Source organism: Danio rerio, chromosome 20 (assembly GCF_052040795.2).
Source record: "Danio rerio strain M-AB ecotype USA chromosome 20, GRCz13ab, whole genome shotgun sequence".
NCBI classification, from domain to species: domain Eukaryota; kingdom Metazoa; phylum Chordata; class Actinopteri; order Cypriniformes; family Danionidae; genus Danio; species Danio rerio.
In genome coordinates this window covers 16,346,455-16,418,543 of record NC_141040.1, presented here as the reverse complement: position 1 = coordinate 16,418,543, position 72,089 = coordinate 16,346,455, and the positions used below count along the sequence as shown (strand labels likewise).

The 72,089-nt window shown below is 35.0% G+C and overlaps 3 protein-coding genes across 16 annotated transcripts in view; 2 read left to right on the top strand and 1 right to left on the bottom strand.

Moving 5' to 3' along the window:
• Positions 1-13,427: 13,427 nt before the first annotated feature.
• prdx6 (peroxiredoxin 6) lies at positions 13,428-32,998 on the bottom strand. Its single transcript, NM_200805.1, has 5 exons — positions 32,876-32,998; positions 25,145-25,301; positions 21,945-22,091; positions 14,052-14,198; positions 13,428-13,784 (listed from the first exon to the last, which is right to left on the bottom strand). The coding sequence occupies exons 1-5, from the start codon at positions 32,965-32,967 to the stop codon at positions 13,659-13,661; spliced, it is 669 nt and encodes a 222-aa protein (NP_957099.1). The 5' UTR covers positions 32,968-32,998; the 3' UTR covers positions 13,428-13,658.
• Positions 32,999-36,798: 3,800 nt separating this feature from the next.
• Positions 36,799-48,970, top strand: plpp6 (phospholipid phosphatase 6). Of its 12 annotated transcripts, none has more exons than XR_015517641.1 (5): positions 36,803-37,465; positions 38,726-38,793; positions 45,675-46,759; positions 46,895-47,522; positions 47,788-48,970. XR_015517641.1 is itself a non-coding variant. In NM_001328339.2 (3 exons), the coding sequence occupies exons 1-3, from the start codon at positions 37,308-37,310 to the stop codon at positions 46,040-46,042; spliced, it is 594 nt and encodes a 197-aa protein (NP_001315268.2). In that variant the 5' UTR covers positions 36,799-37,307; the 3' UTR covers positions 46,043-46,644. The 12 variants fall into 12 exon arrangements, 2 of the variants coding, with proteins under 2 accessions (NP_001315268.2, NP_001315267.2); XR_015517640.1 differs by having other exon boundaries at positions 46,895-47,657; XR_015517636.1 differs by lacking the exon at positions 38,726-38,793.
• Positions 48,971-64,770: 15,800 nt separating this feature from the next.
• The window catches only part of si:dkey-239i20.4, a 21,996-nt gene continuing 14,677 nt past the window's right edge, over positions 64,771-72,089 (top strand). For 2 of the 3 annotated variants that reach the window (XM_087297140.1, XM_087297139.1), the window contains exons 1-5: positions 64,771-64,819; positions 66,898-67,081; positions 67,319-67,476; positions 70,119-70,307; positions 70,400-70,565. In XM_087297140.1, the coding sequence (XP_087153266.1) occupies positions 67,345-67,476; positions 70,119-70,307; positions 70,400-70,565 (487 nt within the window). In that variant the 5' untranslated portion in view covers positions 64,771-64,819; positions 66,898-67,081; positions 67,319-67,344. 3 annotated transcript variants of the gene reach the window in all.

Genomic DNA, 72,089 nt, shown 5'->3' with positions numbered 1-72,089 from the left:
GTGGTTAACTGTGTTGACGAAATGCACAGTCTGAGGCCCTTTGCCTGTGACTTTCTCCAGCTTAGTTATTACTTTTCCAAAATAAATCAGCCACCCATTGCATATAACCTGAGTAATGAAAGTAGTCATGACAAATTAAAAAATCTTTCTGACCCAGACCGCACACACACACACATACAAGGACGTCACACACCACCACAAGCTATTTCTCAGGCTGAGCGCAAATGGCACACATCTATAATCATGACAAAGAGAGGCCTGCCATTAAAACTAGACTTCAAACGGGAACATTAGCGCACAGAGAGAGAGAGAGAGAGAGAGACCAGAGGGCCTGGAAAGGATCTTCATTATGCGTATTTCATTATATATCGAGGCTAGATTTTTCTGAACAAAGAGAACCATGCTGATGTTTAATGAAAAAACGCTGCTGGTTCTGTGCAGAGTGATTGGAGGCACTTTAGGGCTGATTCAGTACAATAAGTTAAATGAATTAATAAAACGGCAAGTGCTGCGGTTTATAGTTTGATCTAAAAAGGCAAATATATCAATCAAAACCAAACTTAAAATATTACCATACCATGTGAAAAGTATTAAATTAAATCCACGCAGCTGCATAAATACAGCTATTCTTTTCAGTTTTTTGAAGGAAATTGTAATATGATAGTTACTAAATGTTTCTAAACATAACTTTGTTTAGTATTGGCAGAAAAACTTTTTCATAAAAAGATCTTTTTAAAAATATTTCATTGGTATGGAAATGGAGGTGTGCCCCCGAACCCAACTCCTTAACCTGTTTGAGATACTAATGGTCCAATCCAATTTAATAATTTTTGCTCAGCTAAGCTAAGCTAAGCTAAGCTAAGGACAGTCTGAGACTTTTGGACTGTTTGAACTACTGGATGGACCAGCAAAATACCAAACTTAATGAGACACAATATGCATAAAATAAAAATAATTATCCTTAATAACTTATTTATCTTTAACAAGAACATAAAAATAAACTTAATACAATAAACTTAAGATTATCTAATCGACTTGAAGGCAACCTATTTGCACAATTCAGTTAAGTAATCCTAGCAAATTACTTTTTATAGTGTAGATAGCTTGCCTGATTAAATACATCATTTTATTTAGCTTCAGTTTCCTGTTCTTAGCTGACAGAAGTGGCACCCGGTTTGATCTTCTGCTGCTGTAGCCCATCTGCCTAAAGGCTGGAGGTGTTGTGTGCTCAGAGATGCCAGTCAGGCCATTCACCGCTGGCCTCATCAACAAGGCATTGCACTCACAGAACTGCCACTCGCTGAATATTTTCTCTTTTCCAGACCATTCTCTGTAAACCCTAAAGATGGTTGTGCGTGAAAATCCCAGTAGATCAGCAATTTCAGAAATACTCAGACCAGCCCGTCTGGCACTAACAATCATGCCACGTTCAAAGTCACTTAAATCACCTTCCTTCCCTGATGCTCGGGTTAAACTGCAGCAGATCGTCTTCACCATGTCTACATGCCTAAATACCTAGTTGCGGCCATGTGATTGGCTGATTAGAAATTTGCCTTAACAAGCAGATGTGGACAGTTGTACCTAATAAAGTGGCCATTGAGTATATATATTTATATAAGTATGTTGGTATCTAACTGTATATTTAATCGAATAGTGCCTCATTTGCATATTTAAACGTAATGTTTTAGAAAAACTGTAATATATAAAAATGTTTGCAATTCTTAAAGTAATCAGTTAACTTGATAATTATTGATAATGATCAGTTAACCCTTTTCATCTTCATTGTGTTCCCCTAATGAGACAGTTGATCGAAAAATTTACTTTACTAAAACAATATTGATATATTGAAGAATACTGGGGGAAAACAGCCATTAAACCCATAGTAGAAAAACAAATATTAGAAGTCAACTGTTACAGGTTTCCAACATTCTTCAAAACATCTTCTTTTGTGTTCAACAGAAGACAAGAAGCTCAAAAGTGACGGAATAAATGCTGACAGAATTTTTAGTTTAAGGTACAAAGTTTTGAATTAGAAAATTGTTCTGAATGTGCATCAATGATAAGCACAACAATCTATTGTTAATTATCAATATGGTTATAAATGTAGTTATGGATAATATCTCACTCTACCCTTCTGGCCTCGCATTAACATTGACGTTGCAATAATAGCGTTCAGAGTTTTTATTCTGTCGATGCGTGCAATAATCAACAATCACCTTTTCGAGTGCTTGATATATCATTTCCTAAAACCATTGTGATTACTGGTTAAAAGCACCATTCGCTGTATAAATGACTGGCCATTTGGCTGGTAATGTTATTAGGAAGTGCAGCGTAATGCATGGTTTATATTGCAGGAGCGATATCTGACCCTCGCTGTTTTTACATGAGTGACGTGAGCCAATCAAATCAAAGATGATCTGCTGAGGAGTAATAATGATGTGAGCACTCACGTTCCTCGGATTTTCATCTGATACTTTTGGATTTGAAGATGTTGTCCTCTCTTAAGGTATTTTTAGAAGACATTCTTATTGAGAAACTGTTATTTTAATAGTGTTTATCATCTAAAAGTATGTGTATATATATATATATATATATATATATATATATATATATATATATATATATATATATATATATAGTTCGCATATATATATATATATATATATATATATATATATATATATATATATATATATATATATATATATATATATATATATATACAGTTGAAGTCAGAATTATTAGCCCCCTTCAAATTTAATTTTTTTTTTTATATTTTCCAAATTATGTGTAACAGAGCAAGGAAATTTTCACTGTGTGTCTGATAATATTTTTTCTTCTGGAAAAAGTCTTTGTTTTATTTTGGCTAGAATAAAAGCCGCTATTAATTTTTTAAACACCATTTTAGGGACAAAATTATTAGCTCCTTTAAGCTATATTTTTTCTCGATAATCTACAGAACAAACCATCGTTATACAATAACTTGCCTAATTACCCTAACCTGACTAGTTAAACTAATTAACCTAGTTAAGCCTTTAAATGTCACTTTAAGATGTATAGAAGTGTCTTGAAAAATATCTAGTCAAATATTATTTACTGTCATTATGGCAAAGTTAAAATAAATCAGTTATTAGAAATGAGTTATTAAAATCATTATGTTTAGAAATGTGTTGAAAGAATCTTCCCTCCGTTAAACAGAAATTGGGGAAAAAATAAACAAGGGGGGGCTAATAATTCTGACTTCAACTGTATATAATTTCAAACTATTGACTAAAACGTCAATAGAAGTCACTATGTTAAACTGTAAAGTTAAATTTTCAACGTTAGAAGTCGACAGAGCAGAGATCAAGGTCCCAAAATGCAATTCACAATCGTAAATAAATGCAAATCACTTGTCACAAAATACAAAAACTGTTAATTAACAGATCATTTTTACAGTGTGCATTTAAGAAAACCCTGACATGAAATGCTAAAGTTCTAAGGATATTCCTTGTTGGAAACTGATGCTGTCATTAGCCCCTTTCACACAATGATACCAGTAAATATGCGGAAAATTTCCAGAAAGAATTTACTGGTAAATTCAAAAGAGCGCTGTTCACATAGGCAAGGATGTTATGGAATTCTGTGGATGGATCAGTCTTGTGAATGACTTCGATGCAAAGATATAAAGAAACACTTTAGATCGAGATGTACATAATATGTGTGTGTGCTGGCTCTCACCGGCTCCTTTACGTGCAAGTGCGGCGCACCATGCAACTGAAGGAAGCAGAGCTTGAAGGTAAACAAACAATGACTTATAAGCATCTTATCGAAAATTATTAACACAGTTTGCATTAAGAAGGAACATAAAAACGTTATCTGACTAACATCTAGCAGCTAAATGTGTCTGTAAAATATTTCAAAGGCTTTTATTATAAACAGCACAAATGTTAATGTGTCTAAACGTTCAGATTGGCTAAAGTAGATGTTTCACGTCAGCGCAATCGAGATGTGAACACGCTCTTTCCGGCAATCTTCCTTCTGCGTTCACACAGCGCAGCATTTCGGCAAATTACCGGTACTGTTACTGGTACTACTCTTTCTGGTAAAATTCCGGAACGAATTTACTGGTATTTTCATAAAGGGCCTGTTCACACATACTGACCTTTCTGGATGTATGTGTGAGAGGGGCTTTTGTGTACATTAAATATTTTAAGAGACACGTTGACCTTATTGCACACCCTTAAAACTTGATAGCGGTTCTTTCTATCATGCCATGCAAAATTAAGTTTGCCTCTTTTTTTTCTACAGTAGATTCACATTATAAGCACAAAAAGTCTGAATATTGTACTAAGGTGTTTTAGCTGATAGAAAAATCCAACCCTCCTTTCCGTGCCCTTTGTCTGTCAGATAAACAGTAGGTGAAAGCGTGAGAGGGTCCTCAGGGAGCGGGCTCTCTCCTGCTGACTGATATGCGATACCGCCTGACATCTGGCACCCTGTCAGATTGGCGTCCCCACGTACACACTTAAAAAGCGTTACTACTCGCACTTCACCACTAGATCCTTTCTCTTAAGTATAGCTCCCAATAGACTTGATTCAACGACCTGCTGGCACCAACAAACACAAACACACACAATCAGACATAGTAAAGCTATATTTATAAAGACTTTCCACAGATGTAATGATTTTATACTGTATTATCTGGATTCTGTCCCCCTACCCCTTAACCAAACCCTGATAGAACAATCTGAATGTTAACACTTTCAAAAAAGTTCATTCTTTTTGATTTTTAAAAGAAAACACATGGGGACCAAAAACAAAATGTCCTCATAATTTCAAAAGTTTATGGGATCCTTGTAAAGACATTTAAACGTCAGGAATACAAGGTACACACAAACTTTTATTTTACTTCATAGTGAGAAGTCTTTAAACTAGTAATGATGAATAAAATGTCATAATGTCTTTATTGTCAAGATATTTTACTATATAAGTGAGGATGTTAGCCTTCACAAGTCTAGTTAACAAGTACAAAGAGCACACACATGCACACGCAGACCAACAAAGAGAGAGAGAGAGCGCTCGTCCCTCATACAGCACTGGCTAGACAGTAGTTATTCTGGGACAGTGGAGCATGTAGTGCCCCCTTAGGAGTCACACTATGGAGACCGTCGGACTGACTCTCTTTTCAGTGTGTGTGTGTGTGTGTGTGTGTGTGTGTGTGTGTGTGTGTGTGTGTGTGTGTGTGTGTGTGTAAAACGTCTGTCATTCGCAATATTCTGACACTTGCCATTGTGGTCTGGTATGTGAGAAACTGGTTTGATCCGTAGAAGTCACTCCTCAACTCTTCTTTATCTGTAATATGCACAAATAAAGCATGTGACCATGTGACTGTGAGAAACGCAGATTTTACCCCTCCAGAGGGCAAGCAGAACTATTTTGGTGTTGACAAAGAACCTTTCAGAGAACTGTTTTTAACAGAATTACCTTTTTAAATTGGATTTTATTGATAAAATGATGATGATAATAATGAATAAAAATGTTCAAAAACAATGTTAAAAGCACAATGTTTTTTTCATTAAAATATCCAAAAAAAAAAAACAACATAACAGTGTGTAAATTTTGTATGTACATACATTTGTTTGGAAGAGTGATCATAACCAGACAATTAAGCAAATTTAACCTTTTCACGTGTATAATCACACCAGTGTGATCAGCCTTGGCCAGTCCCTGAAGCGGAGCCTAGCAGCCTAGCCTGATCACAATGGTGTGATTGTACGCTTCAGAGACAAGCCAAGGCTGATCACACCGATGTGATCGTACGCTTCAGTGACCAGCCTAGGCTGATCACACTGGTGTGATCAGACACCTCAGAAACAAGGCAAGGCTGATCACACCAGTGTGATTGTGTCGTGATTGTAGGCTTTAATTCCCAGTGTGATCAGGCTAGACTGGTCCCTGAAGTGTACGATCACGACACAATCACAGCTGTGATTGTATGCTTCAGTGACAAGACAAGGCTAATCACACCAATGTGATTAGGCTAGACTGATCCCTGAAGTGTACGATCACGGCACAATCACACCGGTGTGATCAACCTAGGCTGGTCCCTGAAGCATATAATTATGACACGATCACACTGGTGTAATCAGCCTTGGCTTGTCGCTAAAGCAAACAATCACACCGGTGTAAACAGCCTTGGCTTGACCCTGAAGTACATGATCACACCGTTGTGATCAGCCTTGGCTTGTCCCTAAACTGTACGGTGTGATTTGACATTCAGAACACACATCATCAACTGTAATATTCAAATCTGATGGAACGCACTGAAGCAAAGAAAGAGTGCAGCACTTGTTAACAATCACAATTTATCTATGCTTTTAAACAAATAACATTTATTTTAGGTTTCAGACATTCAAATACACATAACTATAGGCAAAACATCCCATTTAAGGTTTGTAAAACACCATGCTGCAGTAGAGGGTTAAGTTTAAATTGGATACAGCTGAGGATGTCAACTCATGTCAATATAGCATCATTTTTGTCACATTCATTCATTCGTTCATTTCCTTTTCGGCTTAGTCCCTTTATTATTCAGGGGTTGCCACAGAGGAATGAACCACTAACTTATCCAGCATATGTTTTATGCAATGGATGCACTTCCAGCAGCAACCCATCACTGGAAAACACCCATACCATACACACTCATTCACACACATACTCTACGGACAATTTTTAGCTTACTTAATTCACCTGTACCACATGTATTTGGACTTTTGGGGGAAACCGGAGCACCTGGAGGAAACCCATATGAACACAGGTATAACTCCACACAGAAATGCCAACTGACCCAGCCGAGGCTTAAACCAGCGATCTTCTTGATGTGAGGCGAACGCACTACCCGTGGTGCCACCACGCCGCCCCAATTTTAGTGACAGTGTGCAACAAATAATATTTTACATTACCATGAGTTGGATTTAGATTGAGGTAGGGGTAAAAAAAAAATTACGTTCTGCCTCATAATGACATTAATACGTTTTTGATCATGAATTATAAAAGTTGCTTGGCTCATGCTTGGTAACTTGTATTGCACCTTGCCACATTGACAGATATTTTCAAAATGAACAATATAATTAGCAAAGCTTATATTTTCCTAACACACGCTCTAATGAACCACACCATTCATGTTGTGTGTATGGATATATAATCTTCAACATTATTACTTACACAAGACTTCTTCAAGCATTCAATATTACTTGCAAATCACATTTTTTTAAATGGGTGAACTGATTCAGCCTAAAGGTCAGTCTGTAACCTTTAAATGCCTGATTGGTCAAATGTCTATATCTTATGCAAATTCGCAGGTCAGAGTTTAACGGTCATGAACAGAAAACTTCTTCGCATGAGTGTTTCTGGTCTCCCATGTTTACCTGCGTATGAATGGAAGTAAATGAAGCGTAATGACTAGTGCAACCACGGCTTAATTACTCGACTAAAACTTGCATAAAACATTTTCCTGGCTTATTATCCATAAAGATCAACTAGTTAAATGAAGCATGGTAATGATTGAGTGAGGTTTTAATCAAGTTCTTTTAAAATTGTAATTCAGGAGTGTTTATTTATGCTTAATTTAAGTTTTATTGACATTTTTAAAAGTTTTAAACTGGATATTGTCTGGTTGGTCGATGTTGTGGTAAAAAAAAATTAAAGTAGCTGGCAGTACTTTTTTCTGTAATTTACAGGTCTAATTCTATATATACAAGTAATTTTGGTTAACTACAGGCTAATATTTGGTTAATTTCATCTTTAATGTGATAGCCAAGTGCTTGAGTGTGACTATAGACTTATGAGACTTTTTCCAAATGTATACACTGTATCCATTTTTAAAATGTTTGTGCTTACAGGTGTCCTAAACACCATTGTTGTATAAAGAAAGGTTTTATATATGGTCATATGGTTATGGTATTATTGTGTTTGAATAAATTGTATCTGTCAATCATTAACCAGACTATCTATCTATCTATCTATCTATCTATCTATCTATCTATCTATCTATCTATCTATCTATCTATCTATATATATATCTATCTATCTATCTATCTATCTATCTATCTATCTATCTATCTATCTATCTATCTGTCTGTCTGTCTGTCTGTCTGTCTATCAGTCACCTACAGTATCTTTTGTCTCCTGAGAATCTGTCAGTTGAGGGTCCCTAATATTGTACATTTTCACCAGTGATCTGCTACTGCCATCTAGTGGTACTTGTCCTCTGCAAAACGTAAAGTTTCACACATGTAAATATATATTTTCTAAATATATACACTTTTTTAAAAGTCTCTTCTTTGATTATCAGGACAGTTGATGCAGATGTAAGTAATGCCATCGGCTCGTCCGCTCCCCCATCCCTTCAAACACACGCCGTCTGCGTTTACCGGGCAGTGAGGGGAATCCCTGTCTGTTTACGGGATTCTTCTGGAGGGAGGGAGAGAGCCAGAGGAAATCTGTCCTCTTCTGTGACGCACAAGAGCATCTGGTGCTCTCCGTCGAACCGCATAACTTTTCCCTGACCTTCACCCTGTTATTCGAGCTGCTGCAGTATCGCGGCTGAATAGTTGTGGAAACCCAAAGCCCGCGCGCTCCACCTGCTCCAGAGCCGAGGAACAGTGCACTCATGCCGGACACCCGGGAGTCAGGCCTCTGCTCTGGGTCAATCATTTACTCCCATAAGTGCCCGTGTGGGAACATTTTTTAGTTTTTAATGGACAAATGGAATGCTTGTGATAACAAGGCTTCCTTTCATGCCTCATTGACACCTGGCGCTGCTGTGTTTGGAGTCACAGTTTCTAAATTCCATCACATTTTTGTAGGTCGATCAACAAGGTTGGAAGTCCAACAACACATCAGAGAAGCTCTTAAAGGAATAGCTCCTTCTGTTTATTTTATAATAACACAATAACAATCATCTTTGTTATCTTGAGGCAGCCACAAAACCCGAGGAAAGCATTTTCATGGTGAGTAAAATAAAATTGAATTAAATAAAATAATAAATAAGTGAAAAATTAAATAAAGTACTTTATGAATAATAAGATAAAATAATCATCTAATGTTTAAGAAAATAAATATTAAATCTAAAGTTTAAAAAACGGAAAATAATCATCTAATTTAAAATATAAAACAAGTAGTATATAAACCTAAACAAAATAAGTAAATATAAAACATAATATAATTATGGTTATTAAAATAAAAAGGTAAAGTTGAAATTATCATCTAACTTAGATAAAATAAATGTTAAATAATTATAAATAATAAAATAAACAATAGACCTTTTTTGACACAAAAGAAGATATTTTGAAGAAGGTTGGACCATTAACATCATCCACATTAAGGAATCCACATCCCATCATCCACATTAAGGAAATCAAAGCCTATCAATGAGATCTCAATTGTTAACGGGTTTCTCCTTGGTTTAGTAAACCTGTAAAATAAGATATTTGAGATACAATCTGAGGTCTTATACCACCATCTATTGGCTATTAGGTGTGGTGCAGGGAATTGTCCGAGTACTTTTAACAATAGGCAACTATTTTCGGGGTCATTTCAGGATACTACAACCGCTAATTTTAAATAATATTAAATTACCCAATCTAAAAATATAGATTATTCAGACATGGTAGAGAACATAATAAATGTTTACTTTTTTACTTAAACACTAAAGCCTGCACATGATTCTAAAAATAGGTTAAATTTATTAGCTTTTAGAGATTCCACATTAACCAAATATCAACATCTAATTATTACAGCTTGACATTATGTGGATGTTACCACTATGACGTCTATCAAACATTGAATTTTGGTTGCCATACTTGACAAATAAATAGGTGCGTTCGACATGAAGCTCAGCTGCAGCCGGTGATCAACGAGATTAGCCGAGCGCAGGCGGGGCGGAGTTGAAAACGGAGCCGTCAAGACGGACAGCTGGACACTTCGGGACTCAAAGTTGCTGCAGTCATGATGACCGATCACATGGCGTCATCATATTTTTTTTGTTATTTTTATTTATAACAACAAAACATTTACAAATAAAACAGAATACAGGCTCTTCAAACTGTAGTTCCTTTTTAAACAATAAGAGAGAATTATGAATAAAATATATAACAAATGCATGAGAGAAATAAGAGGAAATGAGAGGTTAATATAAACATAAAAACGAACAAGTCTATTAAATACAAAGCAATAAGCATAAATTCTAGGAGTTAAACATCAATCTTTAGGCTAATACTTCTTGTTTGAATCTGCTAAAAAAGGGTTAACATATATGTACATTTATAGATATAAAAATTTCCCATGTAAAAAGCAAAACAAGGTGTTTTGGTTAGGTCTTAATAAATGACATTATTTTGGATGATGAATGAATTTTCAAAAAAGCATTTTAATCCAAAAAGATTGTGTTGAAAAGAACAAAAGGTAAAATAAGTGAGCTATGTAGAAGTTTCCCAGAAAGAGCAGGTAGCCTTTAAACTGCTAGACAGAAAATAAAATATATATTTATATTATAATAATAAAGCCATTTTATAATTATTTAATAAAATAGTTCTTTACTTTAATTTGTTAAGAGAGCTTTAGGGGGGCAGGATCAATGATGATGATTTTCTTATTTCAAGTCTGTAAGACTTATTTGAGTTCATATTTAGGTTATTCACTAAAATATACACTAAAATATATCATTTAAATCGTTCATGGAGATGAATGCAGTAAATAGTCTGTATAAAAAAGTTAAAAAATAAACCTGTGCAAACAAGCTAACCTTTATAACCAGATTATTTAACAAAAGATGATACTGCAGTAAAATATTTGTAGTCTTTTAATAAGCAAGATGTGTACAGGATAGAGAGGGTGTGAAAAGTGAATTGTTTGTTTTGAAACTTTTGAATCGGAATTTGTCCAATTATAAACCCGAAATACACGTGTTTGTTGTCATGTGGTAAACTCGGCCAATCGTGTAATATCGGTGTCATCATCAAAGCTCCTGCAGTCGCTCATCAGAAGCTGCATGGTCTGAGTTTGCCGTCTGATCTCGGAGCGCTGTCGCGGTACTTTGATGCCACATGTGACAGTCACGTGGCGTCGGCGCAGCATCAATCCGGACAAGATTTCTAACCAGAATGCACCGCTTTAAGACAGATTTCGATCGATCTGCGCAGCGCTGCATAAAGTCGAACGCACCTAATGTCAGTATTTGACGTCAATATGACGTCAGTTAAATTTGTTGGCTCAACGTTGGATTTTAGTCACTTTCTAGCACAACCTAAAATCGACCAAAATCAACTTCATTAGATGTTGTTATTGAACATCATGATCAAAATAAGGTGACGCTGGTTAGACACTGAACTTTGGTCACCTGACCTCACAAACCCTAATCTAACCTAATATTAGCGTCTTATGATGTCGTGTGCCTGCTGGTGCTGGCCAATAAATCAATACACTACAGAATACGTTTACACACAATCGCAAATTAGATGTAAACGCATCAGCTTTTTAGTGTAATACTTTTAAAAGGTCTACTTTTTACTTATACTTACAACAGATACTGTAACTCTACTTGCACTACATTTTTAGGCAAGTAATTGTACTTTTACTTAAGTATGATTTTTAGGGATCTTCCCACCACTGTGTAGCATACATTAGTAAAGAATTGTAAATTCAGTAACACTTTACAATAACAGTAACATAAATAATGATGAGTTAAGGTATCCACTAATCATGAATTAACTTTAACAACAAAATGATTCACATGAGTTCATGTGTAAATAAGCACTACCTTAATTATTTGTTAGTACATGTTGTTAATGTATTAATTAACATTTAAGTTTAAGCTAAATGGGCAGTGAACTCATGAGTTGACAATTTATAGTTATGTCATGACTTTACTTGGAGGGGTACATCACTATTAACTCATCCTTAACTACTCATAAACTCCTGTTCATGTTGATGTTGACAGAACACTTTTCTATTGTTATTCAGTGTAAACTCGCTAGTTGGACATGCACAAGGAGTTCATGAGTAGTTAAGAATGGGTTAATGATGATGTGCCCCTCCAAGTAAAGTTACAACATAATTATACAGTAACATGTCATGAGTTCATCATGGTTGAATTAAGCATAAACTAATGTGGTAATTATTACATAAATTAACAAACAATCATGTACTAACAAGTAATAAAGCTAGCCGTCATTCACACATGAACTCATGTTGTAGTTAAAGTTAGTTCATGATTAGTGCATACCTTAACTCATTAATTCATAATAAACTTATGTTTAGTTTACTTATTAATACATCAGTATTCATGTTGTTACTGTAAAGTGTTATCGTAAATTCTATGTACAGTGGCATATATGAGTACACCCCTCACAAATCTATCTTTTAAATTCATATTTTTATTAGGAAGTTGACGCGATGGCGCAGTAGGTAGTTGCCTCACATCAAGAAGGTGGCTGGTTTGAGCTTCGGGTGGGTCAGTTGGCGTTTCTGTGTGAGGTTTGCATGTTCTCCCCACATTTTCTTGAGTTTCCTCTGGGGGCATGCAATACAGGTGAATTGGGTTTGCTAAAATTGACCATAGTATATGAGTGTGTATGGATGTTTCCCAGAGATGGGTTGCAGCTGGAAGGGCATCCGCTGTGTAAAACATATGCTGGATAAATTGTGGGTATGGCTTACTCGAAGGAATACCTCCAAAAGAATTACATAAGCAATGGTACAGGTTTTCAGATGTGGTACTTAATTAATAGAACAAACAAGTTAAAAGTGAATAGGTTCAGTTTTTTTTTAAGACAATACGCTGGAGCAGAACATTTCTGCATGACAAAGCATTCATTTCTGATTGAATCCTTTTTATTATTATTATGTATTCGCGTCACTTGCTCAAAACTCCCATTACACCAACCAAGAACTAGTTACCTTGATTATTTTAGCTCAAATGTAACACTTTACAATAAAGGTTGTATGAGATTAAAGTTAGAGATTGAATTTATAAACATAAACAATGGACAATACAATTATTGCCGTATTTGTGCATGTTAAGTTAATGAAAATGTTCATTGTTAGCTCAGGTTAACTTGCGGTGCATTAACTAATGCTAACAACAATTCACTTGGATGTTACTAATGCATTAGTAAATGCAGAACTACGATTAATAAATGCTGTACAAATGTTGTTCATAATTACTGTAGTTTATGTTAGTAAATACATCAACAAATAAAACTTTATTGTAAAGTGTGACAGGTCAAAAAAACCCTGTTTAAAACACATTAAGAAATTACCCATATTTTACCGTGTGTCCTTTTGTTTATTGTGCAGCTCATACCCAGAAAAATCATTTTGATTAATATATGCATATTATTTGGTGAACAGTAAACAAATTAAAAATTATAACTCAAAGTAGAATGTCCACTCCAAACAAAGACTCATTTTAATTACAAAAGGGATATTTCATTGAAACTAAGGCACAATACAATAAGTGTATACTGTATATGTTGACCTTATGATGTGTGACTTATAAAAGCTGAATTATGGTGATGACTGATTACATGCAGGTAGTTTGAACACACCATATCTAGTGGACTAAATATGCTGTGCAGGTGAGTGCATTTTCTACAGCGCTGCCCTTCAGGTTTCAGTTATGGTTTAGTGTAGCGTATGTATTTCTTTCCAGAAGGCACTTCTTTGAGGGTAAAACCAGCCGGGAAAAGCTTGTTGGCCTCTTCGTCTGAGAGAGAGGGGATGACCATGACCTCTTGACCAGGCTTTATTTGAAAAAAAAAAATGTAATTAATTAAAACAAAACATTCAAGGATTTCACACAAACAATGATCACTTTTATGTAATGGTTAAATTTAGCCATGCACAATTATCTGTATTTTATTATGAAGGAAGGATGTGATAAAGCCCTAAGAAAGAAAGAAAGACTGAGACAAACAGACGGAAAGAAAAAAAGAGAGAGACAAACAGACGGAAATAATGGAAAGACAGAAAGAATGACAGAAAGAAAGACAGAAAGAAAGAAAGCTCACCTTCCAGTCTACTGGTGTGGCCACTTTTTTTGTAGCCGTCAGCTGCAGAGAGTCAACAACACGGAGAATCTCATCGAAATTGCGCCCCGTGGTGGCCGGATAGAGAATAGAGAGCTTCAGTCTCTTGTCAGGACCAACTACAAACACCTGAAACAAAAGAAACATGTTAAAAGATGAACAATTAAAAACTAATAGTAAAAAAAACACATGAACCCTGTCAGCTGCATAGCTGGTGGCTGAAAGGATACCGCAGGCAAAAACATTGTTTTACAGTTTTGGTGCATTTCTCACATCACCATTTACATTGCACAACAGTTAATGCATTTCTCAAAACAATTAGTCATTTGTGCAAATCATAGTAGCAGTTTCTCATTCCTTCCAACAAATTGCAAATGCTTTTGGACATGCATCAACTGCTTTCGTACCACTCTCTGCTGTTTTAAAACATTATCATCTGCTTATGTCATGTCAGTCAAAATTAACTAAACTTATGAATGCTGAATTGCCATTGCACATAAAACTAATAGTCCTCATTTCATACAGAAATGTTGAACTACTTGTCAAAATCGGTTAAGCAAATTTTATTTAAAAAAAAAAATGAATCTTTTTTTTTTCCTGAAAATGTCTATAAATTGAACAATTTTATGAATGATTTGCATGTACTGTGTGTGTTGTAGGTTCAGTTGCAATGTGTACTGCAATATTGTTAACAGTTGTGCACAGCTCTACCCAAAGAAAGTTTATGTTTGTTGTAAATAAGAGTGTATTTATTCTGTTGCACAACGCTGTAAATAAATTAGAATTATAAAGAGCAAATGCAGTAAAACTGTGAAACATACATATTCAGTGTCTTGTACACGAATACCTCATTAAATGCAGTGATGTCTAACTTTAGAGTAGTTTTTAAATGGCTGTGCAGTATATACTGCTGTCTTAAGCATTTCAGGAAGTGTCACCAAAAATCTGACTTTTTTTTGCATTGGAATGTACAGAATAAACTCATAATGAAAACATGTTTATAAACAATGGTGTCAGGACTTTTCATTTTGATGACACTGACACTTTTATTGACATCAATACTTGCTTTTGAGGAATGAACTATCCATTTTGAGCAAGTGACGCGCTTTTGCAGGTTATCAGCTAGGTTTTTCAGTTTGTACTAATTGTTTTGAGAAACGCATCAACTGCTGTGCAATTGTACATAATGTTGTGACAAATGCACCAAAGCCACTGACAAAAAACTAACATCTGGTAAATTCTGAGACCTTGGGCTTATCAGAAAGTTTTATTTATTTTTTTTTTTAAATCAGACTAAAAAAGGAAAAACATTGTCCAAAATAGGGCTATGCGATTTGGGGAAAATATCTAATTGCAATATTTTGACAAATATTGCAATTAGTAAAAAGTTTTTTTGGTAAAAAAAAAGAAAGAAAAAAAAACTGAAAAAGATATTAACTTACTCTAACATTTATTCAAATTTGTTTTTAAATATTAAGAAACTGAACTCCTTTTTCTCTAGAGAAAAAGAGTATACACAAATAAAACAACCTTACCTTTCTTTAAAAAAGTTGAACTCAAATTAGGGAGATAGTGAATATGGACATGCTTCTAGTATGTAGTTATCTCCAAGAGCTATCACTTACTGTTCATTGGTTACTACAGCAGGGGAGTTATCGAGATCTACCTGAGCTCAAACTCCCCTCCCACCTTGCAACGGGAGAGAACCCTTGGCTGGAGGATCTCATGAGCTCAGGGCTCTATCCCGGGACAGCATGCCAAACAAGCTTTTATAATCGATCATCAGCCAAGTGTGAATTCTTGAATTAAAGACGAAGCTGTATTTCTCGCCTAAGCCTTACTTTTCCGCCTACCTATTTTAAAGCTCCTTTTGAAGAGGCGCATGAAAACAAAACGTCATAATGTGCTCAGCCTGCTGGTTTGTCCATTGTAAAACATCTTAAATGTTGTTTTGGTCATTCATTCTAAAACGCCTTAACCATTTCAGTATTAATGTTATTATATTATTAACCAATTATTAATGATCTCCAGAGCATCTGGAGCATGTTAAGAGTGTCTGCTCTCCACGTCTCATGCCTTCAAACACCCCTATGCGTTTGTGTCAGCATTGTCTTCTGAGGCGCAAACATTTATTAAGTAAAGAAAAGATTGACGCAGCTTCTTCTACTGCAGTAAATTCTGCTTTTACTGTTGATATTTGGCGCCCGTTTAATTAGGAAGGGACGATTTTGTTCTCTTTGACTCATTGGATGGAAACGCTGCTTATTCGCATATCTTTTATGCGTTATTACAGTTTTGCACATAAATTGAATTAATATATTTGGATAGAAACAGCTACTGCCTAAATTTCAGTCACACAAACAACAAAGTCATGTACAACAATGGCTTGTCCTGTTTTAATTAATAATTAGCTTAAATTTACTGCCCTTCATGTACTGTAACTAGATTAATGGGATTGTTATTCTTTCTAAAAACAACTTTTACTAAACATACTGCTTGCATTATAAATGTCATATCAACCTCTATCACTTGATCAATAATAGAGGCAGACACACAAGTGCACTTTTAAATTTATTAAAACTGATCAACGTGTAGAAAAGTGAGAACGTGTGTAATTTAATAAAAGTCACAAAACATTACTTATTTTATTATACCTAAATATTTAATTACTTTAAAAGGAAAATTACGCATTAACTTGAGCAGCTATGTTTTCTTACACTAACTGTCTCTGTTTCACTGATGCAGTGGAGTTGCTTTTTTAAATATATGCTCATATTTTCTATAACTTTGCATGAGCAGATCAAGTTCAGCTGGAGAAAGAAATGGTGACTCGTAATATCTTCACTCCATTGATAATGCTTTTTCATAGTCGTTGTGTGCGCTTAACTTGGAGTTAAGGTCTACACAATGTTGATTGACCCAACTCAGATTCGCTATTCTGAAACCGAAAACTCAGTTTTTAATCTCTTGGTAAATCAACTCAGAGTTCAAGTTTAAACTCAGAGTTGAACCTCCTTAATGAAACAGGCCCTTCCAGTGAATATTAGTAAAACAACTTTTTTTTTCCCCCATGGGTTAACTGTTCACCTCAAGCAGGGTGCCTGTATCTCTCCTAAAGGGCCGGTGTCCTGCAAAGTTTAGTTCCAACCCCAATCAGACACACCTGAGCTAGCTAATCTTGCTATGCATTTTAGAAACATCCATGCAGGTGTGTTAAGGAAAGTTGGAGCTAAAAATCTGTGGGACAGAGTTTGGGCGCCCCTGACCTGCGCTCGGAAAAACTTTAAACTCACGGACTTATAGCAGCAGCACAAAAGACTTGTTTGAGACTTTACAGGATTGTGAAAACATCGTGGTTACTCAGGGTTTCGTCATCCTGACAACTGTCGCTGAAGCACATGTTGTAGCAGAGACTAGGTTAAATCTGCAGGTACACAGGATATGGGAGAGCTACAACGCAACATAATATCTGCAGAAATCCAGTCAGGTAGATCAACACTCACATAAATCACCTTTTTATGGGGGTTACCTGAAACATGCTGCTACACAGACCTTTTTTAACAGACAAGGGACCCTTCTCACATTTCTGGGTTTATCAGTAGAGCAAGTCATCATAGTAAACTTTGAGAACAGTAAATGGGAGAGTACAACAAATATTTTTTACAATCCTATATACTCAAATATTAAAAGAAAATTGCCACAATGGTGTTATCAAGACTTTCAAAAACAGGAAAAGAAAATGTGTGGGACTGATAAATGGCAGCCAGAAGAGAGAACTGTCAAATTTATTGCCCTGCCCAAATACAAACTACAATAGAAACACGTCGCACAAGTGGAAATTAAAAGTTTTGTAATATGATGCAAAAACCATAAAATACAAAAATGTTCATACAATTAAAAAAAGAAAGAAGAAAAAAAAACACGAAATTAAAAACTTTAGAAATTTAAGATGCTGATGACCATTAAAGGTGTTATAAGTCTCGTGAAAAACGGTCCAGTTGCTATAGTTGAATTTCCATTTAAAGCTAGTCAATTTGTTATGCTTTTCCCATTTGTTCTTTCATTCATTTTCTTTTCGGCTTAGTCCCTTTATTAACCCGGGGGTCATCACAATGGAATGAACCACCAACTTATCCAGCATGTGTTTTACGCAGCGGATGCCCTTCTAGCTGCAACCCATCTCTGGGAAACATCCATACACACTCATACATTGCGGACAATTTAGCCAATCCAATTCAACTGTACTGCATGTCTTTGTACTGTGGGGGAGACCGGAGCACCCGGAGGAAACCCACGCAAACACAGGGAGAACATGCAAACTTCACACAGAAACACCAACTGACCCAGCCAGGGCTTGAACCAAAAACCTTCCTGCTGTAAGGCGACAACATTACCTACTGCGCCACTATGCCACCCTTTTTCCATGTTAGTGCAGGGAAAAGGACAAAAAAACACTACTTAACACCGTAATAAGACAGACTGTGGGCAAAAAAAATAAACTTTAGACATGACTGAATTTCAATGAGTGTTGTTTTTCTGTACAACATTATAATATCAAATATTAGCTGGAGTCCTACCTCCACACTGATACAAAAGGTTTCCCAGGCTAAGTAATAATGAAGGTGTTTGCTGAACATTTACTTGCATTACACAGATTGTAACAGTTAAAATCTTATGTAAATTTTACAATAATGTGTGATATTTCTGTGTTATTCCCAACCAGGGCTTTATAATGTATGGTTTCCACATCGATACCGCAATGAGTGTCTGCAATGGCCACAATCACAGGATTAGATTTATTAAAAGATAGATATTCTTAAATACATTGTTATTGTTATTACTTATGGCTCGTTTCCACTGACTGGTACAGCACGGTACAAGTCACCTTTATCAGGCTTGTGTTTCCACTACCAAGGGAACCCTTTTAGTGGGCATGGTATACTACAGAAAGTTTCAGTTGTATCATTCTCGCTTAAGGAATTTTCTACAATAAAGCCTTAATGGTGGCTTACACATCATATGAGAAGCACTTCTCACAAAACAGATGCTTTATACACAAATACTTCTGTGTAAATGTTTATTACTAACTTTTCTATGAGATTTGATTACAACTGCAGATCAATGACAGTGCAAATTAGCATACTGTAACATCTGTAATTATATTAAATAGATAAAATGAACATATGAACACATACAGACCCCTACAGTCTCCGATATGTTACCAATTACAGAAGAACTACACACAGCAGACATTTAGTGCTTATTTAGGTAAAAAAAAACAACAACAGGAAATATAGTCCACAATATAGCCCACAGTCAGAGCAGACCTCTCTCATCTGTGTCTGTAATCTTCAGCAGCGCATGTAGCCTCTGTTAAAGAGCAATTCCATCTTTCCAAGTTCATGATAGGCCAAAAGGTGAAGATAATAGTTAGTTAAAGACAGTGTGTTCATGTTTGCTGAAAAACATTATGTGCTCCTATTTTCCCGGCTTCTCCATTTTTTCCGTGCTTCACTCTCGCATTAGTCCTTTTCTTTCTGAACGAGTCATTCTCGCATTTGTCAGTTTATCATAGGATCGGGTTTCAAAAGCACGTCAATAATCAAGCGCACGTTATTATCTTCAGCTCAAGAAGATTGTTATTTCAGATATAGGTGTGCGGCAAGCGCAAGGAAGAAGCGAAACCACTCACGCTTCAGACTGGCTCATAAAAAACTATTTCAATATGTATTTCAAACATGGCGGCTCTTTTGTTTTCATTCTGGCTAGTTGCGCAAGCAAATGACACATCTCTGTAAACCAGTAGCGTTCAGCTGCGCGTTTAGCTCTGCCTTTTGGTACCCTTTGAAAAACGTGCCGAAAAAGTGGTACAGTACACCTATTGACAGTGGAAACGGCCATAAAAGCGTACCAAACCGAACCACTCAGTGGAAACGGGCCATTATAAAATTATATTTTACTAGGGCTGTCAAAATTATCGCGTAAACGCACACGATTAATTTAAAATATATTTAACATGTAAAAAAAAATATATATATATATATATATATAACCCTGTAAGGTTAAGAAAAAAAAAAAAAAAAAAGTTTACAAGGCAGACTCTTAATCAAAGTATTGTCTTCATCATAAAATCTAAGTATTGGTGTCCATGTAATTATACTCAGTAAAAGTGCCAGATGATGTCGCAAGTTGTCAAAGACAACCCATTCTTCTGCCTTTCAGATGATTCCATGCACCCTCAAACGTTTCATTATGCTAGATGCATTTCATCCCTACACACAACTTTTGTAAAGCATCTGCTTCATATTGCCGTGTCAGAATCCTTGCTTGTAAAATACAACCATACTTTAGAAAGCTTTGTTTAAGCAAATTTAATAAACGTGATCATGAGTGTTGATGAATCTGAAGGGAGTTGCTCACCAGCTGTACTGTGCGCGTTGGCTGTGTGTGTGTGTGTGTGTGTGTGCGCGTGTATGTGTGAGTTTCCTAGCAACAAGAGCAAATGTCTAACATCGCTGACGGTGTAAGACTCTGTAAGAGGTCTATAGTCTTTGGTACGTGTCTTTGATGTACCACTTGGTGCTTCTTGTGTCCTTGACACAGCACCAGTGGCACCAAAATTAGGCACCGAAATTCAAATGCTGATTCAGTGATTCTGCTTGTGAGACTGTTCTCACTCTCAGCTCACATCATTCAAAAGGAAAGGTCCACATTGTCCCCTGATAATGTCAACAGACTGGACTGTCTTAGTATCTGGCTTAATGTTAAGGAGGACTAAGCAAAATTGTTTCTACTTTATAATTAATGTTCTTAACTCACAATACAACTTACAACACTCAAAATCCAAAACGGAAGTCAGTTTTGTTATTAGCATTAATTGTTTTGAAATTCAAAATGACACTAACATGCCTATGTTTTAATTTCTGTAATAAATATGGCTTTTTGCAATTAATCTTGATTAATTTAAAAAGTGTGATTAATTAGTTAATTGTTTTTATCAATTGACAGCCCTATATTTTACATTTATATTATTATTATCAATAATAATAATAAAAAAATAATAATAATAGTAATCTTTATTTTTAGACAATTTTTATACATTTTTAGGCACTTTACAGACATAAAATGTGCAGCCGTAAAAGACACAAAGACAAATATAAATGCAAAAAAATTATTAAAATTAACAAATTAAATAATAACAGATCAAAAAATCTAAGTCAAATAAAGCTACCCTAAAAGTAAGTTTTAAGAGACCATTTTAAAATACTCAGGAATTCTGCATTGCGAACATCAGAGGGTAAAGAGTTCCACAATTTAGGTTCCAATGAAGAGAATGCCATAGAATGTCCCCCATGGATTTTAGCCACGTTAATGGAGCAGACCTTCATCAGACGAGTGTAAAGCATGTCAAGGAGTGTATGGGATTAAAAGCTTAGACAAAAGAATGTGGTGCTAGACCATTCAAGGCGTTGTACGCAGGCATTAGGATTTTAAAATCGATTGGAAAACAAAAAAATCTGCACTGGCTTTCTATTTCCTTGTTCAATTTCTGTACTTGAATACAGTTTGACTCTCCAGAAAACCATAAAGCACCGTTTATTTATGCTTGTAATGTATTATAAATAAATTGTTATACATTTATACAATGCATTGGGAAAAAAAAAAAAAGTCTTGATCATCCCATTCGATCTAAATGAAATCTTTCCAAATAGAGCTAATTATTCTTTCATACTACAATATATAAAATCCCATCAAAGCAAAATATCACAATGTCTGATTTTTACAGTATTTACAATACAGTGTTGTGTTCTATAGATTAAGTTATGATGTTACTGTAGCTTTAACCACAGACTTTAAAGCATGTTGGACACTCACGCAGCGGGCAGTGAGGGGCATCCCATCTTTATCCCTCTCATCAGGATCCAGCATCCCCAACAACACTGATAACTCTCTCTTGTCGTCCGCGATGATGGGGAATGGCATGGGGCAGCAGGCTTTGTCTTGGTTAAATGCCAAAATGTCCTTGAGAAAACAAAAGATGCAATATTATAGTATTGCTTTATTATACATGGCATACAGTAGATGCGAAATTGATAATTTCTAATTTTTAATGCTGACCCACAGCTTAGATCTGTAGACTAAAGCATTAACAATCCAAATCCAAGCTTGATCTTATTTTAAAAGACCATACAAACTCCTAATCTACCATTTCTTCCCTTTTTATCTAAAAAAATAAATAAATATAACAGATTTTAAACTGCTCAATAAAATTGAAGTTTTTTTTACAAGGATTTTGTAGCAAATTCTGTGAACTCCCTTTTAGTTCATAAATGTGTGACAAGGGCACAATGACAAAGTTACTCATCCTAAATTGTTGTTGCTCAGTAATTTCCATCAAGTCCAAAAATTAAAATTAATGAATATGAAATAACTACACGATTTAAAAAATAAATTTATAATAAAAACAAATAAATTAAAAAAAAAAATTTAAAAAGCCAACTCAATTTAAAATATTAAAGGCAGCAAAATTCAGAACATTGGAGTTGACTTAACTTTTAACCCAATTACTGCAATTGACTTGATTAAAATTAAAAATGTCCTTAAGTTTGTGTCCTCAAAATAGAGTCAACTTTAGAAATACTACACAGTGAAAAACTAGTCTATGTCAAGTGATATGCATCTTTTTTTATATTAAAAGAAGTTTGTCCTAACCATCTGTAATGGCGGTGGCACGTGAAGATTTCCATTTTAGAAATGGCTTTATTTCTATGACGTTGTGGCTGAACAACAACATAAACTACCATGACTGATCACCTCAGTTGCTGTTCATGTGCTTCATTCAGTGTTAAACCCTACTAATGTGAGTTTAATTATCATTTTGTTACATTTACAGACCTACTGAAACAGCAGCAGATAGTTTAAATTAGATCTACTAGCCAACATGAATATTAGAACTGTGACTTTGCACACCAACAGCACTTGGCATGTACTTTTAATAAAGTTGGAGATAATTAATATTGTAAATTTCAGAGTCTATGAAATTAATACATATGTCGTATCGTGTCTGGTGCAGACAGCTAAAGTCAATGGAGTGTTCCTGCACTGAATAAAATATTAGTCTATAAATCATTCTGCGACACAGATATATTTCCATTACCAAGTAACTAAAGCACTTTATAATTTCAAATAAAGTTTGCCATTTTGTTGTGCTTTTTTCCAATTGTATGAGGTTTTAATTATTAGTTTTAGTTCCTTTATCCACAAACAAATTAATGTAGTATAAATGTAACACTTAGGGCTGCACAATATTGGAAAATATGCTTTATGCGATAAAGTTGTTGAGTGTTGCGGTCACATTTCTTGAGATGTAACATTTCCCTACAAAATCTTTTTAAATATTATTTTAAAATCTATTGATATTAAAATAAAAAGTAATCAATATATTTCAGAAAAGTAGTTTTTAAAAGGTTCACGAAACCCTCAAGTACGTTTTTTTAGATTTTAACAGATGTGTGTTTTGAGCATCAGTTAAGACAATGTTAGCACCTGTTAGCTTTGTGGGGAAAAACTGGATCATTTTGAGATTTTGTCAGCTAATTTCAGCTTCTAGGTTTAAATTGATTTTTGGGGCAGGATCAAAATCGTCGACGCAGCACAAAACTGCAAGTGCAAAGATGACGTGTCGCTTTCTCATTTTTATTCATAGTGGAGTTTTCTTATCCTATGAGAAGAGCTGGGTGTCAAAAAGTGGGGGGTGTCATGACCCTTTAAAACACTGAATGAGTCTGACTCTTAACACACATCTGCGATACATACAGTCGTGTTTAAGTTTATATACCCCTTGAAGAACACTAAAAATGTGAATAGCTTGAACAAAATAGGAGAAATCAACACAAAATGCATGTTTTTTTTTATTTAGTACTTTCCCAAGTAAGATATTTTAGATTTTTTTTCCTTCAAGGGGTATGTAAACTTTTGAGCACAACTGTAGTCCACATTCTATTTAAAAAATAATACTAAAAAATAAATGTTCGCAACAATTTTGCTCATTTTGTAATACAATATAAATTATAATTATTATAAATATGAAATTTATAATAAATATTGAATGATCATATTAATCAACCCTAGTAACAATTCACCATTACTTGCTTTACAGTACATGTACACAATCAGATTTCTGGTACATAATGACTAAAACAGAGCTGTGGTTAAACAGTCAGCCAAAATGGCATCTCGTGGGAACAGTTTATCTGCATTATTCTCATCAACACAAGAGTTCAGCCATAGGAACATGTGGGTGCGAAAGTATGACTGCATGTCCAGTAAGGGAGGAAGGCAGAAGCTCGGCAGCCACAGTTTGCGACATGGCTTTTTTAAAATGCATTTTCAGCAGTGTTCTTAATGAAACTTTTGGCCAGGTTCAGACACTTGGGAAACCAGAACATTTTATAACATGCAAGCAGGTCTTCAGATAGACATTAAGAGAAAGTCAGCAGCTGCAGAAAGTCTCTCCTTTTGGGATTACAATAAGTTGATTTGGTCTGAACCAATCCGAGAAGTCCACCGTGTTTGTTTGAGGCCAAAGAGCCAATGACTGGAGGCTAAAGCTGCAAGAAAACAACGCAGCCTCATTAAACAGAGGTGTTCAGCAAGGAAGGCCCATGTGAGATTGTTTTATTTATCCATTAAACGGATTTTCCATGAATGTACTGAACACTTAAAATTGTTTAAAATCATTCTTTGAAGAGTAATCAATTGTGCAAATAAAATCTATACATTATTATTATAATTATAATAATTATTATCATCATCACCATCATCTTAGTTTAAAAATCAAGCTTTTAAGAATGCAGATGCTTCTACCAACATTTGTAAAAAAAAAAAAAAAAAGAGTCGCTTTCAGAAGCTCAGTGAATTCAAAAGTGGTACTGTGATATTTTTTCCATCATCAACTGTTAGTGGTTTTATATCATAATGGAGGCAATTGGGAACAACAGTATAGAAACTTGGTAATGAATTATCAAGTGCATGATATCAATTATGTGCATGCGTGCTATACTGTATCTGCAGACCTCACTCCATTTGCGATGGTCCTCCACGCTGTCAATAGACAGGGCGATCATCTTCACGTCACGTTTCTTAAACTCTTCATGAAGCTTGGCGGCACGGGCTAATTCAGTTGTACATACTGGAGTGAAGTCACGAGGGTGCGAGAACAAGATGCCCCATCTGAAAAAAAAGAAAACAAAACAAAAGGCAAGAATAACTCATTTCAAAATCAAAAACTAAAGTGAATTTTGCAGATTTTCAACCCAGTTTTGTATTGATGTAGTTCCAGCAGTAGGTCTATGTAAAAGAAAAATACATACAGTAGTTGCATTTACTCTCAATGATACTTTGATCCATCCCATTATGGGTTAAGTGCTTGCTTGAAATATAAAACATTTTTCTCTCTATGTACAGCATACCCGTAAACCCTCCCGTTTTTCCTGGGAATCTCCCATATTTTACAGTTCTATCCTGCCATCATCCCGAAAAGGCATTTTCCCATATTTTACATTTTTCTATGAAAGGTGGTTATAAACGTCTAAGAGCTGATTGTCCTTATACGCAACCCATACAGTCGAACCACCAGGGGACACCCTTGCTCTTAAATGAGAGTCTGTTCTGTGCTTTAGTTTTATTTAGACATGTAAACACTTTGAAATAAATATAAATATGATGGGAGTTCCTTCCTATCCACTACAGGTGCGGTCGCCCCTTGCAATCCTTAAAACAGTGAGTTCATGTAGCGGGGCAGTCGCGCTTTGTTAGTGAATAGAAGCAGTTTCTCAAACAGATTTTGTACACGCGATTAGAAGTGGAGAGAAGGTTGAGATTGAGTTTTATGTTTGAACGGACATATACACGTAATAATAATAACAACAACAACAACAACAACATCGAAACCCATCAATCTTGGTGGGTTTACTTTTAAATAAAACAAATTTTGTATTAAACAAACATGAAGAGGAAAGCAATCGTATGCTTTCATTATGGATCTGTGCATTTTTAAAGTGACACTTATTTAATGTGATCAAATGAAAAATCTAAATGAGAGATTCATTCGCTGCTCTTTAATCAGAATGTTTAAATTAAAGTGAAGAAAAGATTGAGATAAAGAAACTGAATCAAATTATAGCTATTAATTTTAATAGACTAAACTGTTTGATAATTTATTTGCAGCTTTAATGTATACTATTTATTCTATCCTTTGTAAATAATAATAATAATTATTATTATTATTATTATAAACATTACTGACCGTTTCAACTGTTTATTTACAAAAAAAATTCGGGATTTTTTTAGGGGGTGGAGGTTGGAATCCCTTATTTTCACATCTCAACATTAGCAGGCATGATATAGAGATAGAGAGAAACTTCACAAGTTATAATTTATCTAGTGTGGGTTGATGAAAAAAAAAGTTTTTTGGTAAATTAAGAGTGATAACAGAGAAACTGAGAATGGTCAAGTGGTATCTTCATTTTCACCCCCCAGAGCTGTATAATGGGTTACAAACAAATAAACAAAAAAAAAAAAAAAAATATATATATATATATATATATATATATATATATATATATATATATATATATATATATATATATATAATAATAATAATAATAATAATAATAATAATATATATATATATATATATATATATATATATATATATATATATATATATATATATATATATATATATATATATATATATATATATATATATATATATATATATATATATATATATATATATAAATAAATAAAAGACAAATTATAATATGGATTTAAAATGACCCTTTATTTCAAATTTGTCACGTAGGGATATCACCGCTTTAATAAGGGCTGCACGATTTTGGAAAAATCTGCTATTGCGATTTTATTTTTCTGCAATATATAGTGATATAAATACAGTTTCACCATTTTTTCTTTTCTTTTTTTTGGATCAGGTAGGAAAAAAAATTTAAATAAGCTAAATAATCAGCCAATCAGGGAAGTAATATAATCTTTTCTTTTTTTGGTTAGAAATGTTGATACTTGGAATAGAAACAAGACCAAAATTCTACAGTTCTACAAACGCGTTCAGCAGCTCCTGGTCAACTAGAATTCAGACTTAACATTGCAGATGCAGTGATGTGACTTGAGGATGTGCACATTGCAATAACCATTCTAAAACTATATATTGTGTGGCCCTACCTTTAATGAAGATTCTGTAGTCAACAGTTGAAGTGGATCAAAACCTTTTACCAAAGTTGTCCTAAACATCCATTCTTGTCTTAGGACAATTTTGAAAAATGTTCGATCCACTAACTGAGAACTGTAATCAACTACAAATTCCAGCTTTTTTGTAATACTATAGTTGTAAAAAGTTACAAGTGTCAGGTTGGGACATTAAAAAGCTGTGTCGGGAAATCATCTGGCCAGTTACACAACTACTTATATGGAGTTTCAGCATTGTATAATCATGTCACATGTTTTAAAGTTCGAAGGAAAAGAATGATTACTCATGCAGACATGGGAATAAGCCCGCTTTATCTATCAGGGAGGAAATGCAAATCTCCCATTAGCCAGATAAATAATCCTATAATGGAGATTTCAGTATTGTTTGGTGCAAATGCACAGAGCAGCACTTCTTATTCAAAGCTAGCAGCAGTTTGACGGCTGTTAAAGAAACAACGCCAGACTCCCTGGACAGCAGATCACATGATTGTCACATTGAAAAGAAATTCAAACTCATGCAAACTCTTGCCTCCACCCTGTGAACTCACATTTTACACACTGGAAGACTAGATTTAAAGAGATGTTTTACCCAACAGTTAAGCGATTTCAAAGGAGAAACTTTTTATTTCAGTTAAATAAGACATTTAAAAAATTAATAAACACTACAGTTTATAAAAAAAATAGTTAAGAAAAAAAAAAGTAAAAAAAAAAAAACTGTTACAGTTAGTTAATACTTCATTTAACAAAAAACATTAAATAGTCAATTGGCCCCAATAAAAAAAGTTTATCTGCAATAATAATAATAATAATACAAAGTTAATACTAGTTAATAAAAAAAATTAAATATTCAATAGGCACCAGTTAAAACAAAATAGTTAATATAATAATAGTAATAATAATAATAATAATAATATTAATAATAATAATAATAATAATAATAATAACAACACTAGTTAATAAAAAAACATTAAATTGTCAATAGCCACCAGTTTCTTATATTCTTTAAAATATCCTTTAATAAAAAATAAATAAAATTAAAAAAACGCAAACAACACACAAGTTTAAAAAAAAAAATAGTTAATATGTAAAAATAATAACAAAAGTTAATACAGTTAATAATATATAAAAAAGAAACATTGTCAACAGCCACCAGTTTCTAACATTCTTCAAAATATCTTGTGTTTAATGAAAAAAAGAAACTCAAAAAAAAGTCAGCAATGAGGATTATTAACCCTATATCAAATATTAGTTATTTTCTTCAGAACCATTGATTTAGGCAAACCTCGTATGAACACTTGATAATAAATTACTAACTTAAGCTGCAGATTTAGCATCTTGGGGAAGGACTATTAAGATACTAAAGAGTGATTGATTGGTCAGAAAATTTGATGAGAAACTGAAGTATGAGATTGTCATAAATCACTGATTTATTTATTAAAAAAACAGCAAGTTCTGTAAGCTTTGATCTTCGATCTGTGAATTTGATCACCATTTTTTTTAAGTGCACTAGTTCAAGATTAATTAAAGAAATAGTCTGTAAAAAAAAAAAAAAAAAAAAGTATCTTTTAAAGGCCGTACTCACACTAGGTACAGTTGCCTCGAACCGGGCCAAAGCACGCTTGTCCCCCCTCCCGTCTCCCCCGACAGCCCGCGCTCACACCATATCGGGCCTCGGCACGCTTACGTCATCGCTGCTGCTCTGTTCAGTGAAGCGCTCTCTATGGCAAGCCTTTTTAGCATTTAAATCTTTGTTCTGACTCCATAAATATATTTAGAGATATCTCTAATTATATTTTGACTAGTCATAATTATAATTCCACTACTCAGAATGACAATTAGAGATATCTGCAATTACAATTGTACTAGTCAGATTGGAGAAATATATTATGACTAGTCATATTCCTCTATTGACTTCCATTGAAAAATATTTGCAGATATCTCCAAATGAATTTTGACTAGTCACAATTGTAATTAGAGATATCTCTGAGTTTTTACTAGTCATAATACATTTGGAGATACCTTTTATTCGTCATATTTAGAGATATTTACAAATATATTTGAAGATATCTCTAATTAATTTACTAATAGTTGAATTACAGTTGTAGATATCTTGAATTGGATTTTTGACTAGTCAAAATTCATTTGGAGATATCTTTAATTACAATTGTGACAAGTCAAAACTCATAGAGATATCTGCAAATATTTTTCAATGGAAGTCAATGGAGGAATATGACTAGTCAGTCATAATATATTTGCAGATATCTCCAATCTGACTAGTCGAATTATAATTATGACTAGTCAAAATATAATTAGAGATATCTCTAAATATATTTATAGATAGTCAGAACAAGGTTTAAATGCTAAAACGGCTTGCCATACGCTCTCACCCAGTAGCACAGTGGAGATTTCTCTAGTTATATCGTTTCAGTCGTTTGTTACGCAGTGATATGCAGTCAAATATTTCGCCAAACAGTCCTTAGGGATGTGGTGTCACGCAGTCAGATATTTCACCAGACAGATCCGCCACTTTTGGCGCTCAAACAATCATTAAGCTCTCGTGCTGCAGGAATGAGGAGGTCTGCTGAAGGTGCGCAGCTGTCATGCTGTAAGGAGTTCTCGTCTTTAATAAACTACGGCAGTTTGCGATCACTGAACAGTAAGAATAATTAATAAATCCATATGAAACAACCCCTTGAAAGTCACGTATCGCTTTCAGTTTCGGGCTTTGGCGCGTTTTGCACTCACACACAAGCGTACCGCGTCAAAGCCCAAGTGTACCGCGCTCAGGCACACCTCTTCCAACCAGGCCAGGGCCGGCCAAGTGAACCGTGCTTGAGCCCGATTGAGCGCACTCACACTTCGCAAACGATCCGGGAAACGGGCCTGGGCACGGTACGGATGGCATAGTGTGAGTAGGCCCTTAGTCACCCTCTATTTGTTACATCTTTTAGGTCAACCAGTTTGAGTTTCTTTCTTACACGAAGGAAGATATTCTGAAGAATGTTGGAAAAAGCTTCCATGGTACTTTTTCTTCTTAATGTGGATGTCAATGCGTCAATGTGGATGTCAAACTTTCATTTTTGGCCAAACCGTCACTTTAAGACTGATAGTAACAAAATTAAGATTTCAGGGGACTTTTTAAAATAAAATTTAACAGATTTAGACACTTGATCATTCTTACAAAACCTTAAATTGTGAAATGCAGAAGGGTTGATATTGCTAAACACCATTTTATTCATGACAACATCTGTTACACGCTTCAACTTTAGCATCTTCCGCTCTCCACTCCCTGAGGACAAAACTCTTCGACAATTGTGGAGGAAGTTTGGCTTGAAACTGGGACCAAGCACTGCCCCCCATCTCTGCCCCCCATCCCCCCCCCCCCCCCCCTTTCACTGTTAGATAATGCATAAAAGGACAACTGAGGACAGTTACACAACCTGAATTGTAGAAATGCAGCATTTTAATTTTCAGGGTAGTACATGGACCTCTGCTATGAAAAGATGACTACAGTTAATAAATATTATTCTGTTAATATGCATATTTAATTTTAAACAGGTTAAATGTAATTAACAAGTGCTTATGAAACAATTAAAACACCACAGCAGTCATACTTTAACAAATAAAATCTGTAGATACCCTTTATATTTAAGCCCGTATATGCATCATGCAGCCCAAAACATATACCGCACTAAATCTCAACTACTCTGTAAAAAATATGCTGGTTCCACACAATTCTTTCATGTTGTACAAATCAAGTTAACATAATTTTTACAAATTTAAGTGCATTGAACATAAAAAAATTAAGTTATTCCGAAAAAACTTAAGAATTGCTGATTCAGTTCAATTTAAATAAGTATTTTTGTGTACTACTTGATTTATTTTATATAGTCACATTATCTTACAATATAATAATAATATATTTGGTTCAGTCACAAAAGGGGTTTAAGCATACAAACAATATTAATAATGATTTATTTAAAGTATGCACACAGCAAAATCCTTTGAGTAAAATTTACTCAGTTCAGAGAGTTTTTGGTCCCTCTTTAAGGGCAAACAGGTTGGTGAAAAGTAAAGCTGCTGTTTGTGGAGTTGCTTAATGATCCTCTGCTGAGATTTTGAGAGATTCAATGCATTATATTTTCACTGATTTTATTTAAGGCTGGGACTGAAGTCAGATGTAGTTTTGTGCTGCTCTTCTGCATATTAACATAATGTGTTCATCATCAGTGCTCAATCATCACTTATTCTTTTCATTATCTCATTAACTTAAGTAACTTTTACCTTAATTTAGAGAGGGAACAAATACTATCTAAACGGAGTAAATTTTGCTGTGCACTTTCATTTTGTATGGCTATCAAACTTTTATCGAATTTCTCAAATATTTAAGCAATAAAATGACTACCATGCATTTTAGCAGGATTTAAAGACATCTACTTGAATGTTATTCAGCATAATGAGTTAATACCAAAACAAATCTAATAAAATAAATAAATTTTATAAATGGCACAGACCTAAAACACTGATTCGTTGTCATTTTTCATTAGAAATCATTCACATCATCATTCGAAATCACTAGGTTTTACCCATTTATTTTAGCGATTTAATTTAAAAAAATACATTTTGGTATGCTACTTTTATACATTTAATACAAGTCACAATTATCTGCTTGATTTTTAAATAAACACATATCTCTATTACACTGATCCACAATGGAAATTTGACATTTATGCATAAATAAATAACACATTTTTACATACAAGTAAACTGATTATTCAATAATAATACTAAATTAATTCAAAATAATTTATACGCCTTTAAGACATCATTTTACAATTATCAATCAAGTTTTGCAGTAATGTGGGTCACTTCCAAAAAGTTTGCACTCCTGCCAAAATCTTAACAATACTGGCCTTGTTATTTCAGTTCCAACAACCACAGTGACTGGGCACATTTTACACATACCGAACATTCAGGATACGAATTAAAATTATTATAGAAATAAACAAATAAATAAAACAAAATGACGCAGGTATTCTCGACTATTATAGTGCTTGATAAACCAATCACTCATATCATATCATGTTTGTTAATTTACCTCAGATCTGTCTGTGGCATTTTTGTCACAACTGCTTTGATATAATATGCTAATAATAACACACCGTTTGTGTGCTAGTGTCTTGATTTACTTTCAGCTACATTCTAACCGAATCAAACAGAAAAGCTTCTTACAGCAGATTACATGACCAATTCATAACATGAAGGTCTTTCAGACTCCATTTTAAACTAATTCTGCGTAAATAAATACATATTTTTGGCGTGAAATATTATAAAAACAATCCTAATTATTTGGGCCAGACACTGATTACCATCTTTTAGTCGTCATATGCAATATCAGTTAACGTTATATACTTAGGAATGCAAAAGGTTATGCTGTATATCAGCCATCTGACGACCACGAGTGACTACATTAAAACCACATTAAACCACACAGCAGGCCTACTTGCTCAGAAACACAAATAATAGATTCATCCACTTACGAATTTCCCAGGAATTCATGAAATTTAATCTTGCCGATTGTTGTATCTGCTTCAAAGTTAGGGAACACGTCTCCCAACAATATCCCAGGCATGACTGTTTCAGACTGTGTGTGCTTTGAAATCGAAACACACTTGCACACATGTAACCATGGAATAGAGGCGGTATATATATTAGACCCGGAAGAGAGGATAGGGCGGGGACGATTTTGATTGGACAAACCCAGGCACCTCCCGAGTTCAAAGATGACTGCGAATGAACTTGAATGAATAAATGAATAAATAAATAAATAAATGAATAAATGAATGGTACGGAACCCCGGAAGGGACGTAGAGGGGGAGGAAAAAAATAGGTGGGTGAAAAAAAAAATGGGTGAAAGAAAAAAATGGGTGGGAGGAAAATATATATTTCTAAGTTTTTTGCGTTCTCTCGCAAAGTTTTGCGTTCCCTCGCAAAGATGTTTTGCGTTCTCTCGCAAAGATGTTTTGCGTTCTCCCGCAAAACTGTTTCTCCACAAACACTTCCTGTTCACTGCACTCACGTAAACCCTCCCGTTTTTGCCGAAATTCTCCCGTATTTTACCATTCTATCCCACTTTCTTTACATTACTGTGCGTATGCTACCTATGAACCAGTGAATGCATGTATAAGCGCTGACTGACAGACGCGCTTCGTACAATAAACTGATCCCAGATCAGCGTGTGTACACGCCATTTACAGAGGAGCGGGTGTATGTTTAAACAGACAAATACACTGAATAATATGAAACATCTCCGTCCTGCATGTTTTATTTTAAACAGCTTATTTTCTCTTAAATGAGCACAAACAGTTTCTAAAGTAATGGACTGCTTTCATTATAGATCTGTGCATTCTTACAGAGACACCTCTGTTATCAAACTAAACAAAACATGAGATTCATTTGCTGCGCACTTGTTTGATAACTGAAGTGTCCCTTTAAATGGCGCGTACAGACGCTGATCTGGGATCAGTTTATTGTACGAAGCGCGTCTGTCAGTCAGCGCTTAAACATGCATTCACTGGTTCAGAGGTTGCAAAGTGAAAGGCGACAATCAGCGCACAGTAATGTAAAGAAAGTGGGATAGAATGGTAAAATATGGGAGAATTTCAGCAAAAACGGGAGGGTTTACGTGAGTGAAGTCAACAGGAAGTGTTTGTGGAGAAACAGTTTTGCGAGGGAACGCAAAACATCTTTGCGAGGGAACGCAAAACTTTGCGAGGGAACGCAAAAACTTAGAAATATATATTTTCCTCCCACCCATTTTTTTCTTTCACCCATTATTTTTTTTTTCACCCAGCCAATTTTTTTCTCCTCCACTACGTCCCTTCCGGTGTTCCGTATTAATGAATGAATGAATAAATAAATAATTAAATAAATAAATAAATAAATAAATAAATAAATAAATAAATAAATAAATAAATAAATGAATGAATGAATGAATGAATGAACCCCATTTGATATCTTTTCCTTTGTTATACTGTCAAACAAATACTTTCTTTGTGTTGGTTTTTATTATTATAGTAATCATATAATTTAATCTTTCTGTTTCTACCTTAAGATCATTGTACAACATAATAAATACAAAATAAATAAATTCCGTCATTATAATCATTTCAAGTAACTTGCATAATTGCATATTACATAATTTTTAAACTACATATAAAGATATTGTTCTTTTTTTTTTTCCAATTTTAGTTAATAAGAATAGTTAGTCAATAGTCAAATGGACTTTTACTACAGAAAATGCATGTACATTATAGACCATTTCAATGTGATAATGTCATTGTCCCATGAACATTTCCTGCTTTTTATTTAAAAAAATTATAACTGTAATAAGAGGCAATTGTTTATGATGCAACCTGCAAAACTAATAAATAAAAAAAATAAATATGCAAATATATTAATAAACGAGTAAACAAATCTGCAAATTCTTGCATAAACAAAACAATAAATAAATAAATATGAAAATAAATAAATGTGTCTAAAAAAATCTAATTACTGCAAATAAATATTTAAATAATTAATAATGAGGGTAGGTGAATTAAATAAATTACACAAATGTTGGGGGAATAAGAAAATGTTAAACTGAAAGTATTTTACTTTTCCTCAGGTCAACATGGAGGGTGTCTGTTAATCATCAGAAGCCAGTCAAAAAAAATGGAATGCAAATTTTTCTATCAAATTGTCTTTTATGGCATAAAGACCACCTTCTGATGATTGATAGACTTTCTTTCATTAACATGTTGAGCTGAGGAGAAGTAAATACGCAACTACATCCAAAATTAATTGTTTTTGTTATATATTTATACAGCAATTTGTGGAATTTTACATTTATTTATTTGCATATTTATTTATTTATTTATGCAGGAATTTATTTACTCATTTATTTATATATTTGTATATTTATTTATTTTTGTAGGTTTCGTCCTCCATAGGCTTTTAAACTTATTTAAAATAAAACATTATTTATCAATATGTAGATCTTTTTAGCTATAGAAATTAAAAAACGTAAAAACAGGAAATACGTTGGGACCATTGTTTTTGTTTACATCCCTGAAAATGATCTATACAAACATTTTTAATGCAAAAATGTTAAAGGAGGAGCATATATTAACTGTTTTAATTACTTTTCTATATTTTAGACTTAAAAATTACTTTTATATACATTCAAATCTCTTTCTCTAGCACCATGAAGAGGGGTTTGCTTTTTGCCAATTGTGTGGGAAATTTACATAATAATAAAATAAAGTTTATAATAAAACCAGACTCTTTTAAAGAGCGATCCTTAACCTAATAACCCAAAATCACATGTTTATAAGATAAGGAAAATGTTTTTAAAATATTATGAGTAGTAAAAGCTTCAAAATCAATCCAAAAATGTTGAGTATATTGGCAAGACCAAAATAAATGTGAAATAAATGTGCTTTCATAAAACATTCTAACTCAATATCAATTTTACATTTTTGTAGAAAGAATTTTGTGTAGTAAACTCTATGAATTGATTTAAACAATCTTTATTTATGTTTCATTTATTGACTGATTGTTTAATCATGTTTATTATATATTTTTGTTGCATGTCTATTTGTTTTAGTTTAAACTTATTTTTTTTTTGTATTTGTTTGTTTGTTTTAAGTTTAGCTGGACTGTGTATTTTAGTTTTTATGTTTTGTTGTTGTTTATTTAAATTTTGTTGTAGTTTTTAGATATTTTATGATATTTTTGCTTTTATTTATTACCTTGAAGTATATTTCATTAAATCAATCAGCAACAGTTTTACTTTATACGTTTGATGGTTTTACTTTTTTAATGTTTCAAAAAATATATTTTAGTTTTGTTTATTTGTCCAATATTTTTTCAATCGCACTACTTAATAGTTATTCTGCCTAATACAGTATGTTCTAATGTAATGCTTTTCAACACAAACTGCATAATTTGCTTAATATTGCAAAGCTCAAAAACCAGGCCAGTAACCAGCCTGGGAAAAGGGGTGGTTCTTTTTTAATAAAGGGACTAAGTTGAAAAGAAAATGAATGAATGAATGATTGAATGAATGAATGAATAAAAAAAATACAAATTGCATCATATTACATGATTAAAAAAAATGAATGTGTTAAGATTTTTAAATTTAAAACCAGTCTATCATTTAGGCAAATATCTTTTATAAAAATAGAATTGTTTGCATTGGCCAAAACTGAATAACTGAAGTCACATAATCAATGGGTTATTTTCACAATCTATGATGGCAGAGCAGTCAAAAAAGGACAAATGAGCTCTCATGTACGGGACAAATTCTAAACTTTTGTTAGTGAAAAGTGAGTCTTTCTAACCACCTGAAGTCCCGTGGCTACGAGCCTGAAAATTAATTCTTTGACGTTCCTTTATTTATTTTGTATTCCTGTCACATATTTCCCAGTGTGCATTGCGCTGGAAGCTCAAAGATGGCGCTACGCGTTTATCTGGTCAGCCGAGCTCTCTTTCATCACCTGTAAGAAAAAAACTATGACCGTAGAAAAAGCGATATAATAACACAGAAGACACTCCAGCAACATCGGACTATCCCGTCAAGTCAAGCGCGATGCCTTCTCCTAAAGCTCGGAGCGGCTCGGGGCGCAGCGGCAGTGTTCCGTGTCCCGGTGGAAACGGGCGCTACGAGTTCATTTCTCTGAACAGGACCCCTCCTTCTCCTGTGCCGCCGCAGCTGCTGCAAAGACAGGGCTCGGACCCCACCACTGCCCGACTCCGCGCCTCAGAGAGCCCCGTCCGCCGCCGAGGCTCTGGTTCCTCCAACTCGTCAACCGGCGGCGGGGGGCAGCAGTTACCTGAGGAGGACTGCATGCGGCTCAACCCGTCGTTCTTCGGCATCGCGCTCAGCTCCCTATTGGCCATCGACCTGTGGCTGTCGAAGCGGCTGGGAGTATGCGCCTGCGAGGACTCGTCCTGGGGCAGCGTGCGGCCGCTCATGAAGCTCATCGAGGTGTCCGGTCACGGCATTCCGTGGCTGGCAGGAGCTGCTTACTGCCTGTACAAGAGCGACAGTCCCGCCGGACAGGAGGTCATGCTCAACCTGCTCATGGGTAAAGCGCACTTATTGCTCAGTGTTCTGACAGTTTTTAATCGTGTAAATCAATCAGAATATTTATTTATTATTTTCATTTATAATAACTCAGTTAATTTTGAGAGTTTAATATTATTAATGTCAGCTTTTTATTGTTGTTTAGACCAAAAATGTGTTCAATGTATAATTTACGTAGAAAAATTTTAATGTTTGAATAAATTAGTTTAATCAAATATATTTAAATCTATAATAATCTTAACCATTTCAATGTGTTTAATCTTTTCTGCATCTTTTAAATACAAAAAGCCCCCAATGAACATATGAGAATATATTCAATATATTTACATTTATTATATAAGTAAATTATGGGAAAATTTTATATTTCAAATGTCAGATTTTTTTTATTATTATTTGGCCAAAAATAAAATGTGCATAAATATGATGTTTAATTTATGTCAAACTTGGTGTTATTTATATTAATTAAGGGTTTTTCATTGTTTGAATAAATTAGTTTAAGCAAATTTGCTTTAATCTGAAATCTTTAATTAAAAGTTTGAACATTTCCTATCTTTTCAATCAAATCATCTTTTGAATGCAAAAAATCCCCAAATAGATGTACAAGATTGGCCGTAATATGTTATTTTTTTGTAATCAAGTGTTTTAGTTTGTTTGGATAAATTAGTTTAATGGAATGTATTTAATTTCAAGTATTTAGTCATTTTTAAGTCTGTGTTTACTAAAGTTATATTTTATATTTTCATAAATATTACAAATTTTTTGATCTTTTGATTTTTAATCAATTGTTTTAATTAGCTTTTTATTAATCTAAAGTAATAATAAATATAATAATATTAATAGTAAAATAATTACTTAGTTATTTTATTTAAATAAAAAGGGTATTTTTATTAGGTTTATTAAGCAATATTTTAATCAATTTACTAATTTATTTTTAATGAATGTTTTACACAGTTTGCTTAAGTCATTTATTTTAGTTGAAGCAATATATAGATTTATTTTAATCAGTTTGGTTTTCATTTAATTTATTCAATATATTTATTTTGGTCACTTTTATTTGATTATTAATAGTTTTTTTTTGTTTTTGTTTTTTCATTTTTATTACATATTTTACATAATTGTTTTACTTTTTACACTGCTTTTCTCTGAACTTTACATAAATTAACTTCTTTTAATGAGTTACTTTTGTCTTTCTTGGAACTTCCAGAGTTTTTATTTTGCCAATCATAACCCATTTCATCTCATCCCACCTTTTCCTTATTAGACATCCCGATCTTTTTCTTTTGGACCTCTCTTTCCCTCAGGCGCTTTCAGTGCCAGGTTTACCTGCAGGTGAGGCAGGTTTCCATTCATTCTGGCTTTCTTTTGTTGATGTGGCTTATCAGCAGCACATTTAAAATGCATCCGCTTTGTTCTTGTAGAGATTAAGATATATTTAGCATAATGCATCTCGCCATTGTTTACAGAGGAAAACTGACAATAAATCACTTACTGATCCTACTCACAGCAGGAGCAATGCTTATCAACTTGATAATTTAACACTAGAAATACAGAGGAGGTAATTTTGACCCTTTTTACATCGTCTTTAATAACTTTGTGTAAGTAATGTTAATTAAAATAAAACCCACATATCTATAATACACAGACTTTTCCCAATAGTTCAATATTTTTTTTTAAAATGACTGAGCACAAAAAGCCTAGTATCTCATGCACAATTATAGGCTCTAATACTAAAAAGATTGTATTTTTAGGGTAATGGCTTCATAAATATATAACAACAGTGGTTCAAAGCTTAATTCTGATATCCCGATAGAAGCTTTAAATGTAAATATGACTTGAAAATATGGTGTCTTGTATGAAAACAGCCAGAACGACATGCAGCCATTCAACTAGTTATAGAATTCTGGTATTTCAAGTGTTTTTTTCCCCCCGATAAGGATCATTAAACAGTTTAGTTTGATGTGTTTTTGTGCTGATGCCTTGGCTGGTTCAGACCTGTCATAAAAAACTATGTCATCACATTCAATAGCCCCTTTCACACAGTGATACCGGTAAATATGAGATTCCGGCAACGTGAATGCGTCTGACTGTTCTAATTGGCTAAAGCAGGTGTCTCACGTCAGCACGTTCTAGATGTGGACGCGCTCTAACAAACACCGGCAATCTTCCTTGTGCATTCACACAGCGCAGCATTCCGGCAAATTCCCGGTAATGTTACAACTTCTCTTTCCGGAAAATAGCCAGAACGAATTTACTGGTATTTTCAAAAAGGGCCTGTTCACACATACAACCTTTCCGGAAAATTGCCCGTAATTTTCCGGAAAGGGGCTACTGAGTCAAATGTTTTGTTCAAACGGCTGATTCATTTACAAAGATAGCTTTCCTGTCCAAAGTGTTTTATTTACTTCACAAGTTAAAGGGCTAGTTTGCCCCACAAAATAATTGACTCACCCTGAAGTGGTTTCAAATCTTTGTTTCTTTCTTTCTTCTGTTCAACACAAAATAAGTTTTTATGAAAAAAATGTTTGAAACCTGTAATCATTGAAATAGGGCGGCACGCTTCTGGCAAAAATGTGAATCACGATTTATTTTGCTTAAAATCAAGATCACGATTCTTTCTCACGATTCTGTAAATGTAAAATAAAGGTTAATATGATTAGCCTATTATTATTGTTAATTCTCAAACATATGGTAAAACGGCAATAATAATATTAGGCCTATGTGCAGGTCTACTGTTTCTTAAAATGCTAAATTTAGTATTATGGTGGACTTGAGCAGACTTGGCCTGTTTGTTAATTCACAGTAAAATGATGACATCAGAATATAACTATTCATAATTCTGAAGTTGATTTATTAGGTTTAAGGCATGTGCTTGTCATCTGTCATTGACAACATTAATAGACCATTATGTATAGGCTAGGGTTGTTATACTGACACAGTAAACATTTGTTTTCATGCACAACACTTTGTGTTCGCTATGAAAGATGAAGCAAATATCAAATCATATCAAATGCTTGTTGTAATCATGACTCTAAAATGCGATCACATCAAATGCTTGTCATAATCATAACTCTAAAATGTGATATGATCATTGAAGGATGTGTGCACAGGTTTCACTTTCACTGCCGAGTGCAGCTCATCTGTTGTCACTGTGAGAAAAAACGCATACATGCAAATCAAACCTCCCGCACGGCCCTCAAATGATCGCTTTGTGCAACAAACTGAAAGTTATTTACAACTTTATTACCTGTTATTTACAACATATGCAGGTTGTGTTCACTAAAGTAGGCGTCATTTGCGTGCACGCTCGCCTTCTCAGCAGTAAACAAACAGTGCGCCAGCTCACGTGTGATTTCGGGATCGTGAATACATCATTGAACACAACACATAAGGACAGAAATGACATTTTGGGAGAATTATACCTCATGAAAACAGTTTGTGCGACTTTTAACGCCATTTGAAGGTGTCAATGTTGCTGTGAAGACTTTTCTGTTCTCCTGACCTTGAAAATTTAATTGGCTGATTCTTAGAAAAGCTGAATTAGGCTGCTGTGTTGAGTAAAATCGAGATCGTGATCTTTTTTTGATTAATCATGCAGCCCTAATTGACATTTAGGTAAAACAAATACAAAGTAAGTCATTAGGTACAGCCAGTGCTTAATTTTTTTTTCAATTTTGGACTCCCGGAACAGATCGGGGTAACGAATCCGGCATGTTACAGGAGGATGGAGATTTTGTCATGCATGAAAGTGGAAAGCAGGGGTTATTGGTGCTGTGGATGGCGGCGGGGTCTCGTGGATAAAAGTGAGCAGAGTGTGGGTGTCACAGACAGAAGTGAACAGTGTTGTGGAGTCGCGGAAGATAGTGAAAGTGAACAGCGGATGGGGGAGGAGAGCGTTAAGGAGGGTGCCGGATCAGTTTTCAGAGGTTCTGGATCTAGCGTGTTCCAGCACAAATTAAGCCCTGGTTAGAGCATTTTTCAAAATATCTCCTAATAGAAGAAAGACTCTTCAACAGGTTTATAACAAGTGAAGGGTGAAAAATCATTTTGGAATATAATTATTACTCTCAGGATCAGATCAGGTTTTAAATACCGTAAAGAACCCCATCCCTAGATGCATACACTTGAATATCTCAGCTCATTTTAAGTATAAACTTATGTTTGTGGAGTAGATTTTCTCCCTTTTTGTGTCCAGTTTGTGAGGTGGAGTGATCTGTAGTGATGTTACTATTACTGAGATGCATGACAAAAACCAGTTTAGTGATTCTGATCATTCACCTGATTGGGACAACATGGCAAATGCTGATTCAATTAATTTTTGTGGTTGATAGTGTCCTCTTCCTGTGGTTTTCAGCCATAAAAACCAGTTCTGCAAGTTGTGGTCAGTGATTTTTCATGAAAGTTTATCCTGTGAGGTTGTCAAGAACTGAAAAGTTTGAATTAGTTCCTGCGTACCAGGGTTACAAAATTCCTGAAAGTGGAATAAATGGAAACTTTATATTGGGAATCAACAGGAAAAAAACTGGGAATTTACAAAAAAAGGAAATTAGCCTATGATGGAATCAGCTTCTATGAGCTTGGGAATGATCGTTTTGCAAGTGTTTTAAAAATTTGTAAGTTTTTTTTTTAAGTATTTTAAAAGATTGTAACTTTGACAAATCAATAACGATTTATTATATGGAATTGATATATGGATTAAATATATGGAATTCGCCCACGCTCTACATTATGCAAAGTTAATATAACTTAATATTAATGAAATTGAGTTATACAAATATTAGCTACAGTATATGAACCAAAATTGTTCTTTATACCAGACTGTAAACACCTTTTTTTCCTGCTGTAAAGTTGGCTGTTTTAACAGTGGACTTAATAGAAATTTGCTCTATTATGGAGCCAGGAGTAGCAGAATTTTAATTAATTTATTTGATTCATGGGGGAGAGCGGGAGGTTGCCACTTGGTTAAAGTAAGACTTCAAAATGGTGACTACAATAATAGCATTATGTTGAATTTATTACTTATCATTAAGCACTTCACTTTTTTTTTTTTTTTTAGAAATAAACTTACTCAAACAATTGAATTTTAACATTTTTTATTCAATTTAACCAATCTCCAGCTCTAGCAGAAGCACTTTTAGCTTAGCTTAGCATATCATAAATCATTCGATCAGATTAGACCATTAGCATCACTCTCAGAGGTTTATGAAAGACGTGACAATTTTCCCATTTAAAGCTCGACTCTTCTGTTGTCGCATCTGTAGATTTACTTATGTAAAAAGAGGTACCTAATAAACCTGTTGTGTACCACCGTGACAGCTTGTGTATTTCTGAGAGTGAAGACTACCTGAAGATATATCAAGTTTACAATTTAGTCAAGCGTGATTAATCTGTTGTAGAGCTATAAAACTCTAGTGTGGATTTACAAAAAGCGATTGTGCTGAGGCGGTAATTACTATAAGTCCCCTGCATAGTGATAAAGCAAATATACTGCTTCATTGACTGCTTGTGTTTGGCACTTAACTAACCAACCAAGCAAGTAAGTGAGTGTTATTGAGTGCTGTGTGTTATTTAGAGAAAGCTGTGCTGCAGCTGACCAATATTTAGAGCTGGCTGCTGGGATGGTCATTCAACGCTATCTCACTGCAATTCATAACTTCTGATTAGTGGCTAATTCATATAAATTTGTACGATCTCATTTGTAAAATTTTGATTGATTTGCTTATGCAGTTATCCAGAGTTTGGTGATACGCCTCCTTTTTAAAATTGTACATTTTCGTACAAATGAACTGGACTGAACTACGAATGTGTACAAATTAGCTACTAAACTGACAAAACATACAATGTTTCCTGGTGAGATCAGGCTGGGTCATTGCTGCAATGGATTTGCAAGTTCTTAGTATTTTTTGTATTCGTATTATTGTTTTTAAAAAGTGTTAAAGACACAATATGGTTTAGCATAGCATGATCATCAAAACGCAGAGATTGATTCAGTTATTTATGTAATCAGTTGCACAGCACTGGCACAATATCAAAGCAGCCCATGACAACATATTTTAGAGTGCACCTAGACCCAAACTGCAAACAAATCTCTGCAAGTTCTGAGTGACGTACAAACTAAAAAAAAAAAAAAAAACAAGTATAAAACATACACTCTAAAAATAACTTTTGCTGTTTGTTCAAATCACTTATTTAAATTAAGCTGGAACAACACAATTCTTTGTGTTTTTAGGGGACAACTTAATTGTTTTGAGTTTAATCCTCTCAAATTTGTAAAAACTTATAAGTTAACTTAATTTCTTTGTGTTGCTCCAACACAAATCAGTTATGTGGAAACCAACAGTTTTACAGTGTAAAATAAAATGCTATAAATAATGTAATTTTAATTCCATTATTGTTGTTGCTGATGTCAGTATATCCAGATCTCACGAGATTTTACATTTTGTCAGTTTAGTGCCTAATTCAGTCATATGAAAATGTATGATTAAAAAAAAAAAAAAAAAAAAAAAAGAGGTGTGGCATCCAACCCAGCCCTTAAACCCAACTGTCATTGTGTGATGAGCAAATCATACTAAATTGTCTGAATGAGATCATACGAATTCATATTAATTAGCCACTAAATCAAAAAGTTGCGAAATGCCGTAAGATAGCATTGGTATAGTAATTATTTTATTCCAACTGTAATTTAATATTTTAAATAAAGACAAAGAGTAAGGAACTTGTGTTTTAAGTCCAATATTATTATTTTTATTATTATTATTATTATTGTGTGGTGTAGTGTGGTCTTGTTGTTATACTGTGTATATACAAATTTCTGTCTGGATGGATAATAACTTTTTTTAAATAATTATTCATTCATTTTCTTTTTGGCTAAGTCCGTTTAATAATCAGGGGTCGCCACAGCGAAATTAACCGCCAACTTATCCAGCATATGCTTTCACGCAGCAGATGCTCCTCCAGCCACAACCCATCACTGGGAAACCCATACACACTCATTTACACACATACATACACTACGGACAATTTAGCCTACCCAATTCACCTGTACCACGTCTTTGGACTTGTGGGGGAAACCGGAGTATGCAGAGGAAACTCGCACAAACGCAGGGAGAACATGCAAACTCCACATAGAAATGCCAACTGACCCAGCCGAGGCTCGAACCAGCGACTTTCTTGCTGTGAAGTGACAGCACTACCTACTGCGCCACTGCGTCACCTGTTTTTTAAATACAAGTTGAAATAAATGTTTCTTTTGCCTTTTTAATGAAATAATGCACATTTTCATGGCCTGAAAAAATATTTATAACTAAATACTTTATATATGAAATAAAAATAATACCTTATTAACTTTTAATTAATGTTTACAATGCAAATCCAGTTAGATCCACTTAATTAGTAAACAAAGCAAGCAACTTAAATGATATATCTACTAAAAGACAGAAAATATGACCTTACAAACTGTATTGTATATATATATCATGGACATTATTATATTTGTAAATGTTTTGCTGAAATTAATTTAAACTAAATATTTAATTATTATTTATTATTTTTATTGAATTGTGTGTTAATGAATGAACTCAATGAATAGCAAAAAAATCTGCAGATTTCTGTGCACACAGACTCCGTGTGAGCCTAGTTATAGGGTTTGTGAATGAATGGATATATTTGAAAATTTATTTTAAAAAATATTCAAACAAATTTCTAATTATTAAATGTATTAAATGGTAATAATTTTTTGGATAGGGCAAGTAAAGATCTTTTCTAACTGGGGTATTAAAAAAATTCTTAGCATTTAGCCCTGTATACGTTACAAATGTCATTCATAATGGTCTTAAAATGTCTTAAATGTAACTCTGTAAAACCTGCAGAAACCTTGAAATAAGGGTTGTGTTTGTTCCCAATTTAAATATAAATGAATGACTAATCTGTGACGTTTTTCAACCACGTTCACCAGCTCTGCACATTTTCCATGTCTCCTTAACCAAACACATTTGATTCAGATCATCAGCTCATTAGCAAAGTCTAAAAGACCTGTAATGAGGGGAACAGACAAAGGAGACATCCAAAACATGCAGTGTTGTTGATCCTCCAGGAACGTGTTGAGAAACACCGATCTATGGTTTACAGCTTGAAAAAACTAGTCAGCTGATGGAAATATTAATTTGCAGTCTACAGTTTCCTTGCATCTTTTCTAATTTTTTTTTTCTTTCCAGCCTTAGTTCTGGATGTTGTCCTGGTGGGCGTATTGAAGGCTGTAGTGCGGCGTCGACGTCCAGCTCATAACCGCATGGACATGTTTGCCACATTCTCCGTGGACAGCTATTCCTTCCCATCAGGCCACGCCACACGCGCTGCCATGTGTGCCCGCTTTCTTTTGAACCATCTGGTGCTGGCGGCCCCGCTCCGCGTCCTTGTCCTGCTCTGGGCCACCATTGTCGGCTTCTCTAGGGTTCTGCTCGGACGCCATAATGTGACGGATGTTGCGTTTGGGTTCTTCATGGGCTACTGGCAGTATAATCTGGTAGAGATGCTCTGGTTGTCTCCGGTCATGCTGCAGAGCGCGATTGGACAGCTTCACTGAGAAGCTTAGACTAAGGGAAGAAATGGTTATTTGGAGGATCTAGACTTATTCTGTTGCTGCCACTGTGCTGGTTAGAAATCTTTAAAGGGACGGTTCACCCAAAAATGCTATTTCTGTCATCATTTACTCTCAATTCGCATGTTCCTAACCTGTTTGAGAATGTTGAGTAAAAAACAGCCATTGACTTCCATAGTGTTTTCGTTTTTTTTTTCAACATTCTTTAGAATATCTTGTTTCGTGGGAATTCGTTAAAGTTTAGAGTAAATTGTGAAGGAATTGTGTTTATTTTTGGGTGAACTATTGTTTTAATGTCTTTCAAGTTGCATTTATGTGGGTTTTGTGTGTCTTCTAACTTGAATGTAAAATATTAATCTCACAGATCACTTACCAGGGTTTAGGTTCATATTACGTCACATTGAAAAGATGATCAAGTTTGTTGGAGCAGTAAAGGCATGGGTCACCCCAAAATGAAAATTCTGTCATTTACTAACTAACTGTTGTGTTCATCTTTGGAACACAAATTAATATATTCAGAATAAAATCAGAAATTGATGTTCTTTTACAGGGCTCTAGGCTAACTTTTTGCATTGGGTCGGTGCAAATAGCCTAGTGATTAAGTGTGCAACATTTAGCATTTTTTGGCCTGTTTCCACTGAGTGGTACAATATGGTACGGGTCATCTTTATCAGGCTTGCGTTTCCACTGCCTAAAGCATGGGTGTCCAAACTCGTTCCTGGAGAGTTTAGCTCCAACTTCCTTCAACACACCTGCCAGGAAGTTTCTAGTAAATCTAATAAGATATATATATATATATAATAAGCTTGATTAGCTGGCTCTGGTGTGTTTGATTAGGGTTGGAGCTAAACTCTCCAGGACACCGGCCCCCCAAGACCGAGTGTGAACACCCCTGGACTAAAGGGTACCTTTTTGGTCGGTGTAGTATACGACAGAAAGTTTCAGTCAACATCATTCTCGCTCGCAGAAATGTCAAAGTAAAGCTGTCTGGTGTGCGACCTGCTTTGCAGCCTCCGATATGTTACCATTTACAAAAAAACTGCACACAGCATGCATTTAGTCTTTATTTGAAGACTAAACAAAGTAAGTCCTCATCATATAAAGGGATCGCATCTCTTTTGAAGACTTAAAGGAAACAGTTGATTCATAAATGGTAATATTGGACAAAAATCTCTCCAGAAATATACCTTTTGGGTTTGGACTGATACAACTATGAATAAATAATGACAGAATTTTCATTGTGTGGTAAAGTGTAATCGAGTTGCCAAAGTTTTAGCGAAATTATGCCTGTTTCCGTTGCTGAGAAATTATTTTGAGGAACATGAAGATGAGCAAAATCGGTGTATGAAGGGTTTTTGCTTTGTAACTTGGAGAACTGTTGAAGGCCTATTGGCTCAAAAGTAGACCGAGAAAGTCATGCTTTTATAATTAGTCTGTTTTGTCCACTTCACATACTTTTTTAAGAGTCCTCTTTAAAAATAAAGGTTCTTTATTGTGTCAATGCATCCACGAAGCACATTAAGCATCTATAGAGCCGTTGTATTACACGGAAAGTTCTTTAAAGTCAAAAACGTTTTTTAGATCAGTGTTTCTCAACCATGTTCCAGGAGGACCACCAACACTGCATGTTTTGGATGTCTCCTTTTTCTGTCCTATCCTTCAAGGTTTTTCAGTCTATGCTATTAAACTTATGGTCTGAATTTTGTTCAGGCGACATAGATTATGTGCAGAGCTGGTGGTCCCCCTGGAACGTGGCTGAGAAACACTGCTTTAAATCATTACAATGTTCCTTTTCTTCATTAAAATTGATTTGATGAAGCAATTCATCAGTTTGATTTTGTTTGAAGTAGACCAAGGCCTTAAAGGGATAGTTCACCCATAAGTGTAAATTGAGTTACTATTTACTCACCCATGTTTTCAAACCTGTGGAACACAAAATAAGGGGGAAAATTTCGTGGAAGTCAATGATTTGGAGTTTTCAGCTTTCTTCCAAATATCTTCTATTGTTTTTAACAGAAGAAAGAAACTCAAAAGGTTTAAAACAAGTAAATGTTATAATTTTTGGGTGAACTGTCCCTTTAAGAGATAGTTTAAAGCAGTCTTTATGAATACGCTGCCACCTATCTCTGCTCTTTTATGGAGAAGACAACCTCTGGCTTCAGACTTTGAACTTAACCATTGTAGAGATGCATATTCATATCTTAAACAATAGAGGTTTTTGCCTCCGTTTTAATCGAAACCCTGCCAGAGCTGTAATTAAAATTAAAAGCTTACCATGAATGAATATTTAATTAAGCGTGGGAGAGGATTTGAAGCGTCGGGGTGAATTTCAGCACATCTCTGATACCTTCAGGCTATGCGCCGTCCTTGATAGATGTTCACAAAGGAATAGTGCTGTTATCTCAGAGGGTTTGCTCATTACACTGATATCTTAAAGTCGTCTTTGTTTGTGGATAAAAGCTTGTTTCTGTGTTTGTGTATCGTGTGCTAGCCCATGCAACATTTTATTGCACTTTGCGATGCTATTTTTTGGAGAAGTAAACATTTTGCTTTGGTCTTTGCAAAATTTGCTGGGTTTTTAATTGGGTTAAAGCCACAACTGTGATTCTAGAGCCATAAATGATATGCTGCAAACTGTTGCCATATATCCCAGAAGAATCTGACATAACGGCCGCTCTGTATACTGTTAATGAAGGGTAAATTGCACCATAATGGCCATAATTTTGATTTTAGTCTAGCTGAATCATCATTCAGAATGAAGCATCTGGATTATAAAAGAGTGCATGGTTGTGTGGGGCTGAACTGTAACTGTGGCACTTTAAAACACCATTTTAATGAAGGATTGTGTATTTATGTACCATGGTTTTAACTTGTGTATGGGTGGAAGATTAAAAGGAGTTTTTAAGGATCAAACAATGGAAGTCTAATACACGTTTAAGTTTTTTCATGCTATATTTTTAGCATGATTTGCAAAAGACACCCACTTAAATGTCAGTAAGTGTAACAAAACAATCATAAAGCATATTTTTATGGCATCTGCTATCTCTTACACTTATAAAAAAAATTCAAGCATGATTACATTTATTCATTAAAATTATTTGTAACATTTGACACTGTTAATATGAATTCTACACTGTAAAAAGCGATTAGTTGACTTTACTTAACCCTTATGTGCTGTTGGGCATGTTTTCATCCATTCTGGGGGGATTTTGAGTCTTGATTTGGCCATAACTTTCTCTGTGTTTTAGCTAATAGAATGATTTTTGAGTGACAAATCTTATTTTGACACCTATTTTAAGAAAATACATTTATTATTTTTTATTTATTTATTTTTTAAACTCAACGATACACTGGGCAAATTTGCCACCCTTTTGGATAAAAACATCCACTGAATTAACTGCTTGCGTCAGATAATTTTTATTTATATATATATATATATATATATATATATATTTTTTTTTTTTTTTTTTTGAATAATTCTGTTAATCAACCCCAGTCTTGATCAAAACTACTAAATTGTTCAGAAAATTACAGGGTTTTAACTCTTTAATTGACATTTATAAATTATGTCACTGATTTATTGAGAAAAACACACAAAATAATGTTTTTTTAATATAAAAAGTAATTGTCAGGGTATCCGCGGAGTCTTAAAAAGCTTTTAAATATCTTAAATTTATAAAGACTTAAAGTCTTAACTTCACTGAAATATTGTGTTGTATGTCCTGAATAGTGTTAAACAGGTCTTAATTTTCCTCTGTCCAAGTCAAGCTACCCAATCGGGCCTACATCCGTCTAATCATTAGAAAGAAAACTAAAAACCATTACACAATTTCTCGTGATGATAACGAGCAATATATCCCTTTATCTTCTATTCTTACAAAAACTATTTACAGAAGGGGAAGTACACTAGACATGTCTAAGATTGTGATAAAAGTTTTTAAAAATATAGTCAATGATTACTTTTTATATTGAAAATACATCATTTTGTGTGTTTTTTCCACCAAATCAGCGACATGGTTTATAAATTTGCCTATTAAAGAGTTAAAATCCTGTAATTTTCTAAACAATTTAGCTGTTTTGATCAGGACTGAGGTTAATAAACAGATTTATGCAAAACAATTTTAAATATATATATATATATATATATATATATATATATATATATATATATATATATATATATATATATATATATATATATATTGTGCATTTTTACAACAGTTTAATTCAGTGGTAGTTTTCATCCTGAACATTATAAAGAGTTGTCAATTTGAACAGTGCACAAGGGTTAAACGTTGAGTTAAAATTAAGTCAAGACAACTTAACAGTTCCTTACTTTTTGAGTAAAGTCAACTTGTAGCTTAGAATAACTATCTGTTTTAACTAGTTAATAGATCATTAATAATTGAGTTAGGTGAGTTACAAATGACTTGTTAAATAAAAAGTTAAATAAACGTTTATCATTTGTTAATTATTTATAATTGTGCCTTTTTAGATAGATAACAGATAACTTACAAGCGGTTAGTTAACAAGTTATAAATGACTTGTTAACTGTATTTTGATGATTTATAACAAATTAGTAACAGATCATGAACAAGCTGTTATTAAATTACATACTAAAGGCTTGTTAAGTATCAGTTAGTAGTTTATATATGTTATTGGGACATTATTCTATAGTTGCTATTATTCTTCATGTATTAACTGTTAGTAAATGAGGAATAGTTGCAACTTTAGAATAACGTCCCAATAACATACATAAGCTAATAACTAACACTTAACTAATATATTAACTCACACTTTACAGATCAGTTGTTCATAATTTAAGCATCTAATACCAGTGAAACTTTATAGAACAGCAAACGGATGGAACAAGTTTAAGCTACAGAAATTCGATGTGATATTTAAAATATAAAATGTTTGTACCTTAACCTTGTTCCACTCAAAGACTTTTCTGTGTGCTGTATTTACCAAAGAAACGCTACAAATGAAATGTTGAACAGTGTGTTTAATGTATAGAAACACACATACTGAGCCATCACATGGCAGAACAGCAGTATACAACAGAATACAAACCCATGAGATTTGGGCACCGTTTGTATTAAACATGAAAACAAAATAAAAGTTAGTAAATGAAAAACAATTTAAACTTTAGAATAACGTTTCAATAACATATTTAAACTACTGATACTAAACAAGCCTTTAGTAAGTAATTTACCAACAGCTTGTTCATGATCTACTACTAATTTATTAGGTATAGTTATAAATCATTAAATACAGTTAACAAGTCATTTATAACTTGTTAACGAACAGCTTGTAAGTTATCTGTTGGCTATCTATAAGACACAATTATAAATAATTAACAAACTATTAACTTTTATTTAACAATTAATTTCTAACTCAACTAACAGTTTATTAATGTTCTATTAACTAGTTATAACGGATAATTAATCTAAAGTGTTACCAATTTGAAGTATACAGCAAAATGGGACGCCTCATTCTTAACAAATATACGTGTCTGAATATGAAGGTGAAGCCATGGTATGTGGAAAAAATGGTATTACAATAGTCTTATTATAAAGGCAACAACACTTTTTTTCTAAATGCCCTGTGAGCTGAAGTAAAACGTGAAGGAGGAGAGTTTTATTTTCTTTCCTTTCTCATTGTTCATTTTATCTTGAATTGAAAAAACATGAAGGATGTTGAACGCCATATTCAAACTTTTGCATTCCCTAGTGTAATTTTTTTTTTAGCTTTTATTTATTTATGTTTTTTTTTGGGCGAGGGGGGGTTGCATTTTGTCCTTTAATAGTAGTAATTTTATGACTCAAAACTCATTTATTATTGCTGCAGAAACGATATTCCATATTACAATTTGAATAAGTTAAGATCTGTATTTAGTAATAATAATAATAAATTATTCATTACAGCTAATTCCATTTTTATGCCTAAACCTGTGATTTCCTTTTATTGGAAATCTTAAATTCCTCATTTGTATGAAACTGAAAGTGTATAGAGACATGCTTTTAGCAAAGATTCGCCATTCCAGTAATTTCAGCTAAAATAAAATTGAATGCACATACAAATACATTCTAAAGCTTTTATTTTCAGTTTTCTTATGTTGCTGAAGACACTGCATTCCACATCACCATTTGATTGTGTACAATTATAAATGTTTATATATTAAAACGTAATAGTAATTTGCACACCATTTTTTATGCTAGAGTTCTGTCATTCTTTCTGTGTTTCATGTATAGTGGAAGGCTGAAAGTGTATGGACACTCTCAATGAACCAAGTTTTGCTTTTTGAGTAAATGTAGTTCAGGGGTGCCCAAAATCTTTCCTATAAAGAGCCAAAAAATTAAACTTGATTAAGGGCTGTGGGCAAATATTCAGTTCAATAGTTCTAACTTCTAGTTAAGTCCAGATTTCAGAGTTGAAAAATATACCAAAGCATATTACAATAAATTTACCAAGGGGAATTTCCTCATTTATTTTTGGTAATATTAAAAACGAAAAAGAAAATGCTGCTTTAAATTATAGTAACTAACCCAGTATCATTTTTAACATTTTATAATAAACTTATTACTGTACAAACATTAACAATTCCATTTATAACACAATGAAGTTCAATGCTGAATGCATTACTCAAGCTGCTCCTGCCTTCACCTTGATTTGCTCGCATGACTTGTGCATTGTCCTCGATCTGTCAAGTAACAGTATTTACTGTTAAATTCAGAATTATTAGCCCCCTTTGGAATTTTCTTTTTTTTATAAATATTTCCCAGATGTTGTTTAAGAGAGCAAGGAAATTTTCACAGTATGTCTGATAATATTTTTTCTTCTGGAAAAGATTTTATTTGTTTTATTTCGGCTAGAATAAAAGCAGTTTATAATTTTTAAAATTATCAAATTTTCAAAATTATTAGCCCCTATAAACTATATAATTATTCGATAGTCTACAGAACAAACCATCGTTATACAATAACTTGCCTAATTACCATATCCTGCCTGTTAACCTAAGTAACCTTGTTAAGCCTTTAAATGTCACTTTAAGCTGTATAGGAGTGACTTAAAAAATATCTAGTCAAATATTATTCACTGTCATCATGGCCAAGCTAAAACAAATCAGTTATTAGAGATGAGTTATTAAAACTGATGTGTTTAGAAATGCATTGAAAAAAATCTATCCGTTAAACGGAAATTAGAGAAAAAAATAAACAGGGAAGTTAATAATTCAGGGGGTTTATTAATTCTGACTTCAACTTTATATTTTTAAAGTCTGATTCATATTTGACATTTAATTTCAGGTCGTTCAGCGATAAAACAAAGAAACAAAAGATTTTGTTAAATTCAATACGAAGATCTCTGTCAAAAGCATTCGCTCCAACCCTCTCCATCATTCTCACTCTTTTCAGATGTGATGTTGGGCCAAATCTAAGGTTACCATGAGCCAACTTTGGCCTGCGTGCCCTACTTTGGGCATCTCTGAGCTAAAACTAAATTTAATGTTACACCTACAAATGCATTCTGGGGTGTTTTTTGAGGAAAACGTTTTTTATTTAACTGGTTATCCAAAAGTACTGTACCTATAGTGTTAAAAATGCTGCACTAATTGTGTATTTTTGTTTTTATTTTTTGAACATTACACACACACACACACACACACACAGTCTTGCTGGAATGTTGAAGTACTGTCAGTAAGCAGTGATTGGTCTTCCTCTTTCAAAGATATTTTCATGACTTTACCCCCAAATCCTGAAGTTGTAATTCCTTATTCTCTGATGTGTCTCCTCTGGCAGCACAGTTCCTCAATATGATTCACAGTAATGAGTTTCTGCTGAAAGCTGTAACTGTTTCAGAAGCGCCATATGCATATATTATCCTTTGCAATAACAGTTATTTCTCTAAAGTGCAATCATTTGCTCATTTGTGCTGCAATACCACAATACAAGTGACAGATGGCGACCAACGGTGTTTATAAAACTGCAATAACTTGCGCTGTTTTTGGTGACGTGTTTGTTCTTTTGCTCGGGACCACATGTATTCGTTTCTCTTTCTTTGATTTTAATATATATTTGTTTGGTATTTGGGGTATACGGTCATTTTCAATGGCTTCCCAGCTGTTTCTTTAGCTGACATTTAATTGTTGTGTTTATTGCGATGTACGTTCACCAAAAAAGACATGGGCTTGATGTAGTGTCTGCTATGACTGTGGAATATAGTTGTGATGTAAACAGTACTCTACAATGTTCATACTGTGATTGTATTTTCTAAATAAACACGATGTCATGATTCATATTTATTCTTTTCTTCAAATATTGAATCTTGTGAGTGACTGCCTGATAATTATTAGCTCGGTCAAATTTAAAAAAGGTTAGTTGCAAAAAAAAACAAAACAATGAGCTCTATTTTAACAGTTTAGGTGCAAAGTCTGACACGCATGGCGCAAAAGCATTAAGTTTGTGTCCGAATCCACTTTTGCTATTTTAAGGATGGAAAAATCTGCTCTGCGCTGTGGCGCATGATCTAACAGGGTTGAGATTATTCTTTTAATGAGTTATAGGTGTGTTTTGAGCATTATGTGCATTAAACCAATCAGAGTCTTGTCTCACATTCACTTAGAGCACAGGTGTCAAACTCAGTTCCAAAAGGGCCGCAGCTCTGCACAGTTTAGTTCCAACCCTAATTAAACACACCTGATCAAACTAATTGAGTCCTTCAGGCTTGTTTGAAACCTACAGGCAAGTGTGTTGGAGCAGGGTTGGAACTAAACTGTGCAGGGCTTCAGCCCTTTTAGAACTGAGTTTGACACCCCTGCCTTAGAGAGTCAGATGTGCCATTGGAATAAAATCAGTCATTAAGAACAGGATGAGGAGCCTTCAGCACATAATCATTCTCAGTCTCAGTGCTGCAGGCGGAAATGCAGAGGAATTTTAGAATATTAAAAAACCTAAAGACCTTGTCACTGGTGTTTACTAATGCTGAGTTCTTGTATGATTTTAGCCGATTTGGACTCGCTGACAGGTTTTGAGAAATCGCCGACAAATGCCTGAAATCACAGGCAAATCGGTGCTTGTTCATGCGAGTAACAATCACACAATAGGAAGTGACGATGTACAGTCATTTTCAGATCTCTAGAAATGTTCAATAGGATTTAGGTCTGGGCTCTGGCTGGGCCACTTAAGGACAGTCACAGAGTTGTTGTGAAGCCACTCTCTTGATATTTTGGCAGTGTGCTTTGGGTCATTGTTCTGCTGGAAGATGAACCATCGCCCCAGTCTGAGTTCAAGAGCACTCTGAAGCTTTAGAATAATAAAAAAACTAAAGGCTGTGTTACTAGTGTTCACTAATGCACTAATGAGTTCAGACTGCATGATTTCAGCTCTGATTTTGACTCGCCGACAGGTTTTGATAAATCGCTGACAAATGTCTGAAATCACAGGCAAATCGGTGCTTGTTCGCGAGTAACAATCACACAATGTGAACTATCAAAGATGCGATCTGAGAGAATCGCCGATGTCTGTGAGATATTTGCCATGCTAAATATTTGGAGCTGTCTGCGTTTTAAACCATGCCGTGTAAAATGAGTTTTGACTGAAAATAACATCGGCGATCACCTACAGCTACTGAGAGAGTGAAAGGTTGAAAGAGAAGTGATATTGCGCTCATTTTCAGTTTATTTGGACCCAACAAATGGAAGCAAACTAGTATAAATTTAGCAGGAGCACCCGTGTCTGTTTAATGTGTCATGTGAGCTATATCACAACCTGGTCAAAAAAACTCCCTTCAAACCCAGGTGAGCAAATATTTACATTTTCTACCCAATTAAAGGCTTCTTTCTCATTATGTGGTTAACAACAAAATATATACTACGTGTTTTTGGTTTTGAGATCTAGTTAGGACGAAGTTGTCGGCGATTCTTTCTATTGTAAAGTCATACAATGTGAAAGCCCCTGTTGCCCATTCATCTTGCAGTGTACACAAAGCAGTGACAAAACCCTAGCCCAGTGGCCCATTTCAGAAAGGAGGTTAAGTGAAAACTCAGAGTATTTTAACCCTGAAATGTGAGAAACTCTGGGTTTTCCGTTACAAAATGGCAGGTTTGTTGAACTTGAGAAAGCAGGGTAAGTCAAGCCTGTTTCTGAAAGAGAAGTAACTTTAACTCAGAGTCAGTTACCGTGGTAATTTACACCGTGAACCTAACCTGGTCAGAAGCAGATTTTATTCTTAAAACTCAGAGTTTCTATCGGTTTCCTCCCCTTTTTTAAAGATGAAGCTTGTTTCCACCCACCTATTTTAATGCTCATTTTGGATATGCACATAAAACCGAATTGTTGGAAACGTCATGATGCAAAAGAGTTTTAAAAATATGCATAAAAAACATGCGCATAACTAAGTAGGATAAACTTTTATTTGATAGAAAAGATGTGCCTAAACTACGATGAAAACATTTTTACTGAACTACTTACAGTATGTGCCATAAAAAAGGTTTGTTATGAGAGATCATATGATGATAAAAATGTGTGTGAATAGACAAACCAATCTTAAATGTTGTTTTGGTCATTCTAAAACGCCTTAATTGTTTCAGTATTAATGTTATTATATTATTAATGACATCCAGAGCATCTGGAGCGTGTTAAGAGCGTCTGTTCTCTGCGTCTCTTAACGATCCCACGTGTTTATTGTGTGTCAGCATTGTCTTCTAAAGCACAAGTACATTTATTAAGTAAAGAAAAGATAAACGCAGCTTCTCCTACACAGTAAATATTGTTTTTACTGTTGATATTTGGCGCCCGTTTAATCAGGAATTGACGATTTTGCTCTCTTTAACTTGTTGGATAAAAACGCTGCTTTATTTTCGCACATCTTTTATGCGTTATTACAGTTTTGCACATAAATTTATTTAATATACTTGAATGCAAACACAGCTATTGCCTACATTTCAGTCACACAAAGAAAATGTCATGTACAAGAATGGCTTGTCCTTTTTTTAAAAATAAATAATTTGCTTAATTTCACTTACCTTCAACAGGGACATGTGCTGTAACTATTCATTCATTCATTTTCTTGTCGGCTTAGTCCCTTTATTAATCCGGGATTGCCACAGCGGAATGAACCGCCAACTTATCCAGCACGTTTTTACACAGCGGATGCCCTATTAGCCGTAAAACATCCACACAATCATTCATACACACACTCACACACTATGGACAATTTAGCCTATACCCAAATCACCTGTACCACATGTTTTTGGACTGTGGGGGAAACCGGAGCACCCGGAGAAAACCCACGCAAATGCAGGGAGAACATGCAAACTCCGTGTGGTGTAACTAGATTAATGGAATTATTATTCTTTCTAAAAACTATTGCTTAGTTCTGCTTATATACTAAATGTCATATAAACCTCTATCACTTGATCAATAATAGAGGCACACATGTGCACTTGTAAACCTTTTAAAACTAATCAAAGTGTATAAAAGCGGGAATGTGTGTAAAAAATGTTATAAACGTCACACATAACATTACTTATTTTATTATACTGAAATATTTAAATAGTCTACTTCAAATGTAAAATTACGCATCAACTTAAGCAGCTGTTTTCCCACACCGTCTCTGCTTCACTGATGAAGTGGTGTTGCTTTTTTATATGATCATATTTGTTATAACTTTGCATGAGCAGATCAAGTTCAGCTGGAGAAAGAAATGCTGATCTCTTTTTTAAGATGTTGCCAGTCACTCATATCCGAGTTATAATATCTGCGCTCCATTGATAATGCCTTTTTATAGTTTTGGTGTGCGCGCTTCCCAACTCAGATCTTCTATTCTAAAACCAAAAACTCAGAGTTTTTAAGCTCTCGGTAAATCAACACAGAGTTCAAGTTTAAACTCTGAGATGGTTGAACCTCCTTTCTGAAACAGGACCCAGATAGTCATGCAGTGTGACAACATCTGTGAAACGATTACATCGAAAATCACACAGTCTGAAATTGGCATAAGGGGGTAAACCAATGGGTGTAAAAAAATGGCACCTTTTGCTATTTAAAGCATTGAAGGCAAAACGCCTCGTGACGGGCACAAAAGGTCGCAAAACATTGCTGAAATTTGAGCCTAGGCATGCGCAGAATATGCTTTATGCTTTGAAAGCCTTCATGACTGAATGAATGAAACACACTTGCTGCGTCCCAATCCGCATACTATCCATCCTAAATAGTATTTGAAAATAGATTTGAAAAGAAGATTGAAAAGATTATGCCAGCGGTTCCCGGATGATTTGCTATTTCCGTAAAAAAAAAAATTAAGTGTAAAAGCCTCCATACTCTTACCGCTAATATTGCCCACAATACATTGCGCATTGGCGAGGCAGTGGCGCAGTTGGTAGTGCTGTCGCCTCACAGCATAAAGGTCCCTGGTTCGAACCTCGGCTCAGTTGGCATTTCTGTGTGGAGTTGGCATGTTCTCCCTGCCTTCGCATGGGTTTCCTCCGGGTGCTCCGGTTTCCCCCACAGTCCAAAGACATGCGGTACAGGTGAATTGGGTAGGCTAAATTGTCCGTAGATTGTAAGTGTGTGTGAATGTGTGTGTGGATGTTTCCCAGAGATGGGTTGCGGCTGGAAGGGCATCCGCTGCGTAAAAACTAGCTGGATAAGTTGGCGGTTCATTCCGCTGTGGCGACCCCGGATTAATAAAGGGATTAAGCCGACAAGAAAATGAATGAATGACATTGCGCATTGGATTTGAATTTGATTAGAACTATACAAATGCGTGTGAAAAGTGTAAATAAACTACAAACCTGATGGATGCGCGAGAACAACCATCAAGTAGAGAGGCTTCGGTAAAAATGTTTGTATGACTGTTAGTCAATATCTAGCCCACTGGAACATATTTAAATGGCATGATCTGTGTTATATTTCATTTGCAACAACAATACTGAACTTATATAAAGACACGTTTGAACGTCTGAATGCATATTTACCCAAAGACCTGAGGAGATTTCTCTGCATGAAAGACCCGTGAATGGGAGGTTAACCTGCTGCTGCTGCTTCTCCAATAAGGTAGAAAAATAAATATGACAGAAATTTGGACGGTGTGGATTGATTGACAGGGGGCATAACTAAGCAACACAACGATCTGTTAAAGAGGAAGTAGTATGTCCCAAAGCTTGCATACTCTTCTGATGCACACTCAAAAGTATAAACTTTTCCTTTTACGGGAAAAAAATACTTTTAGGGCGTAGTATAAGAATGCAAATTGTGACGCAGCAACGGTTTTCCACCAAGGCAACTTGTGGGGCTGAAATATAATTGGCTAAACAGGCAGAGGGCGGGTTAAATGTCTAAAACAAAGACAGAAGTTTTGGCACGTAACAGAAATTTTCAAAGCAAAATATCTGACTTCAGCTTTTATTTTCAGATAAACAAGAATGTTCACTCAGCATAGTTCTTAAATATCTGCAAACATGTCATGTATTTTGTTTGCTTTAGAATATTCAAAAAAATGACATACAGCTCCTTTACACATAAAGAAAGAATAATTTACTTGTTCCTTGTGACCCAGAAATGTGCATCTGATAGACAGTTTACCTTGAGACCACGGAGTCCAAACCACAGGCTCATACCTGTCAACCTTCCCGTTTTTCTCGGGATCCTCCCGAATTTTACAGTTCTATCTCGCTATCATTCCATAAAGGTGTTTTCCTGTATTTCTCCCGTATTTTCATTGTTTCTCTGAAGGGTGGCAAGAAACATTTAAAGGGTCACAAAACACCAAAACACATTTTTTGAGCTGTTGACGGTCGTATATGTGTCCCACACTGCTAAAAAACACTATTAGGACACATATATTTCACTAAAACGTGTAAATTGTTTTTTTTTTTTTTTTTTGCGTTATTTCAAGCAAATTCTTCCGGTTTGAAACAAATTTTTGAAGCTGCGTCACGACCATGACAAAATAGCGTTGTATTCCAGCGTGTAGACTGGACGTCCGTACCAGAGTGTGTCTTATTACGTCTTACTGTGTGCTGCATTAATGCATGAGTAAAGCTTGGTTCAAACCAATCAGCGCACCCTATTGTGCAACTTCATTAATATTCATTACTGTCACAGTGTTTAGACGACAGAGACGCCACGTTGTGTTGGCAAAACAAGCGTGAAGTGTTGCTTTTATAGTTTGCTGCAGTTAAGTTTTGTTTTCATTTTCTCTCTGTGAGAGTGCAGACTCACGTGTGGATTAACAGTGTACGCAACGCTCGACAACAATAACTTACGTGTCTAAGGAGGATTATTGTTTACCTGAGAGCTGTTCTCATCTGCAAACGCTGAGATCCGGATTCGCTTGTAGTATTCTCTTAATAAAGACGCGGCTCTAGTTGCTGGTGATTGTCCTGTCTCTACAGATTTGGTAAGTGAGCGAGCAGTGCTCTTTGTTTTTTCAGTTTGTTCGTATCGAACAAACTATTGCACTGAGTGTAACCATGTTAGCACCACAACCAAACTTTAACCATGTGTATGATTTTCACGGCATTTTGTGACCGGAACAACACACGCGGCTTTCTGACGCTACCAGCAGTTTCTGGGAAATGCTGAGGGTTTTTTTTCCTCATTCGCCGTGCGGTATCAAACATTGCATGAAAAATACACACTTAGAGCAGTTCCTCGAATCAAATATCTCGTTTGTCATGAGGGACGTGAATGTATTCCCTGAATGAAAGAGCCAAACTGCAGTTAAAGTCCACCATTTAATAATTTGGCAAATAATTCGACTACAGATGTCCATGTAAACACAGTCACTTTCTTCCCTGTGTGTGTGTGTTTTGACTCTGAAACTCAGCACGCCCAAATAGACACTCCCACACCATCCCACTTTAGTTCCTCCGACACTCCCCCCTAAACAGAGCTGGACATGCCCACTTTTCAGACTTTTTCCAAAGTAGACGTGTGAAAACACCCTGCTGAAACAAGGGGGTTTCATGGCCCTTTAAGAGTCGAGCCTCCCTAAACGCAACCCATACCGCCGAACAACTAGGGGCCGCCCCTGGCTCCTAAATGTGAGTCTGTTTTGTGCTTTCACTTTGTTTAGGCACGAAAACACTGAAATAAATATAAAAATGGCGCGATTCCCTTTACTTTTCATTACAGGTGCCGTCACCCCTCCTATGCAATCCTCTAAACAGTCATATATCGGTGCGTTACTGTCAGCTACGATCCATAGTGATAAATAGACGCTGTTTCCCTATTGGACTGTACGCGATTTGAAGCGGATCGAAAGTGGCTTTTGGCTGCGTGTTTTACTTATACACATAACTAATAATAATAATATCTAAAGATATCGATGTTGGTGTTTTTTTCTCAAATACAACAAATTTCGTCTTAAATGAGCATAAAAAGCAGTCAAATGCCTTCATTATATTGTTAGATTTGTGCATTTTTAAAGTGACACCTGTTATTTAATGTAATCAAACAAAAAAAATCTATTTTTTCTTTGTACATAATATTAATAATAAAAAACATATTACTGACCATTTGACTGTATCCCTAATTATTAGGCGTATCCCTAATTATGGTGGGCATATCCCTTATTTTCACATCCCAATGTTGACAGGTATGCAGACTGGTCCACGCCAGACAATTTCCTTGTGAACTAAGCTAATGCTATAGTGACCTCTGCTGGTCAATAATAATGTAATTACAGTGGCAATTTCAGTTAACTTTAATCAAGTTGTTTTGTTCTTTGGCAACCAAAATGTTTTTTTTTTTATTTTTTTTATTATTATTATTTTTTTACATATAAAGGGTTAACATGAAAATATGTTTAACATATATAAACATTTTCATAATTCATTCATTCACATGATGTTCTAAACCTTCGGGATGTTTATTTTTTCACAAAAGAAGACATGTTGGTACTCAAACCATTTGAGAAAACCTTTTGTTTCAGTTTTATGCCTTAATGCTAACAAAAACCCATACATTTCTTAAACTGTCTTAAAACCACCTACACGATTGGAGCAAATGTGCATGTTAGAAAAAGTTTTTAAACCCTGTAATTTTAATTTGCAGTGCATACAGAAAGTATTCATAGCGCTTATTTTTTTCCACATATTTTTATGTTACAGCCTTATTTCAAAATGGAATAAATTCATTTATTTTCTTAAAATTCTACACACAATAGCCCATAATGACAACTTGAAAAAAATGTTTTGGACATTGTTACAAATTTATTAAAAATAAAACTGAAAAATCACATGTACATAATTATTCACAGCCTTTGCTCAATACTTAATGCACCTTTGACACCTTACAGCCTCATGTCTTTTTGAATATGATTCCACAAGATGCCACACCTGTCTTTTGGAATACTTGCCTATCTTTGCTGTTTCTCTCAAGCTCTATCAGGTTGGATGGAAAGCGACGGTGTACAGCTGTTTTCAGACGTTCAGTAGGATTTAGCTCTGGGCTCTGGCTGGGCCACTCAAGGACATTTACCAAGTTGTTGTGATGCCACTCCATTTATATTTTTTCAGTGTGATTTGGGTCATTGTTCTGCTGGAAGATGAACCGTCGCCCCAGTCTGAGGTCAAGAGCACTTTGAAGCAGGTTTTCATTCAGGATGTCTCTGTACATTGCAGCATTTATCTCTATCCTTACCTCGTCTCTTTCTTTCACTCTGTCCTCACTAGTCTTTCAGTTCCTGCTGCTGAAAAACATCCCCACAACATGATGCTGCCACCACCATGCTTCACTGTAGGAATGGTATTAGCCTGGTGATGAGCGGTGCCTGGTTTTCTCCAAACGTAAAGCCTGGCATTCAGTACAAAGAGAGAATTTTAGTCTCATCAGGCCAGAGAAATTTGTCAGATACCTTTTGGCAAATTCCAGGCAGGGAGTGGCCGCTCTACCATACAATCCTCTCTCCACAGAAGAACGCTGGAGCTCAGACAGAGTGACCATCGGGTTATTGATTGTCTCCCTGATTAAGGCCCTTCTGTCCTGATCGCTCAGCTTAGATGGTCGGCCTGCTCTAGGAAGAGTTCTGGTGGTTCCAAACATCCTCTACTTTCAGATTGATGGAGGCCACTGTGCTCTCTGGAACTTTCAGAGCAGCAGATATTTTTCTGTAACCTTCCCCAGCCTTGTGCGTTGAGACAATCTTGTCTCGGAGGTCTACAGACAATTCCTTTGTCTTCATGCTTGGTTTGTGCTTTGACATGCACTGTCAACCCTGGGACCTTATTTAGACAGGTGTATGCCTTTTTAAATCATGTTCAATCAACTGAATTTTCCACAGGTGAACTCGATTAAACTGCTGAATTGTCTCAAGAATGATCAGTGGAAAGAGAATGCTCAATTTACAGATTCACGGCAAAGGCTGTGAATACTTATGTACATGGGATTTTTCTGATTTTTTATTTTTAATAAATTTGTAACTTTTTTCCAAAAACTCTTTTTTCACATTGTCATTATGGGGTATTGTGTGTAGAATTTTGAGGAAATAAATTGATTTAATCCATTTTGAAATAAGGCTGTAACATAAAAAATGTGGAAAAAGTAGAGCGCTATAAATACTTTCTGGATGCACTGTAAGTAAATTGATGATTATTTTATATAAATTTAAAATACAGTCAAGTATTTTTGATGGGCTGGGGTTACAAACAAACCTAAAGTGCAAATTCCCTTATTATTTATTATATTATTATTATTATTATTATTATTATTATTATTCCACATAATAATTAAGGTTAAGTTTTTTAACGGAAATGTCTCAACAAATTTAAAAACTCAGAAAGACATAGTTGTACTTAAAGATATAGTTCACCTCAAATTGAAAACTATTTAATAATTTACCCACCCACTACTTGATTAAAACACGTTTGAGATTCGTTCTATTGTTGAACTAATAGAATAATGTTGGAAGCTGGTAGCTATTGACCATAGTGTGAGTGTGTTTTTCTACCATGGATGTCATGGCTATATTTTCCCAACATTCTTCAAAATAAGAATGTTGTTTCTAATGTGTTCAGCAGAAAAAAAAAAAGTTTTGGAACAAGTTAGGGGAAAGTACATTTTATTTTGGGGCAAACTCTTTTACGTTCTCCAATTTTTACAGTTATTTCTTTAAAAATAAATTTTTTAAAAACATTGAATTACTTTCAGTAGTACATCTGCTCTATGCAAGATTCCAACATTTAAATGCATATCATATGACATGAGAGAGTACTGAGCCGTTTTGAAAAGAGTGCCATTTGGTTGAAAAGGGCCCTAATAAATTGTCTCTTGAACTCTGATTATATTTAAAACAATTGTTTTAGGCTCATAATTCCAAAGTGTGTTTTGATACTCCTACAAAAGGTTTACTTTTTATTCTGATAATACACAATGCATTATAATCTAAATGAGAGGCTTACTTGACACTGATTGGTCATCATAACCCAATCTTTTGTGACTGGTTCAACTTTATAGTGCACACTGGAAAACAAACAGCCAACAACACCATATGTGAATTTCAGCACTTTATAGCTGGGTTTCTATCACCCTGAGTTGTTGTGCATTTAGAAGTATTACATAACACAACTGTAAGCTCACAAAATGGTGGGTGTCCACCAAACCTGTTTTTCACCTTCTATACTGTTGTTATCATTGGAAGCATCTCATTTTTAGAACGCCCAGAGCTGATCGCTTTCAGCTTTTTAAAAGCTTTGACTGTTGTAGAAGTGCTCCCAGAGTGTTTGCACTCGCATTTCTGCTTCAGTTGACGCACATTCTTAAGGTAAGTTTGGCTTTGTTTTTGGAAAACAAAGGGTTTATGCGAATAATAGGAGATGGAAACGCTTTTGCAGATTAATCTCTGACTTATATGCGAACATTTCACCCACTCACAGCTGTCTCAGACATGCTTGCCTTGTTTACTGTTAGTAGGTTACCAATACTACAGTCTGTTACTCTAACAACTTAAAGGAAACGCACCTTATTTAACTTAAAAGATTCACTTCGCATTAGGATGGAAACATCAGTTCAGACCTACTGTATGTTTACAGTTATGCAATTGACCCTTTTATGCGAAGCAACTCACTTATCTCATGAGTCATAACATTTTATCAGTTCTTGCTTTCCCTGGGAATTGAACTTAAAACCTTGCCTTTGCACAGCACACTACTATTCGAGCTTAAGGAAAGCAATTTAAAAAGCAGTCTAAATTAAATGTTAGAAGTGATTCAATGGTCAATTTATTAGGTACACCTTACTAGTACTGGGTTCGACTCCCTTTTGCCTTCAGAACTGACCTTTATCCTTTGTGGCAGAGATTCAACACGGTACTGGAAATATTCCTCAGATATTTTGGTCCATATTGACATGATAGCATCACGCAGTTGCTGCAGATTTGTCAGCTGAACATCCATGATGCGAATCTCCTGTTCCACCACATCCCAAAGGTGCTCTATTGGATTGTGAGCTGGTGACTGTGGAGGCCACTTGAGTACAGTGAACTCACTGTCATGTTCAAGAATCCAGTCTAAGATGATTCGTACTTTATAACATGGCATGTTATCCTGCTAGAAGTAACCATCAGAAGAGTGGTGGTCTTAAAGGAATAGACAAGGCCAGCATCAATACTCAGGTAGGCTGCGGCATTGATATGATGCTCAATTGGTACTAATGGGCCCAAAGTGTGCCAAGAAAATACCCCCCAAACCACTACACCACTACCACCACCAGCCTGAACTGTTGATACAAGGCAGGATGGATCCATGCTTTCTTGTTGTTGACGCCAAATTCTGACCATATCATCTGAAAGTCGCAGCTGAATTGAAAACTTATCAGAACAGGCATTTTTCCCATCTTCTAATGTCCATTTTTGGTAAGCCTGTGCGGATTGTAGCCTTAGTTTCCTGTTCTGATCTGACAGGAGTGACACCTGGTGTGGTCTTCTGCTGCTGTATTACATCTGCCTCAAAGTTGGACGTGTTGTGCATTCAGAGATGCTCTTCTGCAGACCTTGGTTGTAACGATTGGTTATTTGAGTTACTGTTGGCTTTCTATCAGCTGGAACCAGTCTGGCCATTTTCCTCTGATCTCTGGCATCAGCAAGGCATTTGCGCCCACAAAACTGCCGTTCACTGGATATTTCCTCTTTTTCGGACCATTCTCTGTAAACCCTAGAGTTGGTTGTGCGTGAAAATCCCAGTAGATCAACAGTTTCTGAAATACTCAAACCAGCCCGTCTGACATCTACAGTTATGCCACATTTAAAGTCACTTAAACCCCTTTTCTTCCCCATTCTGATGCTCGGTTTGATCTGCGGCAGATTGTCTTGACCATGTCTACATGCCTAAATGCATTGAGTTGCTGCCATGCGACTGGCTGATTAGAAACTTGGTTTAACGGGCAGTTGGACAGGTGTACCTAATAAAGTGGCCGGTGAGTGTATACAGGAGAAAAACATCATAGAAACACTTTAAACATTAATTTCTGCTAACAGGCCTGCAGAATAAGTCATATGATACCAAGGAAAGGGTTAACTGTGATCACGCATCGCCCAGCCCTCTAAAACCCTTTCACCTTTAGTGAACCTTTTCACACTTAGTTCAGCTCAGTTCAGCTTTTCATGTGTGACATTAAACCTCAAACTACTGTTAAAATCATGCTATGCATTCTTTAATGTCATTTTAACTTAGTTAAAGATTATTTTAACACCTGCAAGTCTCATCTGCTGGTTCATCATTAACTGCACATTTCAGAGCATTGTGAAAATCTAGTGAAGCCGTTTATGATAACATTTATGACCAAAGATAAAGTCTTGCATGTCTGTGATGTCCGCATTTTTTTTTAACAAATTGTTCATTCCAGTTTGATCCACCTTAAACTGGTGCCAGCCAAGACAACCCCTTTCCTTTGAGACTTCAGATACGCTCATTTGGTTGCATAACAGGCGAATTTGAATGAGACGCCTGCAAAGGAAAGCTTCGCTAACAAATAGGGAGAGAAAAACATCATTTGAACAGTTTTGAGCACTGACGTCTTCATTCAAAAGGTAAGCATTATTACATGTGTGTTAAGCTTGCAGCATTTGTTTAGATTGGTGCCTGTGTTTAAATCAACATGTGCTGGCATGTCATGTTTTATTAATGATTAACCAATAAATAGCAGATCTGTGCCAAATATTTTGAGTGAATACCTTTGCAAAAATGCAAGGCACAAGCAATGTGGGGACACTAATAAAACGGTTTGTCCCTAAATAATAACCTCCATACGCATGCTTCTTTTCAAGTGATCATTGCATGTTAGACTGGCAGCATGGTTAAACGTGTGGCTGTGATTGGAGCAGGCAGCTCTGGTCTGGCTGCCATCAAATGCTGCCTGGATGAAGGACTGGAGCCGGTGTGTTTTGAAAGCAGTGATGATATCGGAGGACTCTGGAGGTTTAGGGTAAGCTTTTCAACATGAATGAGCCTACTGAAGTTGCACATATAAAAAAAAGAAAAGACCCTAGCACCGACCCCTGAGGCACACCTTATTAAAGACAATTAATTAACATGTAATGAACAGCTTCAATATAAAAGTCAAGTTGTTATTTTTTTCCATCAACAAAAACAAATGATACTCCAAGAACGAGTGTTGACAAGTAAAGGATAACACACATCCTCTCAGGTGTTGTCATGGAATAATCTCCAACAGTTTGATCAAAACTAGTATCAACTTTAATAAACTCAATGCTTTCACAAAGAAAATGTTTGCTATATAGTAGTGACTTTTAACTTTACAAATGAACATGTGGAACTAAACAAACACCAGAAGTAATCAATCACAAACATGTTAAACACAAGGAAGATACACTTCAGAATGTTGGAAACCAGAGGCCATTGACTTTCATAGTAGTTTTTGTTTTTACAATAGATGTCAATGGCTACTGGGTTCAAACATTAAGCATATCTTCATTTGTGTTCAACAAAAGAAAAACATTCATAAAAGTTTAGAACCACTTGATGGAGAGTAAATTGTAAGGATTTTTTTTGGGTGAACTATCGCTTTATTTGATACAGAACAGTCATGACATTTATCAGATGGCATTCTATGACATAAAATCATACCTGTTTATTATTTCATAATCCATTATGGTGTTTAAAACAAAACATCCTGGCAAGATGAGCAAAGCATCACTCGTACAGTAATATCAATGTCATCAGATATCTTTTATACACATAAAGAAATCTGATATATGGCAATTTCTGAAAAACACATGTGTGACATACAAGTTCATATTTGGCTTCACAAATACTATCTACAACCCCAAATCAGAAAAAGTTGGGAAGGTGTGGAAAATGCAAATAAAAACTAAAGTAGTGATTTCTAAATTTACTTTGACTTTAACATTATTAAATTTGTTCCTCATTATTATTATTTTTTCAAAATAAATAAACATAATTTTGGTTCTTGCAACACCTTTTAAAAAAGTTGGAACAAGAAAGCATTTAGCATTTTGTAATGTTCCCATTCCTTTTCACAACACGTAAAAGCTGTTTAGAGACTCAAGACACCAAGTGATGAAGTGTTTCAGGTGTAACTTTGTCCCATTCTTCCTGCAAACAAGTCTTAAAGTGGGCAACACCACAGGTTTTTTTTTTTTTAGCATTTTGTGCTTCAAAATGCACTAGACATTAGGAGACAGGTCTGGACTGCAGACAGGCTAGTCAAGTACCTGTACCCTCTTCCTGCACATCCAGGACTTTGTAATGTGTGCAGTATGTGGTTTTGCATTGTCTTGTTGAAATATGCATGGGCGTCATTGAAAAAGAAGGCTGCAAATTGTGCGTCAAAATCTCTATGTACTGTATTTTACAGGCAGTGGCGCAGTAGGTAGTACTGTCCCCTCACAGCAAGAAGGTCGCTGGGTCGCAGGTTCGAACCTTGGCTCAGTTGGCGTTTCTGTGTGGAGTTTGCATGTTCTCCTTGCCTTCACATGGGTTTCCTCCGGGTGCTCCGGTTTCCCCCACAGTCCAAAGACATGCGGTACAGGTGAATTGGGTATGCTAAATTGTCCGTAGTGTGTGTGTGTGTGGATGTTTCCCAGAGATGGGTTGCGGCTGGAAGGGCATCCGCTGCGTAAAAACTTGCTGGATAAGTTGGCGGTTCATTCCGCTGTGGCGACCCCGGATTAATAAAGAGACTAAGCTGACAAGAAAATGAATGAATGAATGTATTTTACAGCATTATTGGTGTATCACAGAAGTGCAAGTTATCTTTGCCAAGGGCACTGACACAACCCAATATCATGACAGACAATGGCTTTTAGACTTGTTGTTGGTAACAGAATGGATGATCCTTTCTTCTTTGGTCCTGAGCACACAGTGTCCACTTCTCTTCAAAAAAATACCTGAAATACTGATTCATCTGACCACAGAACATGTTTCCACTGTATTATGGTCTATCCTAGATACCTTTGAGCCCACATAAGTCGACAACAATTCTTTCTTTTGGCACAGTACAGCTTTAACTGGCATTTGTGGATGTAACTACGTATTGTGGTCCTTGACAAAAAAAAATACCTGGTTTGCCAAAGTAGTCCTGAGCCCAGATGATTGCTTATAGATGAACAACAATTTTTCATGCAGTCCTGCCCAAGGGATCGGAGACATGTTTAGGCTTGTGCCTTTGTCCTTTACACGCTGAAATTCCTCCAGATCATGCACTGTTGAAAGTGAAAAATCCAAATATCTTCCTACCTTTCTTTGAGAAACTATCCATCCTTGGCCCATCATTGCTCCTAAAGGACTAGACACATTATTATTTAACCAATTTCCCTGATTACCAGTCATAAACTGCTCTGGTATGTGTTGAATGTTGGGTCTGAATGACAGGAAAGAATGTATATTTATAAATGAAATGAAGTTGACTAGACATAACATGAAATATTTTGTGTTCATATTGTCTGCTATAAAATAAAACTCAAAGTAAATTTGGAAATCACTAGTTGGTTTGATGATATAGTCATGTTAAAATATTTATTAGTAATAATATTTTGTAAAAAAGTATGATGCAGTATATATGTATTTCCTTCTGTTTATTCACAGGAAAAGCCTGAAACAGATCGTTGCAGCATTTATCACTCTCTCACAGTGAACACCTCTAAAGAGATGATGTGTTATAGTGATTTCCCTGTGCCCGATAATTTCCCAAACTTCATGCACAACTCTTTGATCGTGCAATACTACAGGCTCTACGCTGAGCACTTCAACCTGTTTGAACACATCCACTTTCAGGTGAGTAAATCCACATTATTGTAAATTTGTGTGTGTGTTTTTGATAAGTGTTTGATGATTACTAAATGATGCAGGATTGTTGTTTATTTCAGACCACAGTTCGCAGTGTGAGGCAAAGGCCTGATTTCTCTGTCTCTGGTCAATGGGAGGTGGTGACCGCAGACAGAGACGGACAAGTGGAGACACATATGTTTGACGGTGTGCTGGTGTGTGTAGGACACTACACGCAACCCATTAAACCCCTCTCAGAGTTTCCAGGTGCTTAACTGATATAATATATAATAATTCACTCAGTGGATAATTCATTGTTACACTTTAAAAAATTCTGGGCTGGAAAATAACCAAGACATTGGGTAACTATGGATGGCTCAGTGGTTAGCACTGTCACCTCACAGGAAGAATGTCGCTGGTTTGAGTCCCAGCTGGGTCAGTTGGCATTTCTGTGTGGAGTTTTCAAGCTCTCCTTATGTTGGCGTGGGATTCCTCCAGGTGTTCCGGTTTCCTCCACAGTCCAAAAGACATGCACTATAGGTGAATTGAATAAACTAAATTGGACGTATGAGTGTGAATGTGATTGAATGATTATTTCCCAGTACTGGGTTGCAGCTAGAAGGGCATCCGCTGTGTAAAACATATGCAGCCTAAGTTGGCAGATCATTCCGCTGTGGAGACCCTTGATGATGAATAAAGGGACGAAGCGATCAGAGAATGAATGAATGAATGAATTAATGAATGAATGAATGAATGAATAACTATGGGACAGAACACTGCTAGGTTGTTTTGACCCAAGTTACTCAATTACTCATCAACCCGCATGTTGACAGATCGAAAACTGCAAAAACAGTGAAATCATAAACTAATAACATGATTTTATATATTTAATATTGGTTAATATTAATATAATCTCATTAGTTTACCTTAATCCTGCTTTTTTGGAGCTCAATGACATCAACATTGTGATGAATTCAAAAAGTTTCATGTACAATGAATAAACCGGTTGGGTCAAAATGTTCAACTGTATGAGAACTCCTTACTGCCCTTTCAGTTGGGTTAAGCATGGACCAAGTTCAGCACTTCCCTTGAAGTATGGTGATTGTTTTGTCTTGAATCATATATGACTGTTCAACTATTTTAAGCACTATTTGAGTGCCAGAATCTGTACTACACTGTAAAAACAAAACTGTCATTTTGCGGTTTATTTCCGGTTGCTCAGGTATTATTACGGCTGTTAAATTATAGAAATTTATCGTAAAATAATGGACAGTAAATTACAGAAATGTTCTTTAATTAAAATTTCTGGTAAGTTTCAGTAATTCAACTGGTTATTTTACAGTAAATTTCTGTAACTTAACGGCCGTTATTTTACAGGGTTTTTCCTGCACCCCAGCTGCTGGGAATAAAACGTAAAATTATGGATTTCTTTTACAGTGTAGTCAGACCAGGCAACTTTTATTTAATCTTCTATTGTTTTATTGAGTCTGTCTAAATTATAGTCTCAGATTCTTGTTTTGTTATCTGCCTAGAGGGCTCATCTTCTTTTGCTACTGTTGCTTATCTGCTTCAAGGTTTGATGTGTTCAGCGATTCTCCTCTGCAGACATTGGTTGTAATGAGTTAATATTTGAGTAGTTACTGTTGCCCTTCTATGAACTCAGTCTGGTCATAACTTTTGTCATCAACAATACCTTTTTCTCAGAGAACTACATCTCATTGAATTTATTTTTTTTTTCTGACCAATGTATTGAGATGGTTGTGCATGAAAATCCAGATAGATCAGAAGCTT

Coding starts and splice junctions, on each gene's coding strand:
- prdx6 (NM_200805.1), bottom strand. CDS start 32,967: ATGCCTGGGATATTGTTGGGAGACGTGTTCCCTAACTTTGAAGCAGAT. Junction 14,199..21,944: donor TGCCCCTCACTGCCCGCTGC/GTGAGTGTCCAA, acceptor CTTTTGTTTCAG/GTGTTTGTAGTTGGTCCTGA. Junction 13,785..14,051: donor CCACACCAGTAGACTGGAAG/GTGAGCTTTCTT, acceptor TTTCAAATAAAG/CCTGGTCAAGAGGTCATGGT.
- plpp6 (NM_001328338.2), top strand. CDS start 36,967: ATGCCTTCTCCTAAAGCTCGGAGCGGCTCGGGGCGCAGCGGCAGTGTT. Junction 37,466..45,674: donor CATGCTCAACCTGCTCATGG/GTAAAGCGCACT, acceptor TTTTCTTTCCAG/CCTTAGTTCTGGATGTTGTC.